We start from the raw sequence: 72,089 nt of genomic DNA on the forward strand, positions 1-72,089 counted from the left end.
CAATTCCGAATCCTCCATCACAGTTTCTTCTTGGATTTTCCTCTCTTCTGAATTTTCCTATTCCACACCATCTATATTCTTGTGCAGCTGATCAATTCCCAAATTGTTCTCTTTCACTGCATATTTGTCAATGATCCGCTCCACATCTACCTCAAATACCGGAACAATTGTTGGATTTGCTGCTAGGAAATATGCCTCTTTATCATTCTCCAATCCTTCAGACATGTTAATTGCTTGTGCCAACATTGGCTTCGTCGATTCTGACAATTCCTTCTTCGGCCCCATTGGTAATGTAACTTCTCTCCTTCCTTTCTTAACCGTCACTTCATTTTTTCCCCAATCCTGTTTTAGCTTAGCCGTGCGAAACCATGGTCTCCCCAATAACATAGAATATGTATTTTTTGAATCCTTCATCCTGATGACTACAAAGTTTACCATAAACTACAATCCATGAATAATAATTCCTTGCCTCCTTAACATCCCCACTGGTTGAACTCTGCTCTGATCATCCATACGCACTTGAAATGGAGCTGGTTCCAACGTGACATCTTGCATCCTTAGAAATTCCGATTCTGAAAGTATGTTGACCCCTGATCCACCATCCAATAGAACATCGGAAAATTTGTGGTTATTAAATTCCAACGACATTGTTGATACTGGAAAATCCACATCCTCCGGGCTAATCTGATAACTCTGAACTATCTGCTGCACCTCATTCATACTCGGAACAGTCTTTGACCTTCGCATCACTGTATATAATTTATCTCTGAAAATTGGAACTAATGACAACAATTGATCCAAAGTAAAATGTATAGACGAGTTAGTTAACTCTTCAAACAAGGCATCCGTCCTTTCTCTTTCCTTCTCCTCCTTTTTTACCCCTTTCTCCTTTGATTTAAGCTTGCTCTATTGTTGATCCTTCTCCATCAAATCTTCAGCTACCTCATCCCGAATCTCCTTCTGCTCCTCCCAGTCCAGTGGAGGTTTCAACCTTGCTTTTGACCTTGTTGTCACTAATACATCTACTTCCTCTTGCAAACATTTAGAACAATCACATTCCGGCTGACAATCCATAGCGACTTCATTCACCCCTTGATCCTGAAACAATTCTACTACTATCAAACTACTTCCCGGCTCTTTGTTTGCTTCAGTTGACTGTGCTGGTGGTGCTGGCAACTGCGGCACTTGCCCCCTTGGCTATTGCTGATTCCCCCCTTGATAATTTCAAACCGGATGATTCCATCCTTGTGGTTGTGGCTGCCAATTCTGCCAACACTGCTGCTGATCCCAATTTCCCCCCCACGGGGGTCTTGAATTCTGCCATCCTCCATATCACGGTCCTCCTCCCAAATTGAAATTTCCTCTAAATGAAGGTCCCCCTTGATTAAACTTTGGTCTCTACCCAAAATAAGGTTGTTGCCTTTGCCAACCTTGATTATTGAACATCCTCTGCATTCCTATTGTCTCTAGAAAGACTCTATGAGTTTGAGGTCCTTGTTGCTGTATCTTCTGCTGAATCCTTTCTGGTACAACACCCTAAAATTCGGATTAAACCAACCGTTTCCTTTGTCCAATGCCCATCCTTAACACAAATTTCACAATGAGGGTTTTTTGATTCCACAACTTTCTGCACTCCCAACTTCTTCAATTTCTTTTCCACCAATTTTTCCACTCTATCATCTTTCTCTTTAGACTTTTTGTTTAACTTCTTCTTTTTTTCTTTCTTCTTATCCTCATCTCCTTCTGAATCCAAATCATCACTAGAATCCTCTACACTATCAGAATCCGTTTCCATATCTGAATCAGTATCAGTTTCCGAATCCGAATCGCTGTCCGAATCCGAATCATCTGACCTCTTCTTTTTCTACGACCTGCTTTTCTTCTTTTCTTTAGATGACCTCTTGGCTGCTTTCCCATGAGAGACCCCAAAACTTTTCTCTGCTCTTTGAGCTGTTTCCACTAATTCTTGTAATCCATCTGCAACATCAACTCCATCAATAGCATTCTTCAATTCCTTCCTTAATCCATTCAAAACATACCCAGCAAGCATTTCATCATTTGGCCTTTCTTGAGCATTCAACCTTCGCACATATTGGTTAAACTTTTGTGCATAATCCTCAACAAACATTTTCCTTTGTTTCACTTCCCTAAGCTTGGTCAACACATCATGTGGAGTCTTTTCCCTTCTGAACCTATTCAAAAATGCTGCTTTCAAAGCATCATCATTAGCAAAATGACCTGCTGGAAAATTACCGAACCATTGCCTAACCTTCCCATCCAATGTAGCCTCAAATGTGTGCATCTTAGCCTGGGCATCGTACACTCCGGCAAATCCTTTGGCCTCCCATATTGTCTCATACTGAGATATGTGGCAATCGGGGTCGTCCTTCGACTTTCCTGAAAAGGTTCGATATTGACGCGCATATCCTGCCTAGCCGCCGCCATATTTGTAAGTCCACCTGGTTGTACAAGACTTCCTACACTGGTACTTCCCAACGGATCAAAAATCAAACTCCTTCTCTCCACTAGTGCATGCTGAACAACTACAACCGCCAACAGCCGCGGAAATATATCTTGTTCTTCATTCGCTACTTGTTCTTCCCACCTATCACTTAATTAATCCTCTACGCCATCCAAATCCTCCACAGTATCATCTAAATCTTCCCCTATAGAAACTCGGTGCATCCCAGTATAATCCAAAATTCCTTGCAGTTTCGCACACTGACCATCTTGCCCATAAAATTGCCAAAGCCGCCTAGCAACTGACCTTGTCCAATACGGGAATGTATCCTCTTCCGCTTTCTCCAAAGTGAAGCCAACCACCCATACCAACTCACACTATTTTGAACATCCTCCCTCCATTCAACTAAACCTTTCACTGCTATAGCACTCGCTCTTACGAGAGAAACTTGAATCCGTCCATGCTACATCACACTTACACCATGATCGCCAAGTGTTTTAAGGCATAGACATTCATAATAGACACAACACGGGAATCAGAATGGAACTGGAACATGAACAGAACACAGAAACTGACAACAGACTAATTCCGCCATAACTTCCGCTTTCACATTTCCAAACAGACACTGATCGACAGTTACATAGTTCGAGAATACTAATGGACAACGCCCTTTCACAAGAACACCCCTTGGAATCCCAAAAGTAAAAAAGTTGATATTCCGAATTCCACTAAGGTAAAACATCCAAAATTCCCTAGGCTTAACAGGAGTGGTTGGAGGCTACGAAATCTATGCCCTGTATGGAGTCTCTATTCACTCTTTTCCTAAAGGTACACCCTCTTCCAATGTCTCCACTATAACTATACCTAGTGAGCTATCTGAGCTAGCTCAAAAGTTGAAGGTCATAGAAGCTACTCCTGATGTGTCCTTGGTGGAAGCCTTTGAATTTGGTGCGCCTATGAAGAATCATAGAAGCGGGAAGAAATATCTCCTATAGGAGTTCACCCCCCCCCCCCCCCCCCCCCCCCCCCCCCCCCCCTCCTCAACATCACCCCCATTGGTGTCTGCCTCTTCGAACAGAACAAAGCTCTCCTTTGTGTCTAGCGAACTCCCTTCACAAAGCTTCCTCAATACGAGACACAACAAAAACAATGTTGATTTCAAGATTGATGAATTACCTGATCATGATATCTATCTGTTTGATGGCCATCTCCCTCACTACCCCCTCCCTGCCATCTTCACACAAAGAGAGAGAGAGAGAGAGAGAGAGAGAGAGAGAGAGAGAGAGAGAGAGAGAGAGAGAGAGAGAGAGATGGTTGTAATCATGCTGATAGAGACAAAATTCCCCTCCAGGATGTGTGTGTATTGAGGGTTAGTAGGCAATGCTCTCAAGGTCCTCATGCTCTATCTCTCTCTCCCTCTCTCTCCCTCTCTCTCTGATCTGTCTCTCTCTTTTTGCAAGAAAGTAATTGACAAACCCAAATTTATAATCGACTCAATGATCATCAATTGAAATTGATCTCTTGTGTGTGTGTGTGTGTGTGTGTGCACGCGTGCGTGAGCACGTCGCACACACACGCACCCGTGCGTGCATGCATGTGTGCGTGTAGCCATCTCCAAAGAGAGAGAGAGAGAGAGAGAGAGAGAGAGAGAGAGAGAGAGAGAGAGAGAGAGAGAGAGAGAGAGAGAGAGAGAGAGAGAGAGAGAGAGAGAGAGAGAGAGAGAGAGAGAGAGAGTATATAAAATAGGTTGTACAACATACTGATAAACTACCAGATCAATGTCTACTGAAAGCGTGTGTTTGCTTTTTGGCTACTATAGAGGAGCTCAATGATATTTCCTCTAGCTACTCCTTTAAGAGTGAAAAAATTATATGGTCAAGTCAACTATGATGCACCACTACAAGGAAACAACCAAATTCCGACAAGTATATCGACGCCATTTGTCAATATAAGTGTGGGAATATTTGTCGATATCGTGCCATCAAAACATACATGGATATAACCATGGAGATATCCGTCAAAATAACTTGCAAAATATCATTTGATATATATGTGTTTTGACGGTTATTTCGACGAGTATATCCACGCATATTTCAAAGGCTATTTTGACTCTGTACAAAAAAAAAGTTCTTGGGCAGAGGGCATGCAATTTTGCACATGGTTGTGTCCTGTGAAAGGGAGGACACATCCATATGCAAAATTGCATGCCCTCTATCGAAGAAAGCGAGTAGCACCAAAAGCAACATGTGCTCCCATGGAATTTTGGCAGAGTCTCCTTTGTTTTAGGATCAAATTTCAAAAACAAACCAGCCTCCTACAAGTTGACCATGTGGGAACTCACATGAGATTTAAGGCGACATTTGGACATTTTGCAAAAGAAAGGAAGATAGAAAGACAATACCATAACCATAACCAATCTACAAACCATAACTAATTTACAAACTGACATTTTACAAATCTCCTGTGACCATACATTCCATAACGGTCATATGAACATATAATACCATAACCATAACCATAACCAATTTACAAACTGGAAAACTCAATGTGTGTGAACATAAGCATAGAGTCACCCATGCTGCCAGCTAATCCTGCACAAAGGAAACAAAAAGAAACAGCAGGACACGTTTAATTGAATACGTTAGACGTAACAGAACATGTTGAGACAAAGACATACATGCATCAACCACAGATGCATCTTCAATGAGATCTTGCACTGCATCTTCGTCGATCTCCATCTAAAGGCATAAGTCTTCTCTGACACGCTGAGACCTTAATTATTCATCTTTGTCAAGCTGGTCATCTTCATCCTGAACTGCCAATTCTTCCTTGTTGGCCACGTCCTCCTCGTCTTGCACATCCTCGTCTACACTGCATTCATTTGCCACCTTTGTTGCCACGTTGTCACTTGAGTCCGTTGGTTGACTCAAGCATTGGCGGGGTATCTCTGCCCCGACTTTGAATCTGGACACAAGGTAACATATGGGCGTCTTGGCAATGCACGGGTCAACATAGACCTGGGGTAGTACACATCATCTTTGTACACAGTTTCTTGACAGCAGCTCCCTCTCGACCCCCCCCCCCCCGGTCCATGCCCACACACATGTGCTTTTTTCACCGCTGAGATGGTGAAGAAGGCCATTCATGGGGTGAAGCAGGGATGCCCACTCTCTCCTACTCTATTTGGTATGTATGTGGATGAGGTTTTTGACTACATTGAGAGAGATGGTGATAGAGGTGCTCTTCTGGCAGGAACATGGATTCTGCTATTGTTATATGCTGATGATATTGTGTTGCTTTGCATAGGTTTGCCCATGAGAGTGGCTTGTCTATCAACCTTGGTAAAACCAAGGTCATGGTATTTAATACCACCCCACAATGGATTAGGAGGTCAGCGCCCGCATTCGGAGATAGTGGAATATACAGATGCTTACACTTACCTTGGAGTAGTTTTTAGGGGACCAACATTGTCTTTAAGGAGAGCAACAGAGACTAGATTGACCAGAGCCCATTCGACATTGGGGAGATTGGAGAGGATGTGTTCACAGGTTCAGTTTCAGGAGCCTCGGACGAAGCTCTGGATCTTTGACACTTTGGTGGCTTCTGTATTGCTCTATGGAGCTGAGATAGGGGGCCTTCATTGGATCATCACGGGAGAATTGGTCATACTAATGTCCGAGTAGAGCTAGCTGCCCCCCCATCAATAGTTGAGGCACTCACCAGATCTGTTTCCTTCCTACACCGCTTGTGGGAAATTCCCAGAGACAGATACGCCCAATTGCACTTGAGTCCTCTCGACAGTTATCCAGGCAACGAGACACAGCATGTTGGTATGGGGAGATGATGTCATGGTTCCAGGCACATGGATTCAGTATAGACAGATTGCCCCCCTTCCAGTAGAGACAGATTACACAGTTCGAGACCACCAGGCTCATCCGCTAGGACCTGATTCAGCTAGACATCAGGAGGACATGGGCACAACCAACACAAGAGCTGAGCACGAAGATGTCTTTCTGCAGAGAGCATCTTCTTTAGCTTACGACGGACGGTTTTGTGACAAGGCCCAGATACATGGACACCCACTTGTCTCATGGGATACGGTGTGCTATTGGCCAGATACAACGGAGTGCCAGCACAGGCCAGGACATGCACCATGTGTGACATGAAGCCTGAGACAGAGTTACACTACACATGCCATTGCCCCGTCTACTACGAGATATGAGGCCGCTTCCACTGCTTGTTTAGAGAGGGCTGTGGACCACTCTCCAGAGTTATGAGGTACGAGAATCAGAGATGCCTGGGTTTGTTTCTGCTCGAGCTGCGCAGACACAGAGAGAGCCTAATGAGAGGAGAGGCTAGCCAGTCTCAGAGACACATCACAGACATCTTTAGAGTAGACACTAGACACCTAGAGGAGCTACTATCACAACAGATCTTATCGCCTCAAACCAGAGGTACACTGATCGATCGAGCGACTAAGCTAGGGCATTAGGAAAAATATGGACTCTCCTAGGGCCCTTTTGATTAGGGAAGGTTTAGTGGATGACCAATGAGAGGCCTCTTAGGATATCACCTATAGCCTAAGGAGAGATAGGGGGGTAGCCTATTTGTCCCCCTCTTCAATGCTTGATTCCTAGAGAGAAAGGGGAGGTGACTGGGGGGGGGGGGGGGGGGGGGGTAAAAAGGGGGAAAGAGGTGTCATAAAGCCTAGAGAGGGACCCTTGACAAAAAGGGACCCCAAAAGAAAAATTGCGCACGTCAAAAAACCCTAAAATTTTGAAATTTTTAAAAAGTCTAAAAAATGACCGTTTTCCCTCCAAAATTGCCCAAAACATAACCAAACATCAAAAAGTCACTTTTTCTCTCCAAATTCCCTCTCTCCCACAATCTTCTCTCCCCTGTCCCCTCCCCTCCCCTCCCCTCCACTCCCCCCTCCATTCTCTCTATGTTGTGCAACCCACCATAGCCCAAAGCTCATCACTATCCTCCTCTTCAGTTGTCCCCCCTCCCTCTCCTCACTCTCTCTACAGTCAACCCCACCATAGCCAAATGATCACTCTCCATCCTCTCTAACTCTCCCTTTGTCCCCTTCATTCTCTCTCTACTGTGTAGACCTCACTATCCTTCTCTCCAACCCTCACCCCCCTCCCCCTTCCCAATCTCTCTCTACTGTGTGGCCACCCGACCTCTTCTCAAGCATGTCCACCCATACCACGCATAGACGGCCCAAGTTGGAGATACAAAAGTTCATACTGCACAACACAAAGAGCTCGAAGGTGGAATGGATCCCGCAGGTATTTAGCAAGGCTCATGGGTCTACATGCAACCATTCAGTGTTGGTCCTCATGGAGTACAATGTCGAGGCATACTGAAACGCCATTGGAAGTGAAGACTGATGGCTTCAAATCAATTTGCACCTCATTGTAAGTCTAATGCTAAGTCATCTTATGGATATTTCCTCTTTAATTTGCATGTGTTCATATTTTTTGACAACGGTATTTGTGAACGTATTTTTTTATTCAGCTTACTTGCAAAGCAACCGCTTGAATGCCTCTCATGTACCTTTATGGTTGTGCATGCTATAGATAAGAACTAATCTATATAACTCAACAATGTATACTAATTTGAAATATAGTAGGTAAACACCATATTTGTTGTATTACAGGATGTTATTGTAGTGGATGCTTGGGCTCAAGTTGGTTTGGTGTCAAGTGGAAAGTGCGACTTCTCCAATCAGAAGCTCATTCTAAACAGTCTTTGTTTGGTGTGTATACTTGTGGATATAGAGGTCCATGGAGTTATCAATGATGAGACAAGCCTTGCTAAGAGCATAGCAATTGCCTCAGTCTATATTCCATTCAATGTAGTTGATCTAGTACATAACATCCCAAGCTATTATTGTAGACAAGCTACAAACTTTGTAATGAAACTACTTGAATAGAAAGCACTCTTGTTTCATTACATTTTTGTCCACTCTAGTTAATCTTCAACTATATGATGTTGTGCTTGTGATCAATTTTTGTTTCATCTAATCTTGTATGTGTATTGTGCTTCCTGCCAAATTTTTGGTGCTCATAAGTGAATTGATCAAGTAAATTGATTTTTTGGTAGCAAGTACCCCTTTGCAATGTGCCTGCATGTAGATCTAGTAAGCCATCTAACCTCAAACGTCAGGTTTGATTCATTTTCTGTTGTATGAGCACTTAGAGTTTATCTCAAAATGGTGGCAAGCTTTAAATTCTTAGAAGAATTCCATACTCAAGACTAATCTAAGCAAGATAGAGCAATCATATTTCCTTGTGTTGCAGGCATAGACATGAACCTCCTTTGGCATTGAACAAACATTTAGTTCATGAGCACTCCGAGTTTATCTCAATATATTTGGCAGGCTTCAAATTTTTGAAACAATACACTCAAACCTAATCCAAGAAAGATAGAGCAATCATATTCCCTCATGTTTGCAAGCACACACATGAATCCCCTCTTAGCATTGTGCAAACACTTCGTTCTACCTTTCCCATCAATAATGCAATGGCATGCTATTATGTTGTATTTGATATGAGTTTGTGTAAGTTCAACCATAAGTTTGTGTTCTTTGAAATCCCCAAGGAAAACAGAGTATGAAATCAAAATAAATAAAAGAGAACGAACAAACAAGATAGAGATAGGGTATATATATATATATATATATATATATATATATATATATTGTACATAGATAGATGGAGGATAAACAGACAGATAGATATAGATAAATACATTAATAGATAAATAGATAGATAGATAGATGGATAGATAATTCAATATATAGATACATAAATACATAGATAGATACACATGCAAATAAAAAACACAAAGATAGATACATAGATAGATAACTAGGGATAGAGAGAGAGAGAGACAGAGAGAGACCCTTTTGGAACTCAAGGGCATTGCCCCTTTATTGAGGATACAATTTTATGATGGAAAAATGACATGATACATGGATCAAGCCCAAGACAAGTTATTCCTTGTATTGATTGCTAATTGAGTATGCATCATGCATACTTTTAGCCATCTGTAGCAGAGAATGAGTAGAGAATGCATCATGCACATGGTGAGCCATCTATAGCCATTTGTAGTAGAGGATGAGTTTGCTTTTTCTAGATATATCATATGAGCTATAGTTTTGTAAAATGCTTCTTTGGATGGATGTTCATGGTTATCTTGTAGGCCCAAGGCCACCATGCCCAAAACTAAGCAAGCACAAAGAGTAGGAGGCAAGGTAGGGGATGCATAGCTATGCCTTGGGAGGCCCAAAGAAAGCCTGGGCCTTCCATAGACCTATGGAAGGCCCAAATGCGCCCCCTTGTGGCAGGCTTTCTTTGGGCCTCCCAAGGCCTATGCATCCTTGTGGCAGACTTTCTTTGGGCCTCCCAAGGCTTTCTTTGGGCCACCATGCCCAAAACTAAGCAAGCACAAAGAGTAGGAGGCAAGGCAGGGGGTGCATAGGACTTGGGAGACCCAAAGAAAGCCTGCCACAAGGGAGCGCATTTGGGCCTTCTATAGGTCTATGGAAGGCCCAAATGCGCTCCCTTGTGGCAGGCTTTCTTTGGGCCTCCCAAGGCTTTCTTTGGGCCACCATGCCCAAAACTAAGCAAGCACAAAGAGTAGGAGTCAAGGCAGGGGGTGCATAGGCCTTGGGAGGCCCAAAGAAAGCCTGCCACAAGGGAGCGCATTTGGGCCTTCCATAGGTCTATGGAAGGCCCAAATGCACTCCCTTGTGGCAGGCTTTCTTTGGGCCTCCCAAGGCCTATGCATCCCTATAAGTTTATGCAAAAAATAATTGATCATACATGGCTAGCTAGATGTAAGCAAAGAGATATTGGGGGGGGGGGGGGGGGGAGAGAGAGAGAGAGAGAGAGAGAGAGAGAGAGAGAGAGAGAGAGATAATAAAGGTTTTCTAAACCCATCCCATGCCTCTTTTCCATCCAATGCATGAATAGGCACCCTTGCCTTCTCTCCTAAACTAACCAACTAGCCCCTACCTTTGAAGCATTGGTTGATATAGTTTTGCATCCTCAAAAATGCTACCATGATGCAATTACATGGCCCATCTTGATGCACGCTTATGAGTGATGGGTAATCCTCCCCACTAGCATAATTCTCAACATTGGTTCAACACTTTCTATATTAGTTATGAACCCCTAGAATTCACCAAGAATTTACCGTATTCATGTGACACACTTGTACAAGCATCAAACCCCTCAGTAAGAATCAAATATTTAAAGAAATTTCTACATAGAAAATAATTTGCAAGATCAAAGATTTCATATATTAAAGCCATAGCGCTTGTTGTTACAAAACCATGTCCATTGTAGACCACTTCAAACATGATTGAGATTACAAAGTAAAAGCTATGTTGATAGCTTTGGGCATTATGGATACATGTTCAGCATGTATAGAGTACAAATCTAAATTCTTCAAATGTTGCCTCAAATACACTCAGGTTTGAAACCAGTGCCCTTGTGTAAAGTAACATCACCATTGCTTGAAATACTTGAACTTCCTATGCTTGGGATCCATCTCTGTCTCATGGCTATGGAGTTTCCACCTGTGGTGCAGGGGCACCCTTCTGTGTCCTTCCAACTAGAAAGTTTATGATGTGACTCCACCTTACATGAAAAAGAAATATTCTGTTCCATAGCTTGCAAGAAGTTGGGTATGCTAGAGTCTTTTCCATAGCTTGTGTGACGGTTGTGTATTAGTGTTGTGGGATGCAATAGAGGCAAAGGTGGATGTGAAGACAACTACATTAGCTTGTAATCATGGTGGGCTTGGTTGATAGGGGAAGTTGAGTATGAGGGAAGGGGTAGGGTCGAGGGAGGGGACGTTGACATTGAAATGGAAGATTGAGGAGGTAGATGAAGAGGTAGTTGTTGTAGATCTTGGCTTACGGTAGACTTGGTATTTTTGAGGGAGGACAGTGAACAATGGAAGAGGGTACATGGATAGAAAGAAGAGAGGAGAGAGGAATGTGACAGTGAGACGAAGGGTTTAGCAGGTAGATGAAGAGGCATATCCAGGAGTGTGTGAGAAAGAGAGGGAGGGTTTAGCAGGTAGATGGAGAGGGAGATGCAAAATTCTGTAAGAGTGAGAAGGAGGATTTAGCATTTAGATGAAGAGGGAGATGCAGCAGGTCCTGGCTATGGTGGGCATGGCTACTTAGAGGAAGGGGAGTGAGAGAGACAAAGAGGAGACATGGAGAGAGAGAAAGGGATTTTGGAGGCAAAAAATGATGTTTTGATATTAGAATAGGTTTGGGGTCACTTTTTGGGGGGAAATGACTACTTTTGAAAATTTTAATAAATTTCAAATTTCTAGGGTTTATTTTTGGCCGCGTTTTTTAAAAAACATGAAAGGTGGGGTTCTCTTTTTGTACAAGGGTCCCTCTCTCTCTTTATGACACCCCCTTTTCTCTAGGAGATGCTGAAAAGCTAGAGAGAGAAGGTAGCCTCTTAGTCACTTCTTACCCCATCTTTTCTAGGCTTGAAGGATAGAAAATGACCTACCAAAATAGCCCCCATCATTTCCTTTGTCTCCCTTAATCACAACATACTTCCTTAAAATTAGGGATTCTTAAAAGGCCCATGGAGAGTCCATATTTTTCCTAATGGAGATCGAGACGCCCACGACTGCAGAGGACTACACAACATCGACGGAGGCTATATCAAAGGATTCGGACCACTTTGGCCCGACATGCACGATGCCCGGTCAGACTGCTGTCCATGGAGGAGATTGATGTGATCCGCCAACGACCGATGGTGGATCTCCTGTGACTTGTGATTTAGCTACCCCCAACTAGCTGCTTAATTCACACCTACCAGTTTAAGAATCCATAGTACTTTTATTTTATTAGTTTATCATTTTGTCACTTCATTTTGTTACTCTGACTTTGTATCAGATTCACCACATTGTAACGCTCTGGTCTCATAGGTCATTTTGGCCTTTTGAAGACGTTAATATAACATTTCATTTCATTTCAATTCTCTCTTTGGAGATGGCTACAAACACACACACACACGCATGCACGCACGCGTGCGAGTGTGCGTGACGTGCTCGCACGAGTACGCACACACACACACACAAGAGATTCAATTTCAATTGATGATCATTGAGTTGAGAATTTGAGTTTGTCAATTACTTTCTTGAGAAGAGAGAGAGAGAGAGAGAGCATGAGGACCTTGAGAGCATTGCCTACTAACCCGCAATACACACATCCTGGAGGGGACTTTTGTCTCTCTCAGCATGATTACAACCGTCTCTCTCTCTCTCTCTCTCTCTCTCTCTCTCTCTCTCTCTCTTTGTGAAGATGGCTAAATCGTACATGATGATACTAAATTTACATTTATGTTTCCCCATTAGGCATAGAAGATTTATCTACTCGAAAGGAACCTTGGGCCGTCAACAATTTCTAGCACTTTAGTGTACAAGAATTTGAAAAAAAAACTTTTGCATTTTACCGGCAGACTTATTATAAGAGTTTCAATAGTATCTCCTTGTCTCAAAGTTACATAATTAGTTTTTTTTTTATATAGCAAAACTCACAATTGTGAGGGAATAGTTACATAATTAGTTTTATCTAATTAGAGGGTTTGCCCTTATGTTTTGATTGCGTATGGCGTAATGTATAATGACATTGGCTACAGAGTACACTATGTATGAACCTACGGCTCACGGCGAGTCACGGGTGATGCCTTTGTTGTTGCAACTTTTCTCTCTCTCTCTCTCTCTTCATATCTCTCCATCTGGATGGTCCATTTTAGGCGGCTGTCGATACTATCTAGTTGCTTTCTTAACATGTCTTTTAGGATGCGAAAAGCTTTCTTAACATGTTGTTGCAGCTTTCCACACGTACGGGTGCATGCCATGACAAAATGTGAGATGCGAGCTACGAGGAGCACATACACAAGAATACGAAACAAGATACGGACTGGCATCTTCACAAATACCAGAAAGGGGTCGGCAAATAAGATACGGACTCGTGAGAAGAGCTTGGTCCCGGCCAAGTTATCGACGCGTTGGAGGAACCAGAGGAAGAGAACCAGCAATAGGAGAGAGCCAAGCACAAAAGTGGTGCTTGCACGCATGACCAAAGGGAAGGGAAGGTCCGCTATGGCGGCGGACAAAAAAGAGGTGGTGACACATGCCACTGAGCCTGCCAATAAGATGCTTCCAACTACCACAGATTGGTGGGCATTGGCTTTAGCCTTGGCCAATTGACCACTCTGCAAGGGCATGGCAGCATTGGCACCAGCAAGAACCGTGCCAATGGCAAGGCAAAACCCCAGGATTGTGCTATACACAACAGCTTGAATAGGCCCTGCAGTTGGCGAGAGACTCAGTTCACCGTCACCCGCAAACCCCCGCGGCGGCTGTAGCCAGACTTGATACGCTAAGCCTGCGATGAGCACTGCCCCCACCAATAGAGTGTTTCCATAGTCCACATATACTTGCCTCTCCTCGTACATATGCCTCCTCACATCACCACGCGACTCCATTTGAGCAATCAAGCCTGGCTTCTCTCTGCTAAACCTAGTACACAGAGCAGAAAAAATGGAAACCCCATCCATTTGACCGTCGACCAAGATCATTTGATTACTTATGTACTTGTCAGCTCTCACCAGCTCTCCCAGCAACCTATCCGTCTTTCTTCCTTCCTTGGCGAAACGGAGCACATCTATCAGGACGGACCTGCTGCAGAATACTTGACGCTTCACTAGAGCTAACACCACGTCTTGCGTTGGAACCCGAGAGTAGCAGGGAACTTCCAGCTCCAAGTCATCCAGCTCAACTCGGAGCCTTCGCCAAGCCTGCATTTCCACTCCTCGTGGCTCGTCTTCTTCCTCGTCAAGCACATCGTCCTCCGCCTCCAGCTTTGGGGCTGTTTGTGCTAAGGCCAGTGCTGTGTCAAGTTCTCCTCTTGCGACAGCTACAATGACACTGTGCATGTGTTGAATGTAGTTCCCTTTCTCCCTCTCTCTCGTCATTTGTAGGTAGAGTGCCCTAGTTCTTGCAGATACCGCCTTCGACATCACCATAGGCGCTGTATTGCTGCTGTTCACTTGTGAGTCATTAATGTCAGGCTGAGGAGTTTGCGTTGTGGCTGATGAAGTGGATGCGATAGGACCATAAGCATCGGGTGGGCGACTTTGTGTTGATGTTGGTAAGGTCGAGGTGGTTAATGAATCTGCAGCATAACTTGATATAGGCAGCTGCATCAGATCACCATGGCCTGCAGCTTTTGCCCAATCTAGAGCTGTCATACCATTACTGTCTTGTGCATTTACAAAATCTACAACTGTCATACCGTCATTGCATGATTGGCGGGCAGACTCCAAAATAGCCCTGGCAGTCTCTACTTCAGAATATGCAACAGCGAGATGCAAAGCTGTAAACCCTTCAACACCCAAGGCTGGCAAGGGAAGATAGGAGGGAAGAAGCAGTGACACACGGCGGCCATTGAGTTCATTTTGGAACCATGAATCACCGCTGCCTGATCTGGAAGGTTGATATAGCGCACAATGGCGATAACGAAGCAAACTTCGTCTAACCCTACGGCTGACATCACACTTTCTACTGGACAAGAGCAACTGCACAACCTCTTTGTGTCCTCGTGCAGCTGCTAAATGAAGCGGAGTGACTCCATTATAGTCTACAGCATCAATGTGCTCCGGAGCAGACCTCATCACTAACATTCTGACAATGACGAGATGACCATTCTCACAAGCATAGTGTAGCGCTACACGGCCAAGTATTTCATCCCTTGAGTCCACGTGTATGCCTTCGATTTCCAACAGCCGACTGACCGTGCTCTCATGCCCGTTGCATGCTGCCAAATGCAAGGGAGTAAAGCCTAACTCCTGAGGAGCATTTGCACGGGATGGATCCGGGCAGAGGAGACGTGCAACACATTGTGTGTCTCCATGAATTGCTGCGAGGTGCACCATCAATGTCTTGACATCATCATGTTCATAAGCAGGACTGAAGAAACGATGAAGGCATTCTTCATGCTGAAAGCTACCGTCTCCGTCCAATTGAGACAGGCTGCAGTTTGTCATGAACTTCCAAACATGGTAAGCGTAATGCATGTCGAGATCAGGGCGAACAAAGTAAAATAAACCTCCTGAAATTCAAAACAAATTTGGTAGAAGGATGAGTTTAAGATTGAAGAAGAGCACAATAGCTACTCGATACTCAATGCCTATATGCTAGTAGACTAGTTCCTAGACCTAATAAAGAACTCCAATCCTCCAGATATGTTTTGAAACGTAGTAGACCTAGAACAGACTACTTGATGTCCTTTTCATTCCCGGTTGGCTTTCTTCCTGCAACAAGAGTAACCCAATGAATGTGTGGATGGCAGTCCCTTGGTTCCTCTTTTGCAAAAACTATTTACTTGTTATCGCAAAAAGGTTGTAAATTCATGCGCCACCATGCACTTCCATAAGGCACAGATCATCTCTGTCATTGACATACCCCATCCTTGATGTGGTGTAATCCCTGGATATGAAGGGTAGTAGCTCTTACCCATCTTAAACATCATCTTATGGATGGTAGCTGAGAAACTATTTCCAAATGGATGTTTTAAAAGATTTGCAAACCATTAGTGCACCAATCGAACGTATTTGTATGTGAGGCATGTCCTACTTTTGAGTCCATCCGCTCCAAAATGTGAGTATATCTCAACACTCCTTGACATGTCGTCAACAGAAACACCCTGTAAGATGCTCTTGTAATGTGGCTTATCTAAATCTTTCATCACATGACCAAAAACACCATGTGACCTATGCGTTTCCTTTGTTTTTTCTGCTCTACACATAACTATCACTCCTCCTAGTTTGTTTTTGTCCCAACCTAGACACTCATTAATTTATCTTCCTATTAACAATGACTATCGATGATAAGAGTCTTCTTAGAATCAGCTGGAAATGTAAGTGAAAAACAGATCCTCCTCTTTCAGCTACTAGGCAAGGGCTGAATACGGTTTCCTTTTCTAAGAATTCCTTCAGATTTAGAAGAAGAAATTTCATCCGCATTTGATCCACCTACAGATGTTATGACACTCAGCAAAAGCATTTTGTTTTTGGATATGTTTCGTACTTTTTAGAAAGCCCACACCTACAAGGTGTATTGTTTGTTATATTATGTCATATGTCACTTCATTTGTTCCTAATTTTGGTTGTAGGTTTGGAAGCTATACCAAAACCCCCCCATGATGCAGGATTTGAAATGCCTGCCTTGGAAATAGGCTCCACAGAACCCTACATGGATGGACTATTACACAACCCAAGGTGCCAGCGTGCCCCGGCCCCTCTTCCTCTCTTTATAATACCGTCAAAAAACTTCCCTTTCTCTTCTACACTTGGCCAAAACCTAGAATCTCTAAACTATCTAGTGCTATAATACTACATCAATATAGTCATTGGTCGTGTCAACATAAATTTTGCGCACATAAGGGGGCGAAAGGATTGCATGTCGAATGCTCATAAAAGTATATAAGATCATCTCCTGGGAAATTGTCAATCGGATCATACCTCTTCTCACATGAGGTGGATCTCCTCCGAACAAAAAGTGGTCATTTGAGGAAGAAACATTATGGAGGTAGACATTACCGTGTGAGAAGGTGTTGAGTGTTTGCAAGACTCTAATCAGTATTTGCATTTGTTAGGATGGATCTCGACAAAGCATATCTCGAATGGTCTCTCATATTCCTAAGCATTAAAAAGATGGCTTGGTCCTCAACTATTACTCTTTGTAAAAACCTTGTTGGTCACAACAAAACAAGGATTTCCTATGATGGTATTCCTTTTTGTTTTCTGCAAGTGAAAGTGCTTAGTAAGACATGGCTACCCCCTCTTGTTTGTCATAGTTGTAGATGGAGTGAATTGTTTTGTCAAATAAAAATAGGGAAAAGTAAGAAGAAAGTTATTTGGCTTACAAAAGCGACAGAACAGCTCTATTTGAACCAATTTTCTATTGACACAAATGATTTATTGAGTAATGATGAAGACACTCTGTGGGAATTCTGGCCTTCTTTGGCCACGTTCCTCGTTGCTTTTGGTTCCAATCCAAAACTTGAGTAAAGAAAGACTAAATCCCCTCCCTTAGTGTTCACTAACTTTAGGCTGCAAGCTTTTCAATGAATGGAATCCCTTCTGGTTACTTGGGATCACTATGGGATTTGGCCTCCGGCTTAAGGATAGATGGAATTGAGCAATCCAAAAAATCTAGTTCAAACTAAACAAATGGCAAGGATTCAAGGCTCCCATCTTATTCTTCTTGGCTTGTTGGAGAGAACCAAAGTCTATCCTCAAGGACATTATGATTATTTTTCTAGACTTATTTTAGTCGCATGTTCCCTCATCTCAAAAGATTCTAAAGTCAGTTTGCATTTTATTAAATTCTTTTAAAAAATGCGGGTTGGGAGTTATTAATACCTTTCAACCTGCAAATAAAATGGCCATCAAAACCGCAGTTAAATTTCTCTAGCAGTCACCTTGGTTCTACTTCTCAGGAATCTTTCTCCATTTGCTATCACACAGGCTAAAGATTGAAGAATCTCCCACATCTCACTAGTTTTTTCCACTCCTCATCCTTCATTGTCGTTGGGATCTGATCTTCTTCATTTGCCTCGGGCATCTTGGAATCAACACAGGCTTTTGTTCAACCCCAACTAGAACATCGATCATAGCTAGGCCCTCCTATCCAATGACTCCATCTGATCTTCTTCATTTGCCTTGGGCATCTTGGAATCAACACAGGCTTTTGTTCAACCCCAACTAGAACATCGATCATAGCTAGGCCCTCCTATCCAATGACTCCATCTATTGGCCATGGGTTCTAGGCAATGAACTCAATATGTATCACTTCCATGTGGCACTAATCCTACACAACAAGGAATGCGGTGTTGGAGTGACATGTGTTCATCACCTCTATGCAGCTAGATATCTAGGTTAGCTATGTCCCTCAAATTTAACCTATGAACTTGGGAATTCACATACGCCAAAGCAACTGCAATCTCCTTCCCTAGTCTCTTCCTTGGATGCCCAACTAGCCCCTTATGTATCGCTTATGTCTCTCAAATGCAATCTCCTTTTTGAGTCCCTTTAGTGGTTGTTAAATGTCCCTGTTAAGTCTTTATTTTGTGCAATTTTTTGAAAAGGGGGTTTACCCTTCCCACCCTTGACTTGCTATCCTCACCTGTAAGACATAGGGGACTGGAACATGCTAATCTCCACCCAACCATGCCCTATATAGACCCTTGGCCTGCTAAATATAGGGACCCCCTTGAGTGCATGTCCATCTTGGCCCTTGGCCGTGACTAGTCCTACCCTTGTCCTGACATTACTCCCTTGGAGAACGTTTTCATCCGCGAAAACACAAGTGATGGTATCTTCATAAATAATGTTTTCTACCGTAACATCCCTCATGGATCCAACGTTTCATTTGAGCGGAACTCGGTTCAGTAGGAGGGTCAATGAAACCAAGAGTAACATCTTGGTTTTCTACATTGTTGTCCATTTGTAACCATCTGATGGTACCGGTTTCTACTTAAACATAGTGTGTAGACTCCATTTACAACACTCATGAGCATGGTAAACGAGTTTATCACAACAAAGATGTACCAAAAAGAGTACCTCTTGTCACTTTCCATGAAAGTAACTTGCTGACATAACTCATCAGCCAAGTTTAAGTCCTTGACTTGTTCCCAAACTTCATCATCAGTAAACAACCCCACCATCACTAGTGTTCAAGGTTGAGAACTTGATTTATACATGGAGAGACTATACCTAGTCGCAAACATGCTTTAACTTATGGTAAGCAAACTCCAAGTAGAGCAATAAATGCTTATTGATTGGATCGCCTGGTGCTAATGTACGCACTTTGCATATCCTTCAACACAAGATTACTCTTTATAATCTGCCTATCCCCTTGGATATCTGACAGTACTGAAATGTGTTTTTCCCACGGTTGACAGCCAAACTTTCTAGATGGCTGGTAAACGTGATAACAATATCATACCACATTGCTGAAGAATCAACAATGGAATGAAGAACCCTCGTGGTTAACTTGAAAAATCTACAAGCATCCAAACCGAGCCATGACCTCTATTGGTGATTGGTAGACCTAAAAAGTAATCTCATAGAGATATTGCACTTAAAGTGCAAAATGCTTCATAAGCAACAACTTGAGGAATATGCATGCCGTTCCAAATCAGCCTTTGCTAAACACTAGGGCCCATAACACCTATTGTGCATGCATTTAGCAAAAAACAGATCCGAACCTGTATATCCCTGATTATCCTTGCCAATACGTATGGAAAATATGATGTGCATAGCACACAGTAAAGAGAAAGGTAAGTAGTTCCAAACAGAAACTAGATACTGTCAGTGGTAATCAATTTCAAGCCTTGCTGAAATGGTTGAACCATAATAGAAGGTGAAACAATGATCACTTCTAGGTACAAACAATGAAACTTTTTCATTAAAAACTTAGAGCCTTGCTATATGTATAAACAACCATCTGTAATGTTGTTTAGCAATACTTGTAGGTGAACAAGTCATTCTACGTATCCGACAATTTCTGGCCACTGAAATTGCTCCTGATACGTCGTGCTAAAAATGGTCGAGAATACAGATTCGACCAGCACATAGGGACTTTTTCGTGACACATATTGGAAATAGTGGCGTCAGTGTCAGTCCAGAGACTCATATTCTCCACATGTGGAATATGTGTCATGTGAGGATGTGTAAAAAAGAACATCCTTTAAGTACAAGATGTACTTCTGTGTGGAGGTAACTCTAAACACTCTGTGACAAGAGTGAGAGGGACCCTCATTCATTGCTCCCCACTGGCTAAACCGAACTCCTTGAGTTCCTAGACCATGTTGTATCCCATGTGACAACATGTGCCAAATTGAACCCTACAAGTAGGCTCGTAACAGCATAAGGCAGAAAGAGAGATTGGACACTTCGCCCAAAATACTTTGTGCCGACATGCCCTTGGCATGGCTCTATAACATTCAAGCGTACTTATACGTCTTGAAAAACCAATCAAATCATACTAAAAATGGAATAACACCAAATCAATAGATGCATACCTAGAGATTTGAATGTAATGTTCACTTACCCATATTCAAATGGAGAGGAGCACGTCCCCTACCTGAAAAAACAAACAACATTGCACTGGAAACCCTGGGTGTTGCCTTTGCAATCCAAGCCCTTGGATTAGCATCTATGTAGTCAAACCCCTTGATAAGACTCTTTGTAGAAACTGCTCAACTAGCAAATAACGGTAACCAACATAGTCAATCGTGTATAGTGTCTTAAAATCTAATATCTAACCAACCCAAATGATTTTGTCATATTAAATTGATCACTTAATGTGGGAGAATAAACGGGAACAAGTGTTAAGATATAGATATGTGCTTATAGATCTATCTCAACATGGGGCCAATAGTAAAGGGGCCCAAATGGGAGATGGTCTATCAAGAGCAAGGCTAACCAATGGAGCATAAGACCTTAGGGTTAGCTTCGTTGATGACCTCCAATAATGTGTGTAAAAGTACTTTGACCTTAGGTAAGCTAGGGCTGAGCTTGAGGTGGGAACCCGGCCCAAGCTCGAGGTGTTTGTTCTGCTTAAGGTGCTTGTCGTGCTTGAGGTGTTTTTCCTGCTTGAGGTGCTTGACTTACTCCATGCTTGAGGTGCTTGACTTTCTGCTTGATTAAGGTGCTTGAGGTGCCTTGACATGCTTGCCTAAGATGCTTGTGGGAATACCCCCTAGTCCAAGTGCTTTGTCATGCTTGATGACTAAGGTGCTTGAGCTCCTAAAGTCAACATCATCCCTACAAGAGGGGGGGGCGAGCCCTTTTCCTAGGGATTAGAGAGAGAACACACACTCACACTCACACTCACACTCACACTCACAAGGGAAGCCCCAGATTGAAGAGGCAGCAAGGACACATGTCAGGTCTCTATCCATGTTACCTTCATGTGTTGCTTGAAGCCTATTGGTTAGGCTTCAAAGGGGTCCAATGATAAATTGCTATCCTTGTTGCTTGTAATGGCTTCTGCTTTTGATTGGCTAGGCCTGGAGGGGTCCAATGAGCTTCAAGCATGAGCTACAAGGGGGAGTCGACCCAAGCAAGCTAGGGGGGTGCTTAGGGGGTATACTCACCCACACACACTCACAAGCACTCTCATTGTGTGCTATGAAAAGTGGAAGAGCTCCCTCTCCAAGCAAGTAAAGGTTGAGAGCCTACACCAACACTCTTGGCTATGAGTGCAAATCCAACCAAGAGCCATGCTTCAATGCTTAAGCTTGCCATCTCCTTCTTCTTCATTACTATGCTATTATGTATGCTAGCAACAAGAGTATGATAAGTGAGGAACTAATTCTTTATCCTACGAAATGTTTCTTCTTCCCCTTCCCTACCCTCATTCCCTTCTAGCTCTCTGCACCTTCAAAGGTGTTTGAGGTCTTGGGACTGAGGCTTGGGATAGTTAAAGCTTTCTTCTAGTTTATGTTATGTTGGTGATGCATGAAGCTTTCCATCTTCATTGCTTCACCTAGGTCACAAGGAACACAAATAATGTATTGTAACAAGTCTCTCTTTATGGGAGAAATGATAATACAAATGCCTATTGGAGGGGGGACTGGCTCCACATAAATCCGGTCCTCAACTGTTGTCATGTTCTCTAAATTCTCTCTCTTGCAAAAGTATTGTCCATTCCAAGTTAACTAATTGCTATAATTATGTTGCTATCTTCAATTATGTCTATCCGCTATGCTCACAAAATCATTTCTTGAAAGTAATCTCATTAAATTCTGCTACTCTCAAATTGAATAGGCAAATTCCATTACATTGGTATCAGAGCATTTGGTTTCTCGTTTCTTGCTGAAGAAGAGAGGTCCTTAAGTAGCCTATAAATGGTTGATGTTGTTAATTATAATAGAGTAAGTGGAACTGGGATCTAATATCGGTTTTGTTAAGCCCACTATGTGGGGGATGGTGCACACCTTGAGAGCTTTGGACTTAATAATGGAGTCTTTTTAGACTTGCCTACGGCTTTACCATTATTGAGCCATAAGAAGTCCGAAAGGAGCTAGCCCTTGGCAACTCTGCTATGTTAGACCTACTCCTCTACTCTCTATAATTAACCTTTTTGAGCCGTGGGTGTAGATACTTAAGAGCCGATTGTCAAAGGCTAAGAGGAGTGGCAACTAAGGTTTTGTATTGCCAAAGCATACACTAAGTATAAACATAAATTTTGTTAACATGGCTGACAATAATCAAGAGAGTAGAATGAACATTGATAGCTTTGATTTTGCACATGAAGGTGCTAATGTTGATTCTCCCATGTTTGTGAATTATCTCGTCACTAGGTTGCAACAAGCTATGGGAAACGCTGTTTTGCAAGCCGAAGTTACTCAAAAACTTCGTGCTTATGGAATTTCCCTTCCTCTCCCAGAGGAGAGAGAGCTTAGGAGGCCTCTTGAAGAGACCCCCAAAAGAAGACTCTCTCCCATTCGAGAGGAGGAATCCAAAGAGAAAGAAAGCAATGACAGTCTAAGTTCTTCTAAAGATGTGGCTCCACGAAGACGGCGGTCTAGACGATCGCCTACTCCTCCCAAGAGGAAAAGAGAAACCTATATTCCTTCTCCTCATCACTCTGAAAGGCAAGAGAGGAAACAAAGGAAAAAAAGGGCTAGGAAGAGGTCACCCTCTTCTCATTCTTCTTCACCTTCCTCCTCTTCCGATGAAAGTTATGGCTATTCTCCTAGAGAATACAAGAGGGGAGGACATCGCAAATCATTTCTTGCATGGCGAAGGTCACAAAAGCTAAAGAAGTTCAAGGAGAGAGGAAAGAGTATCTCTTTTCTCACCTACGATGGCACCTTTGGTGCTACCGACAAAGTGTTGGCCTTCATCCAACAATTTGATGCGGCCTTTGGGGACGAGGGCTTCACAGAGTCCTCCAAGCTACGCCATGTAGCTATGCACTTCCAAAAATCAGCTCGTCAATGGTGGGCTAGCCTTCGTGGCAATGGAGAAGCCCCAAAGACATGGAAAACTCTACGAGTTTCCATCATGAAGCAATTTCTTCCAAGTGATACTAAAGATAAAGTTCTTACCGAATGGAGCGGCTTGAAGCTTCTCTCTCATGAGTCTATCAACAAGTATGTAGACAAGTTTTGGGATTTACATCTCAAAGCTACTGTCTTTCAAAAGATAGACTTTTCCGAACAAAGACAGCAATTCTGTGCGGGATTACATGAAGAGATGGCCGAATACATCAACTCTCAACGGCCCGGTACTATTACCGAAGTAATCCACCACACCATGGTTGCTTCACACATCAATTTCCATCAAGGGGCTAGACGTAATGTCAAGCCCATGGAAAACAAAGATAAAAATGATGCAAAGGGGAAATCCAATGCTCAAAATAATTCCCAAGGCACTTCCAACAACAATGTTAACCCTCATGGCTCACGGACACCCCATCACCTACGACGGACGTGTATTATGTATTCGGTAGAGTTAGGTACCGGGCTTGTCGGACCAATAGGGAAAGGGTAGGAGTGATCGCCGATGAGAGGCGCACTTTAACTGGGACATTCAAGGGATTAGTTGGCTAAGCATGGGCGCCCAAGTGTGAATGGGGTGAGCTCCTATAAAAGCCAACTAAACCTAATTTTTACTCATTCTCTCATTTGTGCAATAGAAGAGTGCTCTTGCTCCATCTCCATCTTCTTCTTCTTCACCTCCTTGTGTGTGTGTGTGTGAGAGAGAGAGAGAGAGAGGGAGAGTGTGTGTGCGATCGAGCATTACGAAGGCACGACGGCGGCGAAGCGGTTGAGCGCGGCATGACTGCAGCTTCTTCTTCATCGCGGCGAGCAATCCACCACGAAGGCGAGCGTAGAGCGGTGAGTGACACACCCTTTGCTCTCTTGAGCTTGCTAGTTTAGGCTTGTTGTGTGCTTGGAGCCGTTTGTGGCTCGCACACGGTGTATTGGCAAGTCCCTTGCTTCGACAGTGCGGCAAGGAGCGCACAAACAACAACAACAACAACAACAATCGGTCCAAGGAGAAGGGAGTTTACAAAGGTAAAAAAAAACTCTCTCCTGAAGAGCTTGAAGCTTTTCGCAAGGACCATAAATGTTTCAAGTGTGGGGAGCAAGGACATGGCTATCGTTCTTGCCCCAAGAAGAATACTCACAATGAGACTCCTAGGGCTTCCACCATCGAAGCTCCAAAAGAGGATGCTCATTGCAAAGGATCATCACTCTCCTATGCTTGGGCAAAGGTAAGAGAGCATGATGCCTTCATCTTGTTTGACCCTGGCTCTACTCTCAACTTCATATCAATAGAGTTGGCCACCAAGTTGGGCATTCAAGCTTTTGAGATGGGAGATATAGTAACAGCTGATGCAGCTTTCAAGGGACAACAAGCCTCCGTTACTCCCTTGATTGGGAAGTTGAGGCTTCATGTCCAAAGCTATGTCGACAAAGAAGACTTCTTCATCTCTCCTCTCCAACATCAGGATGTTATCCTAGGGGCACCATGGTTTGATCGCATGGCTGCCAACATGAAGTTCCCTGAAAGGAGAATTTACTTCACCTACAGGGGAAAGAACATGTATATAGATGCTAGTGAGCGTGGTCGCACTATTCCACTTGTAAATCCTCTTTCTTTTGATAAATCAATGAAGAGCTCAGTTTTTGCGTACATGATTTATGTCAAAGAGTCTCTAAAAGCTAATAATGTTTCATCAAATGAAAATGATAGGAATCAAGAAGAGTTAGACTTTTCTACTTTTCTAAAGGGATTCCAAGATGTGTCACAAGAAGCTCACCGCCTAACAAACCTCCTTATCGAGTCTCACAAGCTCAACAAGAGGAGATTATGAGGCAAGTACAGGAATTGGTAGACAAAGGGATGGTGAGGCATAGTTCCTCTCCCTTTTGTTCTCCAGTCCTTTTAGTGCAAAAGAAAGATGGTACATACCGTATGTGTGTGGACTATCGAGCACTAAACCATATCACTATCAAAAACAGATTTCTCGTACTTCGGGTAGAAGATCTGTTTGATAAGCTACAAGGCTCTACCTACTTCAGTAGGATTGACCTTAAGAGTGGCTATCATCAAATAAGGATAGTGGATGAAGATATCCTAAAGACCGCGTTTCGCACAACATTTGGTCTTTATGAATATCTAGTCATGCCTTTTGGCTTGACTAATGCACCAGCTACTTTCAATCGTCTCATGGAGAAAATTTTTAGACCATATCGTGAATTCACTGGAGTGTTCTTTGATGATATCATCATCTACTCCAAGTCTTTGGAGGAACATAAGCAACATCTCCAAGTGATTTTTCAAGCCTTGAGGGAGAACAAACTTTTTCTCAACCAAAAGAAAAGTGAATTCTTCCTTCAAGAGATTCAATATCTAGGTCATATTATCTCTCACGATGGTATTCGTATGGATCCATCAAAGTTAGAGGTAATAAAATCATGGCCTAACCTAAGGAATCTACATGAGCTAAGAAGATTTATTGGTATGTGTGCATACTATAGACGCTTCATAGCAAAATTCTCTCAAGTAGCAGGACCACTACACGACTTAACAAAGAAGAACGTTAAGTTTGTATGGACTGCTAAGGAGCAAAATGCTTTTGAAAAACTCAAAGAGAAGCTTACTTCCCAACCAGTCCTCGTGCTTCCGGATCTCTCAAAGCCATTTGAGGTCCAATGTGATGTGTGTGGTGATTGCCTTGGAGCGGTTTTGCTTCAAGAAGGTCATGCCATAGCATATGAGAGCCGAAGGCTCAATAGTGATGAACGAGTCTTGGGCATTTATGAGAAAGAGCTTTTAGCTGTTCTACATGCCCTAGACACATGGAAGCACTACCTATTGGGGACTCCATTTATCCTACGAACCGACCACCAAAGTCTCAAGTATTTCATGACGCAAACCAAGCTTTCCAACAAACAAATGAGGTGGGCAAATTTTCTTTCGCAATTTAATTTCCATATTGCTCACATAGCTAGTAAGCACAATCAAGTTGCCGATGCACTTTCACGATGACCAAAAGTTAATGCGGTGTCTATATCTACTCACAATGATCTATCCTCTATGATAGATGAGTATGCTACTGACCCTGACTTTAGAGACATAATGTCAGCCCTTGCTTTGGGGAAGAAAGAGGAACCATTCACCTTGCAGGATGGTTATCTTCTCCATGGAAATAGGCTATGTATTACCCATTCCCTTCGTGAGAAGGTTATGTATGAATCCCATGCTCCTCCATATGCAGGGCATAGAGGTATTCAACCTACTCTCCAAGGAGTAGAGACGTATTTCTATTGGCCTACCCTGAAAGTGGACATACAAGAGTATGTTTCAAAATGTGTAGTATGCCAAAAGACCAAGTATGATAGAGGGAAGCAACCTGGATTACTCCAGTCATTGCCTATTCCAAATTCACCATGGGAGAGTATATCCATGGATTTCATCTTTGGATTACCCAAGTCTATCCATGGGAATACAGGAATATGGACAATAGTCGACAGGTTTAGCAAGCAAGCACATTTTATTCCTGTCAAAAAGACTATTAAGGCACATCAAATGGCAACTCTCTTCATATCTCAGATTTTCAAGCACCATGGATTACCCACATCCATCGTGTCAGATAGAGATCCTAGAATGACCAGTAATTTTTGGAAAGGTCTCTTTGAAAATCTAGGAACAAGATTGAATTTCTCTTCGGCCTATCACCCACAAACGGATGGCCAAAGTGAGATAGCCAATCTTACGATACTCGGTCTACTCAAGACTTATGTTGCCAAAGTAGATCAACGCTCACAATGGGAAAAGTATTTACCTCTAGTAGAGTATGCTTACAATAATACTGTCCATACTTCTACCGGGAAAGCACCTTTCGAGATCATAGAGGGAAGACCTAAAAGTCCCTTGCTACTCAAAGTACATGGGAAGATCTTCGCCGCCGATGAATATAGCCGTGACCTACAAGAATCTTTTCAAAAGATTAGGGAGGCTATAGGCATCTCTCAACAAAGGCAAAAAGCTACTGCTGATAAGCACAGAAGAGCCTTAATGTTCAACGAAAATGATTGGGTCTTAATCAAGTTTCCTAAGGCTCGATTAAGGCAAACGACGAGCAAAAATCCTACGGGCCATCAAAAGTATTATGCTAAACTAGCAAAAAGATACTATGGTCCTTTCCAAATCTTGAAGCCTATCAATGAGACGGCTTATCAACTCAAGTTGCCCAACCATTGGCTTATACACAATGCCTTTCATGTAAGCCTACTTAAGCCCTACAAAGGAGAGCCACCAATTGAACCAATTATTGAAGACCCTCCTGAATTAAATTGAAGACCAAGAAGAGGTGCTACAACCCGAAGCTGTCCTTCGGCATGAAGACAAGGTACTACGACATAGTAAGATAATCCGACGGTATCTTATTAAGTTCAAAAATTATCCTTTTGAAGATGCTAAATGGATGCAAGGAGTACAACTTAAGGATAGTATGAACCTTGTCAATGCTTACAATGCTACATTAGAGTAAGCAAATGTACAACTCTCTTTTAAATGACTCATGTTTTTGTCTTATAAGACTAATCCTCTTTTTAATTGTGCACAAATTTAAATAGTATGCATGCTTAGAATCATGTTTGTGATGACGACGTCTCTCAAACACCAAGTACAATTTGTCACTCTACTTTGGGAGAATGAAATGGACTAAAGAGCAAACATGCTTACCGCAGCTATGTCTCCCAAGCACCAAATGGATTAGTCATCCATCTTGGAAAGATGTCGTAGGGTAAAAAAGGGATCCTCTACCCGCTAAGTACGATTGACTAATGACTAAGCCTTTATCTCTTCTACCTCATAGTCGAGGACGACTATGATTTCAAAAGAGAGGTAATGTCATAAAATCTAATATCTAACCAACCCAAATGATTTTCTCATATTAAATTGATCACTTAATGTGGGAGAATAAACGAGAACAAGTGTTAAGATATAGATATGTGCTTATAGCTCTATCTAAACACGGGGCCAATAGTAAAGGGGCCCAAATGGGAGATGGTCTATCAAGAGCAAGGCTAACCAATGGAGCATAAGACCTTAGGGTTAGCTTCATTGAAGACCTCCAATAATGTGTGTAAAAGTCCTTTGACCTTAGGTAAGCTAGGGCTGAGCTTGAGGTGGGAACCCGGCCCAAGCTCGAGGTGTTTGTCCTGCTTAAGGTGCTTGTCGTGCTTGAGGTGTTTTTCCTACTTGAGGTGCTTGATTAAGGTGCTTGAGGTGCCTTGACATGCTTGCCTGAGATACTTGTGGGAATACCCGCTAGTCCAAGTGCTTTGTCATGCTTGATGACTAAGGTGCTTGAGATCCTAAAGTCAAAAGCATCCCTACAAGAGGGGGGGGGCAAGCCCTTTTCCTAGGGATTAGAGAGAGAACACACACTCACACTCACAAGGGAAGCCCCAGCTTGAAGAGGCAGCAAGGACACATGTCAGGTCTCTACCCATGTTACCTTCATGTGTTGCTTGAAGCCTATTGGCTAGGCTTCAAAGGGGTCCAATGATAAATTGCTATCCTTGTTGCTTGTAATGGCTTCTGCTTGTAATTGGCTAGGCCTAGAGGGGTCCAATGAGCTTCAAGCATGAGCTACAAGGGGGGGTCGACCCAAGCAAGCTAGGGGGGTGCTTAGGGGGTATACTCACCCACACACACTCACAAGCACTCTCATTGTGTGCTATGCAAAGTGGAAGAGCTCCCTCTCCAAGCAAGTAAAGTTTGAGAGCCTACACCAACACTCTTGGCTATGGAGTGCAAATCCAACCAAGAGCCATGCTTCAATGCTTAAGCTTGCCATCTCCTTGTTCTTCATTACTATGCTATTATGTATGCTAGCAACAAGAGTATGATAAGTGTGGAACTAATTCTTTCTCCTACAAAATGTTTCTTCTTCCTCTTCCCTACCCTCATTCCCTGCTAGCTCTCTCCACCTTCGAAGGTGTTTGAGGTCTTGGGACTGAGGCTTGGGATAGTTAAAGCTTTCTTCTAGTTTATGTTATGTTGGTAATGCATGAAGCTTTCCATCTTCATTGATTCACCTAGGTCACAAGGAACACAAAGAATGTATTGTAACAAGTCTCTCTTTATGGGAGAAATGATAATACAAATGCCTATTGGAGGGGGGACCGGCTCCACATAAATCCGGTCCTCAACTGTTGTCATGTTCTCTAAATTCTCTCTCTTGCAAAAGTATTGTCCATGCCAAGTTAACTATAAATTGCTATAATTATGTTGCTATCTTCAATTATGTCTACCCGCTATGCTCACAAAATCATTTCTTGAAAGTACTCTCATTAAATTCCGCTACTCTCAAATTGAATAGGCAAATTCCATTACATACAGATTGATTGGAATCAACTTGAAAAGTGTGCTCGTCTTTAACCGCATGGTAGATTGTGGAATTATTTAATTCCTTGAAAGTATAACTGGGAGAAATCAACTGTGATCCTCAATGAAAATCAAACTGTGATCCTTAATGCCTATAAGGTGATGTAGCAATCACCCGCCGGGTCTTACCCCAAAATAGTATGTCCATAGACACTCCGTAGTGCTATAGAGAGATCAGGAGACCCACACAAGTGAACTGCCGAGCTCTTATGGACAGCCATGCTGTCACAACTGATTGCTGCATGTATCCTTTCTTGTAGAGATCAGCTGCTGTGAGTTGAAGATTATCAAAAACTCAACTTGTGTGTCGCACTGAAAACATGTAGTGTAAAAATGACACCTTAAACATCCGTAATGACAAGACTCTTGCTTGTTCACTAACATCGATCGATGTGTACTTCCTTGGGTAGATCTTGAAAACAATCATCCAAAGAATGCCAGTAGTTGGGTCTTACCCTTGGCCTGACAACGGCTCTTAGCCTGTTTGGCTCATAGCCCTTATGCAAAATAGTGTTCAATCGAACCTATGAAGACTAATTTGAGTAGCATCTTAGCCACGTGCTAGCTGTGAGTTAGAGCACCTTGGCTCAAGCTGACTCACGAGCAAAACATGTATCAAAAGATTCTTAGAAGATTTTTATTTTTTTCCTTAGAGAGAGAGAGATAGAGAACGAAAAGAAGAGCATGCTGGGCTTAGGAACTTTCCTTAAGTTTTTAGAGTGTGTGCCCAATCTATGTGCTCTTACCCATCTATGCCTGACTTGCAGCTTATCGTATAAGCATTCCCCAGTTTTCCGGTATGACTCTCTCATCGAGAGAGGTAATAGAAAAACACAAAACTCATTCCGATCCACCTACCTTGTAGGGGTCGTGATTGTATGAGGACGACGTAGCATTGGCACTTTGCCCATGAAATAAGTCCTAGATTTAGGTTTCCTTTCGTGTTGTTGTGTGTTAATAACAACCAACAATCATGTTAAACAATCCATCACTGATTCTGTCCTTGACATATTTGCGAGTGTGATAGCAGAAGTGTAATCTCTGAAGCGGTGGAATTGATGCCACATGGTTAGCATGCATTGCATACGGATTGTTAATTTCCAGTTCCACGAATTCGGGCTTCATATAAAATTTCCAAAGCAGTTTGCTTTGCACAATGAAAGTAATTGCCAAGTAAAGTGTAAACAAGAAAAACTTAAACTTGGCTAACCCAGTAGTTGTTGTAACGCGTTGGCCTGATATTCAGTGGAAGAAAAATCGCTTAAAAATGGTGCATAGCCATACCTGCTGCACGAGTGGGGTCTGTCGTATGTACAGATACGACCCTTGTATAATATAAGCCTGTCTGTTTCTCATGAAATAACTTGTTGGCATATTGTCAAGTCCTTCCCAAGTTTGTATGCTCATAGCATAGGCCAAACATGGAAGTCTTGTCTTTGCATGATACTTTTTAGTAGACCCACTTTGGATGCTACCGTGCCCTAGAGCTAAAGATATTCTTGCTCATAGACAAATGTCCTAGTAAAAGAAAGTCGACCTTGTCGAGCAGTCACAAATAATTGACCTTGTCGAATTGTACAATGTATTGAAAAGCAAAAAATAAAAATTCCTTGCAAAATATGTACCTCGTACTGGAGGGGCTTGATGAGGGAGACGAAGCTGTGCTCCAGTGATGTCTAGACGAAGCCGTGCTCTAGTGATGTCTAGAAAACAAGCCCTAACTATTTGCTTGACAGCTTCTGGAAATGGTCGTTAATGGTTGGTCCTGGCGAGCACCTTTGATAATTTGTTGTATTGGCCACAGTGCCTGCGTTTTCGAGCATCCTTGAACCTCGAACCATGTTCAATCAAGCCTTGCTCGAATACTGAAGATTAGATCATTTCCTTGCCAATACCTTCATACCGAACACCAATATGATGATACTGTCGATCTTCTATGAATAGCAATTGAAGCCTTGAACGATTCTCCTGTAGAGGATCATGAACTCATGTAATAAATTGTACTGATGAAGCCATATTATGAATGCTTTAGCCCTTTTTAGGACTCTGAAAGCAATCTCCTTGGGTAATCTTCTTAGTATCAACAACATGCATGCTTTGTCTTTGCAAATCACTCAGTTTGCAAAGATTTGGAAATGTTCGGCTGACCGTGCATTATTCCCGACCACCACCATGCTATGCATGGGTTCTGCATAAGTTTCATACTTTGTGTTGATCTCGTAAATTGAAATATTTGCTAAAAATATTTTCTTGCTTCAAGTATCTCCCTCCTTGAGAGCTCGACTACACATGGTGATACTTTTTGAACACGGCTGCAAGCCATTGTTACCGCAAACGAAGCCGAAACCTAGGCCATGCCGTTCCATGGTCTCATAGTAATGTATGATATTGTGGTGGATGTCTGCAATTCCTGAAATTGGAGCGGTTTGTTCAAATTCTGCACTGCAACACATGTTGTTACTTGTTGTCACTCCAGCTCCATAGTCGAGGATAGGAGGAAAATACCTCTGTATCCACAAGGTGAGAAAGACCCCTTAGCCAAGAAATTTTATGGGTCTAAGCATATCGGGCTCTTCCTTGTGTAAAACCAAAAGCTCGAACGAGCTATGGCGCAGCAAACAGTGGCGCGCCAGGCAAATTGCATCGCGCGAGAGAGAGAGATCGATTGCAAATCTTTCCATGGTGCAGAACCGAAACCTCCCCAGCAGGTCTGCGTGATCCCATCAAGACTGAACTCGTTCAATTTGCTGTTGGCCGACTTTTCCTCCCCCCTCGATGCTAGGGTCATTGCACGCGGGCCTTCCCCGTCCTCCTTCTTTGCCACCTGTCAATAACTACTGCCCACGGCCTTGCTTCCTTGGTGCATGAGCATGCAAAAGTGGTTGGCTCCACACCCCCCTTGCCCCCCTCTGATACCAATGTAAGACATAGGGGAGTGGAACATGCTAATCTCCACCCAGCCATGCCCCATATAGACCCTTGGCCTGCTAAATATAGGGACCCCCTTGACTGCATGTCCATCCTGGCTCTTGGTCGTGACTGGTCCTACCCTTGTCCTGACATCACTTCTGCATGTCATTCGCAACCAAAGTTGGTCCCTTATTTTGATAGGCAATAGTGGAACTTCGAGTTCCTAGCACTATGGCCATGGGCCTCCTTCACAAAAGAAACAACATGCCTCTGGCTGGTTCTCCAGAGAGCATCGTCTATAGGGAAACATTACATGGAGGCTGCCCTTGGTGTAGGATGTGTTCCAAATGTCATAAGATAGTAGAAGATCTAGCTCATTCATTTCTTAGTTGTTCATTTGCGCTCTTTTTTGGGCTCCTATGTTGTCTGTCATTTTTCGTCACTCGGAAACATAATTGGGAGGAGATAGGCTTGATATTATTTCTATGGTCTAGGACTATATCCTTGCCAAGTTTATGTGGTCTATTTGGAGGTAAATAAAAGGTTTCTTCTATGAGGAGGCTTACGGAGTCTGAAAACAAAAGGTTTTGTTTGATAATATAAACATGCTAATTGAGAAGCTAGCTTGTGCTCACCACCACATATATCAGAGGAAGAAGCAAATGATGCATACGGTTAAGAGGCTCTCCCACCCAGCATCACGACAACCTGCAATACTAGGGATGAAGTGGATCGAGCAAGACATCTTTGAGGACTTGGAACATTTTAAAGGAAGAATGGGAGCAAGACAAAAAGCTACTGACCAAAATCCAAGTTGCAACAATTGATGACCTTCCCTAATTGAGTTGTTTTTATCTTTGTGTATTGGATCGCTTTTTCATTTTCCCTTACTTGGGCATTTTTTATGATCCCCATATTTACTTGATATAAAATTGCACATGTTCTATAACATCATTGAAAAAAACAAGATTGCAAGCCATTTGAGTCTCTATTACCTGTATCCCCTTTACTTCCTATGATCAAATATATTTTGTCATCCTCCTTACGTGAGAGATATCAGTTTACACATGGACCATTGGTCATCCCCCAATATTCCAAGTTTAATTTATTGTCCATATTGGCACAATGGATGCGAGCACAAATTTTGTACATCCATACGCACACAAACACAGACAAATGCATGAACACACACACACACACACACATATGCACAAACATTAAAAGGTATAATGGCTTCCAGTTGGCCTTACTTCACCCCCTACAAATGAAAACATATGCATACACAGATATTTGGGATGTTGCAATGGCTTCTTCATAGATGCAAACTGACTAGGACCTACATATATGTGCATCAATCATTTTGGGTCCTAATGTTCGCAATGGCTAGGTCCCTATATATCCATTATGCCTCCCAATGTTGCTCGTAAGCCATACACTCAAACAAATGCACACATAAATTACACCACATACACATGCACACGTGCACACACACCACACCACGTGTGTGTGCACACGTGCACACACACCATCTTGTCCGATCTAATCATTTGATTAAAATAGCCTAATTTTTCATCTCTCTCTATCTCTGGCTAAAATTATCTACTATACTGGTTACTAGGAGTGGGTAAGCCTCCATGAATGGAATATTATTATCATACACTGATGCCATCCCCTCCCATGCTCCTAATGAAAAGATGAATTATGACTTTCCATGGAGCCTTTTAACCTCTTCCTTACACAGGACCATACCACACCCCATCACCCCCTTCTATGTGCGTGTCAACTCATACTAGAAGCAACCATAAATCTCCCAATGCAGCTCTACATAAGGGTGGTTATGTGGCAAAATAACTTAGCATTAGACAAATCTCCCATTGGCCCCTAATAATGAAGATGACCATCATTTGGACTCACAAATTGGCCTATATGCAAGTTGATTTTCTCTCACTTGTCCAAGATGGGCACACGATCATTTTTCACAGATCAAACTAGAATTTGGTAGATTTTGTAGAGCTAGATTTGACTCTTCAAGAACTTTCTCTTTATATATACTATGCCAAGAGATTTCTCATGATCTAGAAAAGTCAATTATGTGATGCAACAACTTTGTCATGTCAATATAATCTTTTTCTTGGGAGCCCATAAGTTGAGCAAACTAGCTTCAGACTAGTTGGAGTTTAAAAATCTACAATCATTTGAATATCTCTTCCATTGACATGTCCCTTCACATGATTTTGTCAAAGATTTCATGTACTTCATTGAGTTGCCTACTCCTATTGGAGGCATTCATCCAAAGTACTTCTCTCAGCTACATATTAGAGATATGTGTCCAAATGAGCTTTCATATAGTAGAGGACATCATGTGCCTTATCACCCCCCCTCCCCTTTCTTCAAACCTTTTCACCATGCAATCTCCTTGAGATTCCATCAAATGAAACCCAAAACCAAATTGGTAGCACCTATTTTTCTTGTTTTGAGCATCTTCAAAACTAGCCACATGGCTGACACCAATTTTTTGGAAGATTGATGTTCACATTTTTTTTGTTAAAGTGCTGACAAGTCAACTTTTTGAGTCGAACAACACTAGAGCATGAGACGGGGCCACATGCAACCATCCTTTGCCTTGATACCGCCAAGGGCGCTTAGCGAGGGTTGAACCCACCACATAGGTGATGCAAGTCCAACACTCTTCCAACTAAGCTAGCCCCCTTGGGTATTGTTCACATGATTTTGATCAAACACCCATGTGTTTGACCAACAAAGCTGATCTATGCAAAGTTTCCTACCAAGTATACTAAGTAATCTTGAGAAACTAAAATTCCAAGACTATAGATCTTTCTAGATTACGTTTTGGAAAAATCACTCGTTTTCATCATCCACCTTTAATTTCTTTAGCTACTTCAATTGCACTAAATGCATGTTATATTGATAGAAGGTAGTCTTCATAGTCATTCTCGTGATAAAGAAATTCAAGGAAATGAGTTTCTAAGGTGCAATTTCTAACATATTTTTTTGCTAGAACAAGGATAGATTGAAGTGGACATGGCGGAGGAGAGTGAGAGTCTCACTATATCTAGATTCTCTATATTGCTTGTGTCAAGGTTACCATTAAGTAGAGTGGTTATTGCTTACAGACATGGCGTGCCTCTCATTAATTTGGACAACCACATCGTAACTACTAATGAGTGAAGCCATCAGGTTTTTTCACTTGGGGTGTAGTGCCATGGATTGTGCACCTCCCTAGAGCACACTTAATCTATGAGTGTATTCATAGTGACCTAGTCTTCATGCATAGGCTGACACCACCATATGGATACTACCAAGGCACTTTGAGAATGATACTTTACAATGTTAGACAAGAGATTCCACGATCTAGAGATGAGGAATCTTTGAGGAGAGAGAGAGAGAGAGAGAGAGAGAGAGAGAGAGAGAGAGAGAGATTTTCCATGGTATCACCTTATTCTTGTGAGCAATAGAAAGATAATTGTCTACAGTTTATGAGGAAACTGTGAGACAAGCTCTAAGATTTCTGATGAGATAATGATATTGAGTTTATATAATTGCAAAGAAAGAGAGAGAGAGAGAGAGAGAGAGAGAGAGAGAGAGAGAGAGAGAGAGAGCCTTAGTATTAAATAGCGTAGTCATTGCTTATTACCGTGGCCTACCGCTCATACTATTTGGAGACATGGATCCTTACCTTTGTGTGGAGCAATAAGGTTTTAACCCTTGGGGTGCAATGTTATGTCTACCTAGAGCACACCTATTCTACGAAGGTATTTATATTGACCTAGTGTTATGTGTATGCTGACACCATATGGAGATACATAGACACTTTAACTTTATGTTGCAAATTGCTAGATAGGAGGATTCTCAATCTAAAGATGAGATGATATCCAATATCACATTAAACAATGTTTAGTGTGCTTCATGTTCACATTGGCTTGATGCATCCCATTTAGCTCCAAAATAGATCCTCTTGGACATATATTGTTCACTATCTTAGGAGTATGGCATATAACTATGGGCTCCTCTAGGCAGCTATAAGAACTCTGGGCATGTTTTTATAGATTTCTAGACCAGAGGATTCTAGATCTAGAGACGATGTGTTTTTTAGGATAGCCAATATCAGATTATAGATTGTTTGGAAGGCGCCTTGCCTTCACATTGTCTATGTAAATAGTCACCTTCATAAAAAATTTTGATCGGTATTTCAATAGAGATTATCCACTCTCTCAAGTGTAGATGTAATACAGATCTTCTTGGCTTCTCTAGATAGCTAAGAAGAAACAACATGATTTTGACGAACATTGCTTCAATCAACCACTAGCGATATAGTCTCTGGGGGTCAAAGAGACTCACAGTAAGATCCACCTCGGTGGTTCTTACTTCACTCACCATATGAGCCACCTTAATGGCTTTTCTTGTTGCTTAAGCCAACCCTTTGTTGGAAGTTGCATATCATGCAAACACACATTACACTCACAGACAAAAACACACACACGCTCTCTCTCTCTCTCTCTCTCTCTCTCTCTCTCTCTCTCTCTCTCTCTCTCTCTCTATCTATGTGTGTGTGTGTGTGTGTGTCTCTGTGCGACTTGAGCCAAAGCAAGAAGCCCCGGAGGAGCTCACACATAGAGGACAAAGCCCCAAATGTCTCTTTTACTACTACCACGTAGGCATGCCATTTAAAAGAGCCACTAGAAGTTGTAATCCCCTCTATATATTGCATGAATGGTTGTAATCCCCTCTATATATTGCATAAATGGTTATAGAAGAGGTTTGCATTCGTATGAACCAATTTTTAGCCAATCCATTGCATTTCTCTATTGCATGAATGGTTATACAATGCGTTTGCATTTGGATCGACCAATTCAGCCCAATTCATTGCCTAGCGGTCATTTATACAATGTCTCTACCCTAGCATAAGATCAGTGTGCAAGAGGATCCGCAAAAGCATAACCTAAAAAGCACCTGTGACTTTATGGTGTGAAAGCAAATTATGGTTATATGGGTTGTCTTCCTTATCCATTAGGAACAGTTATCACACAGCTAGAAGGAAAGAAATGGGATGGCCGTTTTGAAGGGCAATGCATGAGCTCATTTTGATCTTCCCCAAAACTTAATAGTATCGACTTTGTGGAAGGTTTTGAAGGAAAGAAATGGGATGGTTTTGAAGGCCAATGCACTTCATTTTGATCTTCCCTAGAGTACTGCAGAGCGTATGTAATCCATAGAAGTTTTTTCTTGAGTAACCATCACCACCCCACTTCCAAGCTGGGAGGAGAAAGAGGCAAGGAGTTGAAGTAAAAGTCAAATTTGGACGCACTGGCCACATCGATCCGCTTTCAAATAACATTACCGGCTAAGGTCACTTATATAACCTGAAGGATAGAGTTTGTCAGACATTGAAACGAGTAAATGATGCAAAATTGAGCACATGACAAGCTATGTATCTAGCAGACATTCGGGTCCCGATTTAACGTGCAATTTGTGAGACATGTCAAGGTACAAAGACAATTGCTAATTACCATAGGAAAGCTAGGTAGAGAGAGTAATTAATATTGGTTTCCAAAGTTACCTTTTTGAACAAGAGCATCTAGACAAGCTTGAACAAGTGAATGGTGGCCTCGTCGGGCCGATACATACGCTGCGAACAACCAAGGATTTTGGCCCGTAGGAAGCTCCTGATTTTGAATGTGAGTCGAGTACCAAGCACTGATGAAAGACTGGATGAGTCCCAGATGTCCGACTTTGGCTGCAGCGATCACAGTTGGCTCGAATAACAAAAACCTTGCAGCATCGTTCACTGACTGTACAGGGACAAAGACAGTGGAATAATCTACATCTTTAGGGTACCTAGGGACTACGTCAATATATTGCCACTCATCAACACTTATATCATGGGTGCATAGCAAAAAGGCGTGAACTTCTTCATACCACCATGGATAGTCTGTGTACAAAATATCCATGAATTCACTACGGAAAACATCTCCCATGATGATTATATAATGCTAGTTTGAGCACGTTAGGGTTGCACACGAGTATATATCATGGTTTCCTGAACATGACGCTCTTGTATATATTACTTGAGTCCTCCGCCTGCCAACTTCAAACACAAGCATTTTTCATACTTTACTATTGCCTTTGAGTACTTTACTAATGCCTTTGCCTTTGAGTGAGGAAGGGAGTTGGTCACCTATTCACGTAACATCTGACTTAAAAAACAATTCATTACTATCCAAGGGGGATGGTCCCATTGCCGAATAAAGTGTTGTTGTGACAAGCTGGCATTCGCCAGCACTTCACACCAAATAAAAAAACTATTCATTTCTATCAAAGATTCCCTCGAACCCCTAAAAAAAGAAGCGCTTTCCCATTCTTCCCCTCTCTCGCTCTTTATCGCGTGCGACTGAGCTTTTTTTTTGTTTTGGACTTTTGCCTTGAGGTCGCAGATTGCGACGCGTGTAAAGGAAAGCCTTCTGCCATATTATGTTAGTAGATTTGTCTAACCCCTCCGTGCATCCTTTTGCACGTTTCGTCTCTCAATTATTGGCTTCGACTCAAGGAGAGCAGCAATCTTACCCCTTGAATAGCAATCCCATCGTGAATTTCCCACCGACTTCATGCACATAAACCGCCTCCAACAGCTAGGGCGTCACCTCAAAGGGCGCCGCCGCCAAAGCCAAAAAAAATAGAACCTAGGCTCTTCTGCAAACCATATGTTTCACCATGGCACCGGAAAAACCATATGGTTTCTGCAAACCATATGTTTCACCATGGGACCATACTACTACTACAATGGGGCCTGTGGCGGTACCCTCAATCCATTGCTTCCTCAATTTATCCTCAAGCTAGTTTATAAATTTGAATTGGTCCATTCACTCTAGACAAAAGAAAAACCTTCGCTTGGAATTCGGAGAAAACACTACAACACATTTGGCTCATAGTGGCGCATATACCGCCGCTTCTATGAGCAATTTTTAAAAATAAAATAAAATTGACCAGTGCCGATAGAAGCCCAGGTGTACGGGCGCCGAAACAAGCAACACCGAAGATTTCAACGTACTATACGGACGTCGATATTAACGGTGTCAGTATAAAACTTTGATGGACTCAAAAAATATCGACGTTTACATTGCCGGTATTTTCGGTTGTGTAAGTACACCACTACTATCGTTACTGGCTAGGTTGTTTTTTTAATTGCAAGAGTTTCTGTCAAGACTCCTGCACACTTGCATCAACCTCACCGAAATCCATACACAATTATATCGTGGGATGATGACCTCTAAAAATCGTGCATAGCTTTTTTTAATCGCAAAATCCAAGTACAAAGCATTTTACCAAATGTGGGACGCTGCGTGCGTACGATAACTCTCAATTAACATAACTCTAAATCTTTAAAAAATAACACTATAGCTATATATAAATGGTAGTTACATGTGCTAGCCACCATCCTTTTAAGGATTCGCGTTGTGTTTCGCACATACTATTTCATCAATTGGATAATTTGCATGCTCTAGATCAACAATTAGCTAATTTGCATGCTCTAGATAATTTGCCGCAACACATCCATGTACGCGGAATACCTAGTCTGCTGCCTTCCTAACACTCATGTTGAGAAGGCATGTGCCCCACTGCATCTTTCTACAAGAATAATTACACTTACAATTAGTCCAAGTAATAAAAACAAATACAAGTCTCGTGGGAGAGGAAGTAAGATACTTACAAAGAGGGCCTTGAAGCTTGCCATCCCACCAGATCCCGTTGTGTCGTGCCTGCATCTATTTGCTGACTAAACTTTAAGGGGTTTTTTTCATACTTCTTTTTGGCTGCTTTCCAATCTGCTGTCGTCACCCATCCAAGTTTAGCAGCTCCATCTTTCACGACTCGTCGGAGTTGGTTTTTTTAGGTGCGTTTTGCCTATTTTTTCAAATGCCACTTTGTCACCTAATGTGATGCCCCAAAATCAGGGCGCGTCGGGGAGGGGACCTTTGGGGCCCGGCTCGGACGGGACCGGCTTGGGTCGGGGTGTTTCTTCAAGGGATCCTGGCGCGGACGGCACCGGCTCAGGAGGGCCCGGCTCGGACGGGACCGGCTCGGGTCGAGGTGTTGCTTCAAGGGGTCCTGGCGCGGATGGCACCGGCTCAGGAGGTGCCCGGCTCGGACGGGACCGGCTCGGGTCAAGTTGCCTTCACGGGGGCCCGGCTCGGACGGGACCGGCTCGGGCGTGGTTGCGTTCCATGGGTCGACGGCCGTTTGCGTTTCGCGGGTCTTCGCGGGTCTTGTGTTCCGGGTCCCTAGCCCCACGTAGCCTCAGGCTCCGTCGCACTGACGGAGGGTCATAGCGTGCCTCGGGGAACCTTGCGTGGAGTCCCCACGGTGCGCGAGTGCGTGGAGTGAGGCTACAGTGTCTAGGTGGGGGGTCCCCTCCCGTGGCCGGTCTCGGGAGGCTCATACCCCTTATATACACCCCCGGTTGAAGAGAGTTCGACGACCGCGTCGAACGTGGGAAAAGAGTGCTTGGCTATGCATGAGGCCGTGGGGACAAAGGGGTGCATATAAGTGCAAAGTGAGCAAAACTGTTCCCAAATGCAAGTAAGTAGGCATGCTTTGTTTTTGTACTTTTGAGAATAAAGTGAGTGTTGTATTTTTGGATTTTTGGCAGAAGGCTGAAAATATGTATGCTTTGAACACCCAAGTAGAATTCCCCATACTTGAGCGTTCCCCGAATAGGTAACCCAGTGTGCGCGGAGCCACCTGCTGCGTTGGCCCACGCGGAGGCTTCTTGAAAGCCGAATCTGAAGTAGCGTCCGTCGCAATGCAGCACTTGCGAGCTGGTCCCTGTTTGGACGTCATTTGGAGGGCAAGCTCGGGGCCCTGTGGTCTCTTTGTAGACTTGAATGGGTCTTCAGCTCAGCATGGGCCACAAAACGTGGCCGGGGCGCGACGAACACCGTTGGCTTGGTTCGTCGCGTTTTTGGTTGTTCCTGTTTCTGATATAAAGAGCCCTGTCTGGCTCGCATCTTTCCTTTTGTCATGTGGGGAGCCCTGTCTGGCTCACATCTTTGTTTTTTTTGTGTTTGGAGGTGCCCGGCTCGGATCGGGGCCGGCGCGGGTCACGGGGGACGGCCCGCGGGTTGGGCGCGTCCCGGGGAGCCCTGTCTGGCTCGCATCTTTCCTTTTTATCATGGAGGTGCCCGGCTCGGATCGGGGCCGGCGCGGGTCATGGGTGACGGCCCGGTGTTCAGGGACGCGTCACGGGGACGGAGGGCGTGTGGTTGCTTTCTGAAGCTCTCTTCACCAAGATTTTGACGACCCGGGCCATTGCGGTTGGAGTCGTCGTGAGGATCGTGCGCGTCGGGCACGTCGGTCTTCGGCTCTTTTCCAGGAGCTCTTTTCTGGAGCTCTGATACCAAGTGTGACGCCCCAAAATCTGGGCGCGTCGGGGAGGGGACCTTTGGGGCCCAACTCGGACGGGACCGGCTCGGGTCGGGGTGTTTCTTCAAGGGGTCCTGGCGCGGACGGCACCGGCTCAGGAGGGCCCGGCTCGGACGGGACCGGCTCGGGTCGAGGTGTTGCTTCAAGGGGTCCTGGCGCGGACGGCACCGGCTCAGGAGGTGCCCGGTTCGGACGGGACCGGCTCGGGTGTGGTTGCGTTCCATGGGTCGACGGCCGTTTGCGTTTCGCGGGTCTTCGCGGGTGTTGCGTTCCGGGTCCCTAGCCCCACGTAGCCTCAGGCTCCGCCGCACTGACGGAGGGTCATAGCGTGCCCCGGGGAACCTTACGTGGAGTCCCCACGGTGCGCGAGTGCGTGGAGTGAAGCTACAGTGTCTAGGTGGGGGTCCCCTCCCGTGGCCGGTCTCGGGAGGCTCATACCCCTTATACCTAATCTCTTTTCGAGTGGCATTGGAAACCTGTTTCAACACATACATTGGAGTTTTACTACGCTATCTAAAAATCAAATTATGAACACTCTTTAGTACGTAGATAGAGTTTGACTTACTTTGCATGAATGTGATCTACGACCATCTTTTTTAATTCCAAGGGTACATGGTGCCAATCTGTAAGTATGTCCCTGGCCATCACAATGCCGAGGTACCGTTTCAAGCGACTCGATACTAATTTGCCGTGCTCGTCGGCTATGATCCAGCCGTTTTCATCTAGATTATAATATCCTCTGTCCAAAAAACAACCATTGAAAAATAAATGGATTGGTGCGGCCGCAACGCTTCCACCTCACTGGCAAGCCATATGGCAAAGCGGCTCGTCATAGAGCTTGCCAGCAACTTCTATGGCGAGCCATGGGGGAGAATGGCTCGCTGGTGAGCATCAAGAGCTTCGGGCCTCATCGGCAAGCCATACGGTAAAGCGGCTTGCCAAAGAGCTTGCCGTACCGGGAAGCATTATGAGCTTTCCGGTAACCTCTATCGCGTGTCTCTTTGCCGTATGGCTCGCCGATGAGAAAAAACGCTCTCGGAGCTCTTGCACCTCACCAGTGAGCCATACTCCCCCACGACTTTCCATACAGCTTGCTGGCAAGCATTGTAACGCTCTTGGAGTGCTTCCACCTCAACGGCAAGCCATACGGTAAAGCGGCTTGCCATAGAGCTTGTCGGCAAGCTCTATGGCGAGCTGTGGGGGAGTATAACATAGTCTGGAACTGGCCATGCCGAGGATGGGGTAGGGCTCCCTGATGTAGGAGTGGTTCCGCCGCTCGGGGTTGACGCCGGCCTACATACAGGATACTTGGGTGGATGCCCAACCCGTCTCTCCTCCTCTCGCCATCGCGATGATCCGGGACCACAACAGTCGAGAGTACATCCACAATTACCTCCTGTCGAGGCTCTTGCTTGCGCTCCACCTTAGCAAACTGATCACCCTCTGGATGGCCGAGACTGCTCGATAACTTGGATGACGAGACCCCAAGACCGGCGGCTCGTCGTGCTGCTTTTCGTCTCTTCTACTCGTCTCGTAAAATGTCATCCGAGAGACCATGTGTTTGCTCTTCATAACTTTTGGAGGACTGTGAGGAGCGTTCGAAACGTTTGGAGCATGACGAACGTTCAGAACATTGTGAGTGCAAGGGGTTTGGGTGTGAGGAGCGACTGCATATTTAAGTTTAAGTACAATAGCTATAAGTTTTAGTTAAACACTCATTGCTTGCAAAGACAGAGAGAGGGAGAGACCGATGCACCTTGAAATTTTTGGAGAGAGAGGCTATGCGCTTACGATGGAGCGGTTTGCAAACGAGATCTACACCCACACTACAAGTAAACACACATCTTAATACATTGAAATAGAATGAAAGAGAAAGAAGGAGAGAGAGAGAGAGAGAGAGAGAGAGAGAGAGAGAGAGAGAGAGAGAGAGAGAGAGAGAAACCGGCACCTTCCTGTGAATGCGAGCAATGTAGATCCGGGAGTGCTCATAGGAGGAAAAGGAGATCTGGGGTGATGGTTTGTGGAGCACCTGGGAGGGAGGGGGGTGTGAGAGAGGGAGGAGTAGACCAAGAGCAAGTCGTGGGAGAGCTAAAGGGAGCAAAGTTTTTTGAATACTTGGCTCTCTATTGGAACAGGCCGCGGGTAGAAACCCTGGACGCCAAAAATTTCGGCTGTGTAGACGCTGAAAATTCAAGGTGTGTAAACGTTCAAAATTCTAGCATTGGTTATTTTTAAAAAAAATCTTTGCATGCACAGATAATTACAGCTCTAGTTAAATTTTTTTGCAGGGTTTACGTGCTTTGGGAACTTTGTTTGACAACTAAATGGAAGGAGGGGACAAGGAAGGCCCTAATGACATATTGGATTGCCCATGCATGCGTTGCAAGCACCTTACCAGGCATCGACGACGGATTGTAGAGCAGCATCTGAGAAAGTATGGGGCATTTTACATTGCCCCGCATCGAGAATGGATTGTCAAATGTTTTGTGTGAGAGGAGGTAAGATTGAATTGTCGCCTTATGGTTATGTTTTTGAGTTCATGCGTTGGGAAATGTTCATCCGAACCTCCGGCGGAGTTGGATCGATGTGGATACGCGTGCCGTATCTTCTTTTCACCGAAAAGCAAGCAAGGAAAGCAGGATAGGCAACACCTTATGAAAGAATGCAGGAGAGCATGGAAGTGGGAAATGAAGTTCAAGATGAAACAACGCTTGAAGATGGAATCCAAGACTTGCTAGAAGATTTTTTTGGTGACGTGCTTCTTGAAGAAGCGGTTGAAGAGTCAGGGAATGTAAAAACTAGCCGGATTTCACATGAACGGGAGATCAAAGATAGGTGCAATGAAATGTTGTATGAAGGGGAAAAAGTATCCTAGATGCGCACTTTACTTGCACTCATGAGTTGAGCTTGTGGGTAGTATTTTGATTGAGCTCTTGAGTGGTGGTGTGTGTGATTGGAATTTAAGTAAATTCCTTGTGTGATGTTGAGTTGTCTGGGTGTGTGAGTGTGTGCACGACGTCTTTTGCTCCATCATCCTTTGGCGATCATGCTGGGGAGCAAAAATTGTCAGTTGTGCACCCAATAATCCATCGATTTTGAGCAGTGATGTATGCACATTTTGCATGTTGAAGGGAATTTCAAGATGGTGGTGCCATTTCAACCATCTATTTTCACAGGTCGCGAGGATGCAAATGATTGGCTTGCATCATATGAGCGTGATTTGATATGTTTATGTTGTGGAGTTCCAAGTGAGGTGCAAAAGCTTGCAGGCGTCAATCTAGTGGTCAGAGGGAACGCAAGAGATTGGTATGAGAGCTTGTCACAAGATGAGAAGGGCAATTGGGACACCCGGCCATGCCTTTTGAAGGGTATAGCCAATCAAAACTCTAGCCCATTTTCCTTTGATGTCACACTCGGCCAGCCGACGGGTTTTCAAAGGCTAAGCTGGAGGTCCAGCTCAAAGCCAACTTTTGCATGAAGATGGCCAGCCAAACCCGGTCAGCCAACCTACGAAATTTCTACAGTAGCCAATCAGTGAGAAACACCTCTCTCGACACCTTCTCTCTCTCTTTGAAAATACGCCTGGTAGGGTGTCCTAGTGTGACAGCAAACCAAGCCGGCCAATTTGGGGTGCCTATTGGCCTAGTGGACATCTTTGGACACCTGAGCACGGCCAGGTGTCCTAGTGTGACAGGGGCCTTAGACATAGACCTTGATGATATGAGAGCGGATACGCTCGGCATATCATAGCTTTCATTATACTCTTAAATAACTCTTACTTTGAAAGTTTAACTGGAGTGGTCCTATTGCTTGTGGTCTTCCCCAAGTACTTGATGTATGGGTGCTCACATCGTGCATGTCATTTTTTTCATTATTTTTTTATTTTCCTCAAAATATTGTATGGTCATGCTAAAGAATGATGAGCTTGGATGAAATTAGTCCAAAGATAGGCTCCAAAAAAAACTAATCAGTGCCGAAAATATCAGCACTGGTTATTTTTAATAGACGCCAAAAATATCGGCGGACATAAGTGGGTTGCACACCCCTCAAAACCATGCAATTTGACACACATTTGGACGAAAAGAAGTTCAAATTAACATTTTGAGTAGTTATGGTTAAAAAACGCGCAGTATTTTGGCACGCACTAGCCGTAGAGAGTAAGTAACTAAGGCCGAAGGGGATACATTAGTGGAGAGAAAAGAGGGGGAAGTGTGCAAGAGGAGAGAGATAGGGCTCCCGCATTAGATGCGGGGGCGGCGACGAGGGGACTAGCATGGAAGAGGGAGAGGGCATGGGCGAGGTGGTGGCAAATCTTGGTGGGCGGCCATTCGTCGCGCAACCACTCACGCATGAAATGCACAAGATGCGAAGCCCACAAAAGTTATGCTCCCCACCATGAGAAAGGTCGTTGCATAGGTGTCGTTGCCAAAATCCATTGCCAAAAGTAGCTAGAGGTTATTTCTATGTGTGTGAAAATTGAGAAATGGAGTTTCCTTTATATAGGGAGACTAGCGTACGTATATTACTACTGTACCTCACAAAAACCGTAGAAATACCTGTATTGTAATCTATACATATCAATTCAATCATAATTTAATAGAATAATAGTAATCATGAAAGGGTTAACCCATCCAAGTAATGATGGGAAAAATATTTGACTTTCACCCATGGTGCTGCAAATTTCGGTGCACAGTATGGTGTATGGTAATTTGCGACTGCAAATTTCGGTGCACAGTATGGTGTATGGTAATTTGCGACTGTGGGGGTGAAAGTCAAATATTTTTCCCATCATGACTTGGATGGGTTAACCCTTTCATGATTACTATTATTCTATTAAATTATGATTGAATTGATATGTATATATTACAATACAAGTATTTGTAGGGTTTTTGTGAGGTATAGTATCTCAAGACGATAGTTTTGGTATATTGCGGCTCACGCATTTTTCTCTCTCTCCAAAACCCTTTGTTATTCCCCGGCAATAGGCATGGTAGTGGTCTTGACTCTTATCCTATGAGAGAGTGAGAGAGAGAGAGAGAGAGAGAGAGAGAGAGAGAGAACTGCGAAGCGAAGAGATGAGATGGGATGATAAGATAAGATGAGATAGTAATGTAGATATGTAAATTCAAAAAAAAAAAAAGGAGGGAGAGTGAGAGAGCAATGAGACAGATCAGGAAGAGTCCATTTACGGCAACTTTGAATAGCTATCTATAAAGATACTTTAACTATTTTCACTACAAGAGCTTGGGATGTATTTGATGCTTCATTTTCGACGCTTTTCGTGGATGCTGCTACTATCGGTGCATAGAAGGCTAATTTTTTTCTAAAAATAGCGGGTACTGCTAGTATCAACGCATAGGGAGGTACATGGTTTGTCAGCACGTTTTATGGGTGGCAGTGTATTATCCCGCCGAAAGTAACGGCGGTCATTATTATGTCCGCACAAGATCTGGGTACCAGTGAACTGCCATTGTACCGTAGCGCCAAAACTATCGTCTTGAGATACTGTGGCTAATTCTCGACGAAGGACTTTGTGGAAACTCACCTATTGAAGAGCTGGATCCATTGGAGGCGAGGTCCATGGCCCACCTGCAAGGTGAACCAATCAAAGGAAGATGATGGGGGAACCTCCTCACCTCATGGTCTATTGTCCAATATCTATAAGAAATAAATCTATAATATTGGCTAAATCTTTGTATCTCTATCTACATAACTCAACCCTAAGAGTTCCCTCCCCCCCCCCCCCCCAATCCTAAAACCTGACATGCATAAGTAATGCATGGCAGCAAAAAGGTTATAAAAGTTTTGTGCTTGTGGCAGACCTCCATCCAAAAGCTGCGTAATCTCTCCATTTGTTGAGTCTAATCATCCAGAAGCTGCTACCTCTTGATGTTGTTAATCTTATGTTTGTTTAGACTAAGCAGCCTTTGGATGATAGGATGCCTCATTACAATGCATGTCAGTTTTGGATGAGCATTGGACATTTAGGATTCCTCTCTCTATCTCTTTCTCTTAGAACATTAGTTGCACTTCAGAACATTAGTTGCTACTCCTCTTGAATTTCCCTCCATTCTTCTACTCTCTCTCTCCCTCTAAACAACTGTCTCTCTCTCTCCCTCTCTCTCTCTCCCCTACTTTATCCTACCTGCAAGGCCAACTGTCATCTTGAAAGCTGACATGCATTGTGATGAATGTCAGCACAAGGTCATCTTAGTTCTATCTGTAGCACTACCATCCAAGCGGTGCATAATTTGCAAAGGTTGAGTATGATTATCCAGAAGCTGCTAGCTCTTGTGCTTGTTAATCTTGTGTTTGCTAATACTAAGCACCTTTTGGATGATAGAATGCTACAAGAAGAACTTTAACACCCTTTGCTGACATGCCTTACAATGCATGTCAATTTTTAGGATGACAGGTGGGCATACTCATACTAGCATGGGGTAGCCAACCACACCTAACTAACTATCAGGCTCGTCTAGGTATGCTAACTTGTTATAAGCGCTTCAAAACCTTAGTTCCTACTCTCTTCCTCACTCTATCCTACTTCTCTCTCTCTCTCTCTCTCTCTCTCTCTCTCTCTCTCTCTCTCTCTCTCTAATGAATTTGAATAATAACATAGAGTGTAGCGGAAATATGTTGAGCATAGTGAGCATTTCCTAGAGAAGATTAGAGAGAGTTCTTGGTTGGAGATAGCAACTTCAAGTACACATCTCGGGGGGTTCACTATATGTAAACCATCTATACAACGTGCGTTCAAAGGGTATTTAAAAAACCCCTTATCTGTGAACCTTGAACTAATAAAACAACCCCTCTTTCTTTATGAGCTTACGGGTTTTTTTCCAAAGTGCTATAAAAGAATCCCTTGTTTAAATATATTTATGTAAATTTACCCAATTTTTTTGAATTAGAAAACCCCTCCTGTTGAACTGTCATGGTATACTTACATACATAGAGGTGGACCCCCCAAGTTACACATCTAATTAACATGACGTGAACAATAACGTAATGAGGTAGATAGAGGGGAAAAGTTCTATCATACAAGAAAGAAGTACTCTTCTCAATTTGGATTACTATTAGAGCATATCATAGCATAGTAATGAAGATGGAGAAGAGATAAGCATGCTTAGAGCTTGGCTCTTTCTTGGATTTGCATTCCATATCCAAGAGAGCTTGGTGTAGCCTCTCTACTTCTCATAGCTTGGAGAAGGAGGCCATTAAATCTTTACATGAGTGTGTGTGTGTGTGTGTGTGTGTCTTGTATTGATCCACTTTGGAGGCTAGCCAATGAGAGATATGGTGCATAATTAGCAACATGTGTGGCATTGTGAAAAGTGTTCTTCTTTCCCCTATTGCGAGGTGAGCCTAGATATTTAATTATAGAGGTCAAATTCTTATTGGCTCACAAACTCAACTGGCCAATAGAAATTAAGATTTCACATGGATTGCTCAATTCTCATTGGACCCCTTGGCAGAATGTACAATAGCATTAAGGGAAGTCCTAAATTCTTATTGGTACTTTGAATAGATTTTTCTAAAGTATATAAGATTATTTCCATTGAGCTTTATTCTCTTTGGTCCACCATATAAGCCATCCAATAGGATTCAAGCTCAAAAAGGGGCTACCTAAATATAGTCCTGACATGTGTACTTTATGGCTCTTGGGGAAGGGTGACTCTTGGGGCATGTGTATGTGATATCTCTCAGCTCCCTACCTCTCCCTACAAAGGTGGATTCGGGGCACCTTTGCAAGAGAGTGTTTGTTGACTTTTGGGAACCTACCACAACCCTACTTAAGCACACCCCTAGCTTGACCCTTCACCTAAGGTTCAAAATGGCTAAAATTGCCAATAGTTATAAACATTGGTCCTAGGCCTAAGGACTTTTATCACTAGCCTTTGGAAGCTTTAATGGAGCTTATCTAAGGTCCTTTAGGCTCCATTAGTTACACAGTTTTGCTTGGTAGACTATCCCTCCTTTTGGACCCTATTGAGATACAACTATCTCTCCTCTTGGTCCCTGCTAAGATAGATCTAGTAGCAATTTCGCTAATTGCTCTTTGATGGTCTACCTCTGATCATATATGGGCCTTATTTAAAATGCATTGCATATTGCCAATGATTGAACAACCTCTATTAAGAAGTCATTACCATAGTATCTTTTGGCTAATTCAGCATAATACTCTTGTTTTCTTTGCCCATAGTATGCCTTAGATGGGCCCTCGGGAACTTTAACGAGACCCATCCTTTTCATTTTAAGGTCAAGGCTCTTATGTGCTTATTAGCAACAACCTTTTTTTTTTGTTGAGAGATAGATATAGCCTCTCAAATTGTTTCGAGAAAGATTCTTATATATCTCAAATGTTCTCACCAACAACTATGATAGTCCCATGTACCTTGAGTAGCAATGGGCTTTTAGATCTTTCAATTATCACCTAAAGAAGGTGTTCTTCCTTTAGAAGTATACACTATGTCAATATATGTACACTCTTGGGTAGTTATTTCTCCTTGAGTAGCAATGGGCTTTTAGATCTTTCAATTATCACCTAAAGAAGGTGTTCTTCCTTTAGAAGTATACACTATGTCAATGTATGTACACTCTTGGGTAGCTATTTCTCCTATGGAGTCATCAATCTCCTTCTGGACGTCATTGTTGCGATGTAGCTTTGTCTCATGTTGGTCCCATGCTGAGATCTTTGTCTCACAGTATGAACATAGACAAGCCATGATGCTTGGATTCGTTGTCATTTGACATACCATATATCTTGAAACATATGCTTATATGCTTCCTTTCATGGTAAATGTACATTTCTATTCCTCAGAGAGTAGCTTAAATCTCTCTATATCCCGCATAAAGGTGTATGAGATTCATATATAATGCTAACTTATAAATATTTGAAAACTTTAATGTGTCTTACCCTTAAAAGCTCCATTAATTATAGATTGCTCTTTGGTATACTATTCGCCGTTTGGACCCTTTGAGACATAGTTGTCTCCACTCTTGGTCCTTTATAACTGAGGTAAGTCTAACAACATATCATATTTTATCAACCATCTTTCTAGGTAAATGGTTCTTATTTCTATAGTAATGGCAAAAACTACATTTCTAAAATCTAGATCATTAGTATACTTATGTATCATAAAAGATAGATCATTGTGAGTAGCCGTTGAGTACAACATTTACTTTTGGCCTTCTTGAAGATATACTGCGCACTTCGTTATGCTTGCCTACAGTGTGAGCATTATGCAAATTGAATTGCCAAAGAAAATTTTCTCACCTCATTCGTTTGTTAGATAGTTTGGTTTGCATCATAAAGTATCTAAGACTTAAATGATGTGTACGCAATATAGTAGGGTACCTTAGAGAGAATGTTTCCACTATCTAGGGCATGTAGAACAGCTAATAGCTCCTTTTTCCTTAATGTTCAATATCTTTTTGTCAATATTCATCTCCCACTTTCATATGCTATGCTCGGGGGATTCACTATATGTAAACCATCTATACAACGTGTGTTCAAAGGGTATTTAGAAAACCCATTATCTGTGAATCTTCAACTAATAAAACAACCCCTCTTTCTTTATGAACTGACAGGTTTTTTTCCAAAGTGCAATAAAAAGCCCCTTATTTAAATATATTTATGTAAATTTATCCAAAAATTTTGAATTCAAAAACCCCTCCGGTTGAACTCTCAGGGCATACTTACATACATAGAGGTGGACCCCCCCGAGATGCTATGGCATACCCTTCTTGAAACAGAAAGGTTTCAAGGTAATCGCCACAACTTACAAGCATTAGTGAACTTCAAATGAACTTGATGAGATTCGGCAATATGAGCATAGATTGAATTAAGCTTTTCTTTGAGCTTCTCAAAAAGCTCATTGCTTCTGCGGGATCCATACCTACCTATGTAATGGATCCACAATAAATGATAATTTTTTAATGTAACCTCTATAGTATCAGTACAACATGGCACGCAAAAATTTGACGCAAATACGGACGAAATAAAGTTAGTTTTAAAACTAAAAAGCAGTGAAGTAGGCTTCGAAAGAGATGCCGCTATTGTGACGTCGGTATAAGTTGTTACCATATACATGTGGTAGTGATGTGTGTGAACACACTAGGACCGCCAGGGCATTTTTTCCCTCTTTAGGAGGTTTTTTCCCCGTGCATTGTATATACGCCCATCACTCTAGGGCTATCTATCTTTCCATTGCACACTAAGTAACACACTCTCTATTGTGTGCCTAGAGATTTCTTCGTCTTCTCCAAGCTGTGTGTGTTTCTCTGCAACCCTAATTCCAACAATTGGTATCAGAGCAGGTCACGTCCTCCCGAGCTTAGTCGCCAGCTTCTCCAGCACACACCTGCTCACTTTCTTCGATTTCAGTGAGCTTTGGCGAGCGTTCGCAGGTCGACGAAATTTTTGGGAAAGCTTGTAGAGCTTGGTCTGCTTAGAATTTTAACTTGGGATCATTTCAGCCTCCGTTTCCACTATAGGCAGTACTGCACAAGCTATTTCGTCATTTTGTGCAGAATTTCTATCAGTGCCGTTTTCTCCATAACAGGTGCCTTATAGTCTTCTACAGTTTGTGCTATATAGCACAAGTTGTTCCTGCTCCGTTTCTGCTATTTTCGGGAAGTTTTCACATCAGATGCAACATTTACCATGGCTGACAACAACAACACATATGTGTTCAAGATGTTTGCTGCTAAGGATAGGTTGGATGGAGACAACTACCCTATGTGTGCTTATATGATGCAACATGTTCTTGTGTCAAAGGGTGTCTGGAACATTGTGTAGGGCATTGATGTACGTCCTGGTTCTGAGGATGTAGACGATGTTGAGGATGTTGCAGGTCTTGCTGCAAAGATTGCAACTGTTAGAGTTGTTTTGCCTATGGCAAAACAAGCTCGTTGGGATGTTAAGAATGCGCAGGCTAATGCATTGGTTGCGTTGTCTGTGAAGCGCACCATTGTTCCTCTACATCCGTTCAGCAAAATCTGCAAAACAAGCTTGGGATATTTTAGCAGGTCTTTATGCAAGCCGCAATGAGGCTAAAATTGCTTTGCTGCGTAAAGATCTGGAGTCGAAGATTATGCATGAGGAAGATGATATGGACACTTTCCTTGCTAGTGTCAAGGATATCAATGAGCAAATTATTTCTGCAGGTGAAGTCATTTCAGACAGTTCCCTTGTGCAGACTGTTCTTGATGCCTTACCAAATTCCTACCAGACTTTTGCTAGTACTTGGAGACTTATGACCCAAGGAAATCCTGAAGTTGTCAAGTTTGATGCATTATGCACATTGCTGTTGCAAGAGTCACTTTCCAAAAAAAGCAGGACTCGGTAGCGTGCAGTTGAATAGGCTTCTATTGCTTCTAAAAGAAAGGGTGGTAATAGTAATGCAGCCACTTCTTATGGTTCTGCTGCGAGTGGCAAAAATTCTGTTCCTAATGCTTCTGCTGGCAGCACTTCGTCTGGCAATTCTGGTGATAAGGGAAAAAAGAAGATGTGTTGCCATTATTGTAAAGCTAATGATCACTTGCTCAAGTCGTGTCCTAAGTTGAAGGCCAAAGAGGCTAAGAAGAAAGAGGGTGGTTCCACTTCAAATGCTGGTTCCACTATAAATGCAGACATTGTTGAGTCTTCTGTGAAAGGAGACTGTAATGCTGATGTTGATGTAGAATGGGTGTTTAGCGTAGAGTGCACTTACAATCGTGCTGTCCATGATGCATGCTTGTTAGTTGATGTAGATTCACATGTGTGGTATTTTGACAGTGGTGCTACAAAGCACATTACCTCACATCATGAATTGTTTACCTCTCTGGAGTCTGTCCCTCATGGGAATTCAGTCACTTGTGCTAACAACGCCTCTTATCCAGTTCAGGGAGTTGGAAAGATTGTGCTCACTGCTGCTAATGGCAGTTCCTTCACACTTGTTGATGCACTTTATGTAACTGGGATCAAGAATAATCTCTTGTCTGTATCTGCACTTGCTAGACTTGAACTTGTAGTCAAATTTGTGGATGACAGATGTACAGTTCATGATCTCAGTTTTGGTGATGAAATTGTTGCATCTGGCCTTTTGTGCCGTGGGCTGTATAATCTCAGTTTGTATGACAAGTGTGGACAAAATTCTGCAAATGCTGTTGCAGATTCAAGGGCTATTTTAGATGCAAAACTTTGGCATGCATGTTTTGGTCATCTGAATTTTGCCAGTTTGCTACGTTTGCAGAAATCTGATATGGTTGCTTCTTTGCCACCTCTTGAAGCACCTGTGAAACATGTTTGTGAAGGCTGTATTTTGGGCAAGATGTAGCGTTCTATGTTTCCAAAGGATGGTTCAGTTCGGGCCACATGCAGGTTGCAGCTTGTGCATAGTGATGTTTGTGGGCCCATGCAAACTCCGTCCTTGGGCAATTACCTATACTTCGTGACTTTCATTGATGATTACTCCAGGCATGCATGGGTATTTCCGCTTAAAGAGAATTCCGAAGTTTTTATGTGCTTCAAACAATTTCTGGCTATGGCTGAAAATGTCTCGAAATGTACTATGCACACCCTCCGTTCTGATCGAGGGGGGGAGTATATGTCTCATGAATTTAATGCATTTCTGGCTAGTCGTGGCATAAAACACCAATGTAGAGTGCCTTATACACCTTAGCAAAATGATGTTGCTGAGAGGAAAAACAGGTCACTGATGGAAATGGCACGATGTATGGTCAAAAGTCAAGATTTTCCGCATTCTTTTTGGCTTGAGGCCATTATGTGTGCCACTTATGTACTTAACAGGTGTCCTAAGAAAGCTTTGCAGTCTATTACTCCATATGAAGCATGGCATGATAGAAAACCTTCTATTGAGCACATGCGTATTTTTTGCTGTTTGGCATATGCTTTGGTGCCACAGCAGTGCAGAAAATTGGATGATAAGGCTGTCAAATGTATTTTTGTTGGTTATAGTGCTGAAAGTAAAGGTTACAGGTTGTATCATCCGCAAACAAAACGTATTCTGGTTTCTTGGGATGTAGTGTTTGTGGAAGATTCTGTTCAGCCCTTGCTATCATGTACTAGAGACAGTAATGTAAGCTCACAAGACATTTATGACACTTTGTTGCCTCTTTTCAATGGTGGAAATACGAATGTAAGTTCCAATGAGGCAAATGTACAGCCTATGGGGGTTTCTGAAAATGTTTTAGATCAGCCTATTACTGATGCAGATGTACATGATGTACTTGATGAGGAAAGGGCTAAAAATGAGCAGGCTAGAGGTATGCCAAAATGGCTGGTGCACACTTTGCGTGATAGTAAATTGGATGCACCTTTGTCTAGTCGTACTCATTCAAGCTCTCGCCATGCATCTTATGCATCAGAATGTTATGCTTTGGCTGTGTCTAGTTTACATGATGTTGAGGAGCCTCTATCTTTTGATGAAGCACAGAATTCAAAAAATTGGATGGCTGCCATGCAATCAGAATATGATGCACTTATAGAGAATGACACATGGACTTTATGTGATTTGCCTCCTTGCAAAAAGTCCATTGGTACGAAGTGGCTTTACAAGTTGAAACGCAAGCCGGATGGTGAGATCGATCGCCATAAGACTTGACTTGTTGCAAAGGGTTATGCACAGCAAAAAGGCATAGATTATGAAGAGACTTTTGCTCCCACTTGTCGTATGACTACTGTGCGTTTTCTATGTGCATTGGCAACTCATTTTGGTTGGGATGTACATCAATCAGACATTGTTACTGCTTTCTTGAATGGTGACATATTTGAGGAAGTTTATGTAACGCAGTCTTGAAGTTTTGTCATAAAAGGACAAGAGGACAAAGTGTGCAAATGTAACAAGGCTTTGTATGGGTTGAAGCAATCTCCTCGTGCTTGGTATGAGAAAGTTGACACTCATTTGGTCAAACAAGGCTTTCGTAACAGTCCAACAGAAAGTACATTGTATGTAAAGCGTGAGGGTGATGTACTTCTCATTGTGGTTCTTTTGATGATTTGCTGGTCACAAGACCAAATGAGAGACATATTGCTGAATTTAAGGCTGATTTGAATGCTACTTTCAAGATGAAAGATTTGGGGCTGTTGCATCATTATTTGGGTATACAGTTTAAGCAGTGTGATGGTGGTATTGCCTTGTGTTAGAAAAGCTACATAGAGACATTGCTATGTAAGTTTGGACTTGAGGATTGCAAACCTATTGCCACTCCCATGGAAACAGGTTTGAAGGTGAGTCTACATGATGCTGGGGATCCTGCTGATGTCACTCTTTACCAAACTGGTGTTGGCTACCTCATTTATGTATGCAACACGAGGCCGGATATTCAGTTTGCACTCTCACAGGTCAGTAGATTTATGCATAGCCCAGGGTCTAAGCATTGGCAGGCTGTCAAGAGGATTTTTCACTACCTTAGTGTCACTTTACATCTTGGCTTGTTTTATCCCAAGGGGGGATCATTGCCGCCACATGCTTTTTCGGACTCAGATTGGGCTAGTTGTTTTGACACGCGAGTGTCCACAAGTGGTTTTTGTTTCATGCTTGGCACTTCATGTATATCATGTTTGAGCAAGAAGTAACCTACTGTGGCCACTTAGAGTTGTGAGGCTGAGAATAGGGAGTCTTCATAGCTACGGTTGAGTGTGTATGGCTCAGACGCCTTATGGCTGATTTGGTTGTTGGACAGGACACTGCCAACACTATCTACACTGAGAGTCAGAGCACATTGGCTGTTGCGAGGAATCCAGTTTTTCATGCTCGCACAAAGCACATTGAGGTGCATTACCACTATGTCAGGGAGAGACTCTCAGCAGGAGAGATTAGCTTGGCTTATGTGCCAACACAGGACAACCTTGCAGATCTTTTCACAAAGGCATTTTCTCGTGAGAAGCTTGAATATTTCCTCAAAGCTTTGGGCTTACTCCCCTTTGTGGACTGATCTTGTCCTCAGGGCATGGCACTTCCCTTTACTCATGTGCGAGCTCTCGTTCACCGCATCACTCCAGGGGGCATTTTTTCCCTCTTTAGGAGTTTTTTTCCCCCGTGCATTGTATATACGCCCATCACTCTAGGGCTATCTATCTTTCCATTTCACACTAAGTAACACACTCTCTATTGTGTGCCTAGAGCTTCCTTTGTCTTCTCCAAGCTGTGTGTGTTTCTCTGCAACCCTAATTCCAACATAAGTACCGATATATTAGGCATCGGAATAAATTATGAAATGAGCATTTTAATACACAATGAAATAACCGTCGGTAATATTATAGCATATTTCGATGCCTCTATCGAGGTCTATACGGACACTTATATCGTACTCTGTACCGACAACCAAACCTGCAAATTTTATTTTGGGCAGGGAGGTCTGGGAGCTGATGCTGCATGTACTGCAGCAAAAGAAAACAGCCCTCTCTGCCCAAAGGAAGAGTGCACAAGCAACGACACTCCACCTACAAGCTGACGCTAAAGAGCGAGTGTATGGCAATTAACAAAATTGTAAGAAAAACGTAACCACAAAATCAAAAGCGTGATCATGGCATAACGGCATAAAGATTTTATAACCATAATTAAACAATGAGTCGAAAATACAAAACCATAAACATAATTTGTTTGCCATACCATAACTTTCTTGTCATACCATAAACATAACAGCCATACCATCATTGCACAACCATAACCATAACCATAACTTAGTCCATATTAAGCCAAAGATAAAATCCACGGAAATACTTTCCCTAGGCATGTAGGGAATAGGTAAAGGTGTGATCCTAAGTTTAATAGCCACTTTTGGAGGACTACATTTAAGAGGTTGGGAAATCAACTCAACTTAAACTTGATTGATCATCCTAAGATGAGATCAAGCTAAGCGCATAAATCAGATGTTGGAAAATATGCTAAGTGCATTTGTCAACAAAAAGTAATTTGATTGGGAAGACTACCAAGATGAGATAGGGAAGGCTGGCCAAGGTGGTGCTAGGTAATAGGGGGGGAGCGTATACTTGCTCCATGTGGGTGGATGCTCTCTCTGCTTGTAGGTGAAGATCTCCCACGAGTCTCTTTAGGTCCTCGCTTACCTTGATGTTAGACGCATGCGAGTGAATTATTTTTCTTTTCCTAGCTTATCCAAAAAGGTCATCCATGAGGGGCACTCGGTAATTATTCTTGATAGTTTTCTTGTTGAAGGCTATGTAATATACACACAAGCGCATAGACCCATCCTTCTTCCTAACAAATAGTATTGGTGCTCCATAAGTTGATGATATTGGTTCGATGAAACCTAGTTTGTTGAGCTCTTGTAGTCTTCTTTTCAATCATTGACACTCTAATTCATTCATCTTGTAAGGTGCTATTGTTGGGGGTGCACTGCCTGGCAATAGATCAATCTCATGTTGAAGTTGCCTATCTGGTGGGAATCCCTTTGGGATTTGTTCCAGAATCACAGATGCATATTCTTCCAATATTTTATAGAAGCTTGGTTCTCCTGCCAATGCTCTTTCTTGTAATGATCGTGTTTTTCTCTTACTTGGCTCGGCCCGCATGATGCACAAGTGTACTTTGACACCTTGATATCTGATAAACTTGATATAAGTGATATACTTCATATATCTAATAAAATATATCAGATATATGAAGTATATCAGATATACCAAGTATATCACTTAAATCAAGTTTATCAGATATATCAAGTATATCACGAGAGAGAGAGAGAGAGGGGACCAACATAGCAAGAAAGATTTTCCTCTTTTTCAAGGGAAAGAAAAGGCCATGCACACGTTGCAACACCTCACATTAGATTCATCTCCTAAATATTGTGTTGTAGAGGTTCTTCATATGGAAGAAAAGCGCAAGTGTTGTGTGCCTGCTTCAATGTGGTAGCCCATCTTTGGCCCCCATGATTTGATTTTCATGCATGGCACTTCGTATTTTAGTGGATGATGGTGCAACTCATAACTTCTTGAACTATAAGCTAGTCAAGAAATTGAAGCTTACACAGACTCCCTGCTCTCACAAGTATGTGGTGGAGCATATGTCTGGGAATGATAAAGAAGTATGGGACACGATATTTCAAGGGGTTGAGCTTATTGTTCAAGATCATACGATGACCCTTGAATTCCAAGTTATGAACATGGACCGTGCTGATGTAGTTCTAGGACGAGAGTGGTTGTATGGTTTACGAAACACATTGCACACTAGTTATGAACACAACTCCTTATCCTTTATGGCCAATGGTAAACATGTGCTTTTTCTTGGTGAGAAAAATATACCATCTGCACCTCTTATATGTACAACCGAGATTTCTATTTTACAAAAAGCATATTTAATAGATGAAGTCTTTTTGTGTTACTGCTTGTCTCCAAGTCTTGTGAATTCTCAAGAGAAAAAATGTGGTGAATTCTAGTAATCGCAACACGGTTGAGGAGCTTCAAATCTTTTTAGGCATGGCTAGATATTATCGACAGTATATCAGTGATTATGCCAAAATCATTGTTCCTATGACGGATCAACTTAAAGAAAAAGGTAAGAAATTTTCTTGGGAAGAAGCCCAAAAATGCAGTTTCGAACAGCTCAAGGTAGCTATAGCCTACTCCCATCCTAGCAATCGTTGACCCACTTAAGCAGTTTGTGGTAGAAACTGATGCTAGTAATAAAGCAATTGGTGCAGTACTTCCCCAGGAGGGAAGACCTATAGAGCTCAACAGAATTATTATGTCTATGAGAGAGAGCTCTATGCCATAATTCATGCTTTACGAAAGTGGAGACGCTATTTATATGGTGCCGAGTTTGAAGTAGTTTTTGACCATGAGACCATCAAATGGTTTACTACTCAAACAGACTTGAAGGGCCATAAATCTAGATGGGCATAAATCCTTCAAGATTATGATTGTAATCTATGATATCGGAAGGGGCGATATAATGTAGTAGCGTATGCACTAAGTCGGATGCCTCATATTAATTCACTTGCTTTCACGAAAATAAAGAGTGGGTTTTTGGAGTCTTTACGTGGCAAGTGTGCACAAGATCAATCATATGCTAAAATGTGGAGTGCAGTTTTAAAAAGGGATCCCTCAAACTCACATGTCTCTGCACACGCAAATAAAAACTCCAAGACACAGAGCTCCACCCCTACTCAGGAAGAGATTAAGTGATGGAAGAATTTTTCCATTGTTGATGGATACTTACTCCACAAGGGTAGAGTATGCATGCCAAAGGACTCAGAAACTAGGTGCCAAATCTTATTTGAGTGTCACGATAATCCAAGTGTTGGTCATCCAAGTATTCATAAGATGTATGCCTTAGTTTAACGACAATTTTATTGGTTGGGCTTACATCATGATGTTCAAGAGTACGTACTAAACTGCCAACATTTCCAAGTTAATAAGGTAGAGCGCCTCAAGGTAGGTGGCCTTTTACATCCATTAGAGATTCCACAAGGTAAGTGGGAGAGTATCTCTATGGATTTTGTAGTAGGACTACCTACTATAAATTGTGGCCATGATGCCATATGGGTAATTGTAGACCGTCTCACAAAGATGGGTCGATTCATTCCCACTAAGACTACGGTTAAGATATCGGAATCTGCACGGCTATTTGTAGAGCATATATATAAATTCTACGGTCTTCCAACTAGTATCATTAGTGACATAGATCAAAAGTTTGATAATCACTTCTAGAGATCTGTGTTTCAAAAGTTGGAAACTAAACTTAATCTAATTAGGGTTGATCATCGAGAAACAGATGGTCAAACCAAAAGAGTTAATCAAGTGCTAGAGGATATGCGACGAGCATATGTTAGCAAGAAGCAAACCAATTGGGAAGACTACTTACCTATATTGGAATTTACTTATAATAGTTCAAAGCATGTGACTACAGGGTTTAGTCCATTTATGCTTTTATATAGATTTCAGCCTAGATCACTCGTTTCGGTGGGGTTGGCTAAGGAGAAGATACAACAAGCAAAGGATTTTCTCCAAGACCATTTTGACATTCTTCGAGCTGCTCAATAGAATGTTAAGCAAGCTCAAGGTCGATATAAGAAGTACGCAGGTGAGCATCGTCGTCTTGCTACTTTTAAAGAAGGAGACAAGGTTTTCCTCAAAGTTTTGGAGCATTTAGAAAGCGTGAAGACGAGAAAAGTTGAAAAACTCTGGCTTCCTCACACTCATGTTGAGAAGGCATGTGCCCCACTGCATCTTTCTACAAGAATAATTACACTTACAATTAGTCCAAGTAATAAAAAAAAATACAAGTCTCGTGGGAGAGGAAGTAAGATACTCACAAAGAGGGCCTTGAAGCTTGCCATCCCACCAGATCCAAGCCGTGATGTGACCCCCGTTTCCCGTTGTATCGTGTGTGCGTCTATTTGCTGGCTAAACTTTAAGGGGTTTTTTTCATACTCCTTTTTGGCTACTTTCTATCTGTTGTCGTCACCCATCTAGGTTTAGTAGCTCCATCTTTCACGGCTCGTCGGAGTTGGTTTTTTCGGGTGCGTTGGATCTTGCATATTTTTTCAAATGCCACTTTGTCACCGAATCTCTTTTTGCGTGGCATCGGAAACCTGTTTCAACACATACATTGGAGTTTTACTACGCTATCTAAAAATCAAATTATGAACACACTTTAGTACGTAGATAGAGTTTGACTTACTTTGCATGAATGTTATCTACGACCATCTTTTTTAATTCCAAGGGTACATGGTGCCAATCTGTAAGTATGTCCCTGGCCATCACAATGCCGAGGTACCGTTTCAAGCGACTCGACACTAATTTGCCGTGCTCGTCGGCTATGATCCCCAGCCGTCTTCATCTAGATTATAATATGCTCTGTCCAAAAAATAACCATTGAAAAATAAATGGATTGGTGTGGCCGCAACGCTTCCACCTCACTGGCAAGCCATATGGCAAAGCGGCTCGTCATAGAGCTTGCCAGCAACTTCTACGGTGAGCCGTGGGGGAGAATGGCTCGCTGGTGAGCATCAAGAGCTTCGGGAGCGTTTTTACCAATGGAAAAAATGCTCCCGGAGCGCTTCCACCTCATCGGCAAGCCTACAGTAAAGCGGCTTGCCAAAGAGCTTGCCGTGCCGAGAAGCATTATGAGCTTTCTAGTAACCTCTATCGCGTGTCGCTTTGCCGTATTGCTCGCCGATGAGAAAAAACGCTCTCGGAGCTCTTGCACCTCACTAGTGAGCCATACTCCCCCACGACTCTTCATACAGCTTGCTGGCACGCATTGTAACGCTCTTGGAGCACTTCCACCTCATCGGCGAGCCATACGGTAAAGCGGCTTGCTATAGAGCTTGTTGACAAGCTCTATGGCGAGCTGTGGGGGAGTATAACATAGTCAGGAACAGGCCATGCTGAGGATGGGGTAGGGCTCCCTGATGTACGAGTGGTTCCGCCGCTCGAGGTTGACGCCGGCCTACATACAGGATACTTGGGTGGATGCCCAACCCGTCTCTCCTCCTCTCACCGTCGCGATGATCCGGGACCACAACAGTCGAGAGTACATCCACAATTACCTCCTATCGAGGCTCTTGCTTGCGCGCCACCTTAGCAAACTGATCACCCTCTGGATGGCCGAGACTGCTTGATAAATTGGATGACGAGACCGCAAGACCGGCGGCTCGTTGTGCTGCTTTTCGTCTCTTCTACTCCTCTCGTAAAATGTCATCCGGGAGACCATGTGTTTGCTCTTCATAAGTTTTGGAGGAGTGTGAGGAGTGTTCGAAACGTTTGGAGCATGACGAACGTTCACAACATTGTGAGTGCAAGGGGTTTGGGTGTGAGGAGCGACTGCATATTTAAGTTTAAGTACAACAGCTATAAGTTTTAGTTAAACACTCATTGCTTGCAAAGACAGAGAGAGGGAGAGACCGATGCACCTTGAAATTTTTGGAGAGAGAGGCTATGCGCTTAAGATGGAGCGGTTTGCAGACGAGATCTACACCCACACTACAAGTAAACACACATCTTAATACATTGAAATAGAATGAGAGAGAGAGAGAGAGAGAGAGAGAGAGAGAGAGAGAGAGAGAGAGAGAGAGAGAGAGAGAGAGAGAGAGAGAGAGAGAGAGAGAGAGAGAAACCGGCACCTTCCTGTGAATGCGAGCAATGTAGATCCGGGAGTGCTCGTAGGAGGAAAAGGAGATCTGGGGTGATGGTTTGTGGAGCACCTGGGAGGGATGGGGGTGTGAGAGAGGGAGGAGTAGACCAAGAGAAAGCCATGGGAGAGCTAAAGGAAGCAAAGTTTTTTGAATACTTGGCTCTCTATTGGAACAGGCCGCGGGTAGAAACCCTGGATGCCAAAAATTTCGGCTGTGTAGATGCTGAAAATTCAAGGTGTGTAAACGTTGAAAATTTTGGCATTGGTTATTTTTTTAAAAAATCTTTGCATGCACTGATAATTATAGCTCTAGTTAAATTTTTTTGCAGGGTTTACGTGCTTTGGGAACTTTGTTTGACAACTAAATGGAAGGAGGGGACAAGGAAGGCCCTAATGACATATATATTGGATTGCCCATGCATGCGTTGCAAGCACCTTACCAGGCATCAACGACGGATTGTAGAGTAGCATCTGAGAAAGTATGGGGCATTTGACATTGCCCCGCATCGAGAATGGATTGTCAAATGTTTTGTGTGAGAGGAGGTAAGATTGAATTGTCGCCTTATGGTTATGTTTTTAAGTTCGTGCGTTGGGAAATGTTCATCCGAACCTCCGACGGAGTTGGATGTGGATACGCTTGCCGTATCTTCTTTTCACCGAAAAGCAAGCAAGGAAAGCAGGATAGGCAGCACCTTATGAAAGAATGCAGGAGAGCTTGGAAGTGGGAAATGAAGTTCAAGATGAAACAACGCTTGAAGATGGAATCCAAGACTTGCTAGAAGATTTTTTTGGTGACGTGCTTTTTGAAGAAGCGGTTGAAGAGTCAGGGAATGTAAAAACTAGCCGGATTTCACGTGAACGGGAGATCAAAGATAGGTGCAATGAAATGTTGTATGAAGGGGAAAAAGTATCCTAGATGCGCACTTTACTTGCACTCATGAATTTTCAAAGTATATATGGATGGTCATATGCATCAATAAGTGCATTGTTTGAGCTCCTTCATAAGCAATTTCCCTCAAGAAATAGGATGCCGAAACCTAGAAGGGATTGAAAGAAAGTTCTATCTACAGTTGGTCTTGATTACAATTGCATACATGCTTGTCCAAATGATTGAAAGAAAGTTCTATCTACAGTTGGTCTTGATTACAATTGCATACATGCTTGTCCAAATGATTGTGTATTATTTTGTGGGGAGTTCGCAAAGCTAAAGGTTTGCCCAAAATGTAGTGCAAGTCGCTATCGACAAGATTTGCAGGGCACAATGGTGCCATGTAAGACTTTGAGGCACTTTTCTCTTATTCCACGCGTGCGTCACATGTTTCGATGCAAAGGGATTGCAAAGCTTATGACTTGGCTTGCAAACAATGTGTCAATGGATGGTCAGATGCGTGCCCTAGCTGATAGTGTTGCATGGAAGAACATAGATGAGAAGTGGCCGGTGTTCAAGAGAGAGCCTCAAAATTTGCGACTTGGCCTAGCAGCGGATGGAGTGAATCCATTTGGATTATGCTCCACCGATTGGAGCTCATGGCCCATTGTTTTGGTGAATTACAATATCCCTCCATAGTTGGCAATTAAAAAGGGTCATCTCTTTCTCTCTTTTGATTCTAGGCAAGCACAAGGTGAAGAACTTCAATGTTTACATGCAACCATTGATTGAGGATCTAAATGAATTATGGAAACGGGTGATGGTTGTTGATAGAGCATGTCAAAGGAGACGCCGGGTATTTTCTATGAGGGCCATCTTGATGTGGACAACGCATGATTACCCAGGTTATGGTGAGGTGAGTGGATATTCAGTGTCAGGATACCATACATGTCCCATGTACATACCAAAATTACAGGCACACTATTCAAAGCAGTTGGGCAAGGTGGTTTATGAAGGTCACAAAAGGTACCTCCCTATTGGTCACCACATAAGAGACCACGCAGAGGCATTTCACAAGTTCCTATGTGTACGATGACTCGTGATTGGCACGAGCCTTGGGATGCACATGGTGGGGGGCCAATTGATGGAATGAAGAGGCTTAATGCATTTTATAGTTTGCCCTATTGGGAGGACCTCCTCATCAATCATTTATTGGATCCTCTGCATGCTTTCAAGAATGTGGGTGTGGCTATATGAAATCATCTTACGGGAGCTATGGATAGCATCAAGGCCTACAAGGACCTAGAGGTGGTCGGGGTTAAGAAGTATTTTTGGATTCACGCAAAAGGAGAGATCCCACCTGCACCTTGGATTTTGACTAAAGTGGAGTAGGAGCCTGTGAAGAAGACAATAGGGTGCATCCTCACTCCAACATGCACTATGCACTCTCTAAAGGGAGGCACGTTTACATATGATAGCAGAGAATTAACACGTCTCAAGTCCCATGACTGGCACAAGATATTACAAGTACATGCTCGTTTTAAAGAGTGTCCTGTGCTCAAAACGTGTATTGTCATGAGTTTGACATGGAGTTTTGTGCAGTTCATACTACGCATAGCAATGATCGGGATAGGTACTGATGGAGTGCGGGCATGCATCACCAAGTTATCCTTGTTAGTCAGGTAATTTAGATACTTGTCAATACGTTTTGTTATTTTGGTTCATTCTTATCATGGTGATATTTTGTGTTTTCTATGTATGAGGTGGATTTCTTGTAAGGAGATTGATCCTTGTAGCATTGATAAGATGTGTAGCGAGGCCATTGAGACGGTGTGTTTGATTGAGGATCATTTTCCCACTAGTATCATGACGATACAGGTACATGCGTTAGTCCATTTGGTGGATGAGGTTGCATTGGCAGGCACTGTCCATACATGGTGGATGCTCTTTTTGGAGCGGTTCATGAAGACATTAAAGGGTTTTGTCCGTCAAAAGGCAAAACTAGAAGGTAGTATGGCCGAGGGGTGGCTTATACAGGAGTCTTGCGTATGGATTTTAGAATATCTGGGAGGTATAGATTCAGATTTGCCTTTGCTATGGAGTATTGCAGATGATGAGAGGATCGTGGGGGATGTTCTCCAAGGTCATGGCACAAAATTCAAACTGACAGAGAGATTTAGAGAGAAGGTGATGATATTTTGAATTGCTAATTCCCCAGAGATGGATAGATGGATGTCTTTATATGAGGAGGCACATCTTAGCGACCCTTCATTGCCACATTCTCCTACCCAGGATTGGATTGTAGCTTCTCTCTCAGATGCACAGTCTCGGGGTGAGAGTGTGTCGGAGGTGGAAATGGCTTACGCACATGGTTGTCTCTGGCATGTATGACTCCATCCATTTATAGATAAATGGGATGTGTTGTGTTGTGCTGTGTGGTATTCTAAGTTCAATGGTTGTCTATGCAAGACAAGAGATATGGAGCCATGTGGAATAGATGATGGTATTTCCGAATGGCATCTATTGATGGAAGCCATGTCACTCAAGACTCGGGTGTCTCATGACGTTTGATCAGGAGGTCAGGGTTGGCACAGGTACAGTGGAGAGGTATACCTATTATGGTACACTCAATGCCATCTTGTGTGTCTCCTATGGGCCATTCGATGTATACCTCTATGAAGTTACTTGGTTTCAAGCGGAGAGTGGGGGTCGTCAGCCCTCCATGAAAATAGGATATAATGGTTTTGTAACCATAGATAGCCGTTGAAAATGGACAAACAAAGATGAAACACTTGTTTACCCACATCAATGTGATCAACTAAGATGCTTTACTTTGACAAACTTTAGTGTCACAATCAAACTATAGTCAAGGCTCATGATCCGTGTACTTTTGTCAGGTGTTTTATTATCCAGTTTATGGGAACCCACATTGGAAGTTTGTTGTTGATGTGGCTCCTCGATTACATCACATCTTCGAGGGGAGAGAGTTGCTCACTGAGATGCAAAAAGAAGAGAAGTTCCCACATTTTATCGATGAGGAGGATGCGGAAGCGAGTGGGAGCGAGCAAGAGGAGGGGCTACATGAGCATAGGTCTACATCTAGCAGTGAAAGTGATGGCGCTCTACGAGATGCGGATGATGACATTCGCCTAGGGACCCTTGCTTGTCATGAATGACTAAGCAGGCAAGGAGAGGTTGGCAAGCTATATCAGGCATTTTTCGGATAAGCATGAAGTCACTAAGTCATGCCAAAAATCTTGCCCACTAGCCTCATGTATGTATGTGTACATAGTGAGGCGGTCTGGGGCGGGCAACAAGAAGAGTGGCCTCCAAGCACTCTTCTAGGCTCCCATGCTGCTCAATTGGGTTGGGATTGGAAAAAAACAACAACACACACACAAACCCGCAACCTAACCGTACACAAATTTGGGGCACCACCTAGTTTTGGATGCGAGCTAGGACGCGTAGAGAGAGAGAGAGAGAGAGAGAGAGAGAGAGAGAGAGAGAGAGAGAGAGAGAGAGAGAGAGAGAGAGAGAGTGCTCGGGCTGCTTTGAAACGTATCGGCAATGATCAAGCAAACACAACTATATATTTAAGAAAGAGAGAGAAAGGGGGAGGGGGTGCTTGTTGCATTAATACCTTCTTACAAATCTGTCATGACAAATCAAAGTGGGATTAGTATTTGTTCAACATAGCTTGCATAAATTTCACCACAACACATCACAAGAAAAGCCACCCCAATCACTGTTTTAAGGCCAGGGGAGTCCTCTCCACCCTGTTGCCCTCTTATAGTATGTGGGACTTATGGCTAGATTGATGACAACACCAGAGACAAGCTATCAAAAACTTAACAAAAAACACCAAGACACTTACGCATCATTGTTGTCCATTACTTCACGTTGGAAGGGAGACAAAGTATCCAAGCTTAGTCCAAATCCACCCTCCTTGATTCAGCAAATGTTGGGCTTACACTAGTAGGAGAAATGATAGATTTCCTACTCTCAATTGAATGATCACTCTCTCTCTTACAATGGCATAGAGTTCCCTTGCTAATCCCCTATTACAACACATGCACATGCATAAGACAATGAGCTTCCACTCAAGAGCTCCTTCTAGAGAGGTTGAGCTTGGCTTCTCAAGCTATAGCATAGTGCTCTTGCTTATGGCTTCCCCCTTTTGTGCTAGCTACACCCTCCTTTTATAGCAATTTTGAAGGCTAGGGTTACTCCTCTAACCATGGTTGGGTTAGATTTTCAGCAATTTATCTAATTTCTTTTGCTTGGAATTATCAAGAAGCTGGTGGGGAAAGAGAGAGGAGAGAAATGGAGGTGATAGGACTTTTCATAGTGGGTTAGTGTTAGTAGAGTTAGTATTAATTTACAAATGGAATTGGATATTTACAATGGGAGTATCCATGTAGGATACAAATAAGGAAGAAAAACTCTTAAGAGGTAAGAAAAGGTGGATTTCTTACAAGGTTGATGCTCCAAGTGTCTTGAGTAGGGCCAATTTTGACGCTTGTTGACGGTCCACTAGCTTTGACGGTACATTTTTTCTCCACTCTTGACCTTCCTTGAGAGACAAGGTAATTGAAGCTGAGTAATCAACCACCATGATGCTGTCTTTTAAGAGAAGAGGCTGAATTTTGTGGTTTTTTTGATAGATATGGGTAATTTGGAGGAGGAAAAATGAGACTAGGTGGTCATTTTTGGAATGAAATTGTGTGTGGGAGGTATGAGTTCACCATGGTTTCTCTTATTCTTCAAGGTTGAGGAGAAGGTGAGTAGGGTGCAGAGAGGAGGGGTGAGAGAGGTGGGGATGATGAGTGGAGAAGTGTGTGTGAAAGAGGAAAATGATAAAGTGGAAGAGAGAGTGTGGCTGCATAACATGGGAAAACTGGGGTCCACTAATAAAATCATAGCTCACAGCTCGTAGCTCAAAAAAAATATGAAAAAATTTGAGGCAAAAGTTCAGCCCACGAGCTACAACTTTTGTTTGTATCACCTTTTCAAATTCGGAGAGCAAGTGAACTTTAAAAATTCAGCAAAACCGATCGTTGTTTTCCACTGCACAAGGTCCTTGTGGGGTCCTTCTTTGGATGATTCTTTTGAATAACTCCAAGAGTGAGCCCTCCATAGTGCATGTATGCATGCCACCTACCCTTGACCTTATTTGGTAGGTCTATAATTGAAGATATTGTTGAGATCATGATATAAGTGAATAGTACAACTAAAAAAATCAAATATTGAGGGGTCTAAAAAATATATACATGTCAAATATAAATAATATAGGTGGAGAAATATAAAGGGGTCAAAATAAATCTCTCTTATTATAAGTCTACCATAAAAAGATGAATATTTTTTGTGGTCTAATTTATGAGAGTAATAGAGAATATATGGAGGAAGGAAAAAATCACAATAGTGAAAAAAATATTCATCGTCCCTTGGCGATCATGCTAGGGAGCAAAAATTGCCAGTTGTGCACCCAATATTTGGATTTTGAGCAGTGATGTATGCACATTTTGCATGTTGAAGGGAATTTCAAGATGGTGGTGCCATTTCAACCACCTATTTTCACAGGTCGCGAGGATGCAAATGATTGTCTTGCATCACATGAGCTTGATTTGATATGTTTATGTTGTGGAGTTCCAAGTGAGGTGCAAAAGCTTGCAGGCATCAATCTAGTGGTCAGAGGGAACACAAGAGATTGGTATGAGAGCTTGTCACAAGATGAGAAGGGCAATTGGGACACTCGGTAATGCCTTTTGAAGGGTATAGCCAATCAAAACTCTAGCCCATTTTCCTTTGATGTCACACTCGGCCAGCCGACAGGTTTTCAAAGGCTAAGTTGGAGGTCCAGCTCAGAGCCAACTTTTGCGTGAAGATGGCCAACCGAACCCGGTCAACCAACCTACGAAATTTCTACAGTAGCCAATCAGTGAGCAACATCTCTCTCTACACCTTCTCTCTCTCTCTCTTCGAAAATACGCCTGGTAGGGTGTCCTAGTGTGACAGCAAACCAAGCCGGCCAATTTGGGGTGCCTGTTGGCCTAGTGGACATCTTTGGACACCTGAGCACGACCAGGTGTCCCAGTGTGACAGGGGCCTTAGACATAGACCTTGATGATATGAGAGCAGATACACTCGGCATATCATAGCTTTCATTATACTCTTAAATAACTCTTACTTTGAAAGCTTAACTGGAGTGGTCCTATTGCTTGTGGTCTTCCCCATGTACTTGATGTATGGGTGCTCACATCGTGCATGTCATTTTTTTCATTATTTTTTTATTTTCCTCAAAATATTGTATGATCATGCTAAAGAATGATGATCTTGGATGACATTAGTCCAAAGATAGGCTGCAAAAAAAAACTAATTAGTCCCGAGAATACCGACACTGGTTATTTTTAATAGACGCCAAAAATATCGGCGGACATAAGTGGGTTGCACACCCCTCAAAACCATGCAATTTGACACACATTTGGACAAAAAAGAAGTTCAAATTAACATTTTGAGTAGTTATGGTTAAAAAACGCGCAGTATTTTGGCACGCACTAGCCGTAGAGAGTAAGTAACTAAGGCCGAAGGGGATACATTAGTGGAGAGAAAAGAGGGGGGAGTGTGCAAGAGGAGAGAGATAGGGCTCCCACATTAGATGCGGGGGCGGCGCCGAGGGGACTCGCATGGAAGAGGGAGAGGGCATGGACGAGGTGGTGGCAAATCTTGGTGGGCGGCCATTCGTCGCGCAACCACTCACGCATGAAATGCACAAGATGCGAAGCCCACAAAAGTTATGCTCCCCACCATGAGAAAGGTTGTCGCATAGGTGTCATTGCCAAAATCCATTGCCAAAAGTAGCTAGAGGTTATTTCTATGTGTGTGAAAATGGAGAAATGGAGTTTCCTTTATATAAGGAGACTAGCATACGTATATTACTACTATACCTCACAAAAACCGTAGAAATACCTGTATTGTAATCTATACATATATCAATTCAATCATAATTTAATAGAATAATAGTAATCATGAAAGGGTTAACCCATCCAAGTAATGATGGGAAAAATATTTGACTTTCACCCATGGTGCTGCAAATTTCAGTGCACAGTATGGTAATTTGCGACTGTGTGGGTGAAAGTCAAATATTTTTCCCATCATGACTTGGATGGGTTAACCCTTTCATGATTACTATTATTCTATTAAATTATGATTGAATTGATATGTATATATTACAATACAAGTATTTGTAGGGTTTTTGTGAGGTATAGTATCTCAAGACGATAGTTTTGGTATATTGGGGCTCACGCATTTTTCTCTCTCTCCAAAACCCTTTGTTATTCCCCGACAGTAGGCATGGTAGTGGTCTTGACTCTTATCCTATGAGAGAGAGAGAGAGAGAGAGAGAGAGAGAGAGAGAGAGAGAGAGAGAGAGAGAGAGAGAGAGAGAGAGAGAGAGAGAAAACTGAGAAGCGAAGAGATGAGATGGGATGATAAGATAAGATGAGATAGTAATGTAGATATGTAAATTCAAAAAAAAAAAAGGAGGGAGAGTGAGAGAGCAATGAGACAGTTCAGGAAGGGTCCCTTTACGGCAACTTTGAATAGCTATCTATAAAGATACTTAAACTATTTTCAGTACAAGAGCTTGGGATGTATTTGATGCTTCATTTTCGACGCTTTTCGTGGATGCTGCTACCATCGGTGCATAGAAGGCTAATTTTTTTTAAAAAAATAGCGGGTACTGCTAGTATCAACGCATAGGGAGGTACATGGTTTGTCAG

General features: G+C 42.8%; 1 protein-coding gene across 1 annotated transcript; it reads right to left on the reverse strand.

Annotated features, from left to right (window-relative positions):
• Window positions 1-11,138: 11,138 nt before the first annotated feature.
• LOC147433385 (uncharacterized) lies at window positions 11,139-38,970 on the reverse strand. Its single transcript, XM_086492974.1, has 2 exons — window positions 38,489-38,970; window positions 11,139-15,626 (listed from the first exon to the last, which is right to left on the reverse strand). The coding sequence occupies exons 1-2, from the start codon at window positions 38,904-38,906 to the stop codon at window positions 13,168-13,170; spliced, it is 2,877 nt and encodes a 958-aa protein (XP_086349100.1). The 5' UTR covers window positions 38,907-38,970; the 3' UTR covers window positions 11,139-13,167.
• Window positions 38,971-72,089: the final 33,119 nt, after the last annotated feature.

This window comes from Adiantum capillus-veneris, chromosome 20 (genome assembly GCF_014529385.1).
Source record: "Adiantum capillus-veneris isolate H3 chromosome 20, ASM1452938v2, whole genome shotgun sequence".
NCBI lineage: Eukaryota > Viridiplantae > Streptophyta > Polypodiopsida > Polypodiales > Pteridaceae > Adiantum > Adiantum capillus-veneris.

Bases quoted from the DNA above. Each gene is read 5' to 3' on its own strand.
- LOC147433385 (XM_086492974.1), bottom strand. From the start codon at position 38,906: ATGGGAGATGTTTTCCGTAGTGAATTCATGGATATTTTGTACACAGAC. The intron at 15,627-38,488 runs GTAACTTTGGAA...TTTGAATTTCAG, and splicing joins AGATGCTCTTGTTCAAAAAG to GAGGTTTATTTTACTTTGTT.